The 72,089-nt window shown below is 37.8% G+C and overlaps 4 protein-coding genes across 5 annotated transcripts in view; 1 reads left to right on the top strand and 3 right to left on the bottom strand.

The window, feature by feature from the left end:
• The window catches only part of LOC139141981 (protein MMS22-like), a 51,431-nt gene extending 41,637 nt beyond the window's left edge, over window positions 1-9,794 (top strand). For both annotated transcript variants that reach the window (XM_070711765.1, XM_070711764.1), the window contains exons 32-36: window positions 327-367; window positions 1,288-1,428; window positions 3,144-3,287; window positions 7,360-7,551; window positions 9,397-9,794. The gene's annotated coding sequence lies outside the window, so the exon portion shown is untranslated. The remainder of the gene's footprint in view (window positions 1-326; window positions 368-1,287; window positions 1,429-3,143; window positions 3,288-7,359; window positions 7,552-9,396) is intronic.
• Window positions 9,795-23,731: 13,937 nt separating this feature from the next.
• Window positions 23,732-28,043, bottom strand: LOC139141980 (cytochrome P450 2U1-like). The gene is made up of 3 exons (XM_070711763.1): window positions 27,671-28,043; window positions 25,008-25,946; window positions 23,732-24,264 (listed from the first exon to the last, which is right to left on the bottom strand). Exons 2-3 carry the CDS (start codon window positions 25,870-25,872, stop codon window positions 24,071-24,073), a joined length of 1,059 nt encoding a protein of 352 aa, XP_070567864.1. The 5' UTR covers window positions 25,873-25,946; window positions 27,671-28,043; the 3' UTR covers window positions 23,732-24,070.
• A 12,971-nt stretch (window positions 28,044-41,014) lies between these two features.
• Window positions 41,015-41,593, bottom strand: LOC139143000 (cytochrome P450 2U1-like). The gene has a single exon (XM_070713192.1). It carries the CDS (start codon window positions 41,591-41,593, stop codon window positions 41,015-41,017), a length of 579 nt encoding a protein of 192 aa, XP_070569293.1.
• Window positions 41,594-66,633: 25,040 nt separating this feature from the next.
• Window positions 66,634-69,887, bottom strand: LOC139142999 (cytochrome P450 2U1-like). The gene is made up of 3 exons (XM_070713191.1): window positions 69,502-69,887; window positions 67,260-68,240; window positions 66,634-66,812 (listed from the first exon to the last, which is right to left on the bottom strand). The coding sequence occupies exons 1-3, from the start codon at window positions 69,839-69,841 to the stop codon at window positions 66,634-66,636; spliced, it is 1,500 nt and encodes a 499-aa protein (XP_070569292.1). The 5' UTR covers window positions 69,842-69,887.
• Between the last annotated feature and the right edge of the window lie 2,202 nt (window positions 69,888-72,089).

Below are 72,089 nucleotides of genomic sequence, written 5' to 3'. Positions count from 1 at the left end.
TCTTTATTGACGACAAGCTTGGCCGAAGAGCATTGGCAAACCTTCACCCAAGCTAAGAGTACCGCCAAGCTTAGACTAAGGTACTGCACAATCGTGTGTGTACCAGGTACCAATCACTCCTGGGTGGGGAGAAGCAATGAGGAATAAAGTGCCTTGCTCAAGGACACAACACCATAGCCATGCCGGGGCTCGAACTCGCCATCCCGAGATCGTGCGTCCACTGCTCTAGCCACTGGCCCATGTTGCCTCCTTAGATCCATCACATAGAATGAGTGTATTTCAGTGTTGTCAGAGAATGACCTTATTTAATCATCGTCTTATTTCAGACAACTCTCCAGAGTTCAGATGAAGCCAGTGAACAAATGAGGTGAGAATGAAATACCTAGATTAAACTCTATCCTGACAAGTTCATGTGCCACCATCAGGTCAAGGTGGTTAGAAGCACTGAGGCACAACAGGTCCCATACGTTGTGTCTTACCAAAGACTTGAATATTTGAAGGCCACTGAAAAACAGACACTGCAAATATCATTTTTACTCACTAAACCTGCTTTAATATACCATGCAAAGTAGGTGAAAACACTTATATGCTAAAAGTGGCCCCTTTTGACACCATTGGCATCAATTTACAAGTCTACCTGTGTTGTAACAGTGTGGTAGAGTGTGCCTGAGGGACAGATATTCAGACTTTTCCGATACTTTTCTGATCTACCACTTGTAGGGGCTCAATTTAAAGCTCTTGGTGTAAGAAGTCTAGTCAAATTTTCTCAAATTTTGCCAAAATTTTGAGAAAAAAACTGTAGCAAAGGAAAAGTGATGTCCATTAGGTCAGAAAGTATCAAAAATTACAGAAAAATTCATAAAAATTGGTAAAATTGGGCACTAAAATTTTTGCGGGAGAAAATTACAGCGCTCAAAGGGTTAATTTTTTTGGAAATCTAATTTTACTTTTCCCAACAGTGTTAACAAAGGGGTGACAGCCATTTTAGAATTTCAGATATCAGTAGATGTTATGTTGTTCGTTTCTCCAGTACCAAACCTTGAACAGTGACTCTACATTTTTATTCTTGATTGAGAGAATAGTAGAAAGTTTCATTGAGGAAAGTTTGAGCAAATGTTTAAATCTTTCACTTTTGAGGCACATACTACCTAAAAAAAAAAAAGATAGAGTATATTTTTGAATTTGGTCATTTATTCAGTTAAGTTTAAAACACTCCAATATGGCCCAGCCATACCCCAATAGAATAATCCGTCACTGAATGATTGCTTTTGTAATCTTCCCCATCAGGAACTTTCAGGTCTTTCTCTTGGAGCAAATTTGTTCCATACACCTCATTCCCAGAAAAAATAAGCTGACTCCAGTCATCACCAACAGTCTCGTTTTTCTCAAGGAATTCTACCGAAGAGCGTCTGTACAAGACTCAGCCAGGTTTGTGCTGCTTTCCATTCTCTTGTAGGAAGACAAAGTAATCCTTTTGTTATCCTCTGCTGCCAACCAACAGCAGTAATTGTTGATGCACTGGCCGTCAAAACCTATTTGCCATCAACAAACCAATGTCTTGAGACCGTCACCACAGAACTTTGGTTCTACCTCATTGTATTTCAGTGCAATTTAACCTTTTGAGTGCCACAGTCAATTTTTATCGCCTTTATGAAATGTACTCCAGTCAATTTTTTTCAGATTTTTGCAAAAATTTAGTTGAAAACTTTAATCAATGAAATGTGATGTCCGTTTGGTCCAAAATTATCAGAAAAATTACAGAAAAATTCACAAAAATTGGTAAAATGTTCCTCGAAAATTTTGGCGGGAAAAATTACAGCACTCAAAGGGTTAAATACTTATGTTATTGATTCCCTCCTCAAAAAAGTTTGCCTCCAGGCTTGCATACACAAAACTATCACAATGATGAGAACGTTAGAATAAGTGAAAAGTTCAAAGAGAGTTTAAAACCCCACTAGCTGTCTTATTTTTGTGATTTTACTTCCACACTAAAACAAGTTCGTGGGAATGTACTCATTGAGGGGCCTGTATACAAGTATTAATAACTGCTCATGTAGACTGCATAGTGCAATTTTGAACAAGATAAATGATAAACGTGTGCCCACACATGAAATGGCGCCCCCATGCAAATATGGCAAAAATGGTGTACAAGGTGCATACATGTATATGCATTGGAATCTCCACACAAACAACAGAGTAGTCCAATGTAATGCATAGTGCTAAATATTTTCTACTGGGACATATGCTTTGTTTCATTTTAATATATTACCAGTTTTTAAAAATGACAAAAATCAAAATAGTGGTTAAAATTTAAATTTACTTGTCCAATTTTTCACTAAAGAATGGTTTTGTAAAGTAGTAGAAGACTTCATCCTTTAAATGGTTGGGATTTAAAGAAAACCAGAGAAAATAGAAAGCCTTTTTAGGTCAACAAATTTCAAGAGTTGCAGCTTGTAGGGCTTTAAGATAGACACAGTTGTCTGAAGGAAAAACTTCCCACGATGACCTTTCTGGCCACCAGCACCTTAAAGGTATACAGTCACCTGTAATCGAAATATGTCCATATATGGTCAAAGGGGCGTTCCTTGGTATTTAAAATGTCCATGAAGGCGTTGTTTTTAAAAAGCTGAAAATCTGTGATTGGTTAGATTTTTTCTTTCCATGGTAACTGTGGCAAAATTGGAACAGGTGACAAGTATACCTTTAACAACCAAAGAATCTGAAATTGACTGTGAAGAGGTTGGCTACATCTTTGAAGTTTTGCTTATTGTAGTACATCAAACGTACAGTTGCTGTACAAGTACATGTACATCCTTCAGGCAGTACAGACATCAGATGAAGCAACTTGTTTCTCCAGTTTGACGCATCTAAATAACACTTCACCCAATCTTCATTATGAAAATAATAGGGGTTTCTTGGGAGGCTTGAAGTCCGTGAGGGTAGCCTTGACCTGTCCAATGTACAACCGTGAATCCAACTACAGTAGTACAGTAGTGTATAAAACAAGTAGTAAACCTCACAAAAACACCCTCCCCATCCCTCCACACACCCCATGCTTTTGATTCATTCTTAAAATTTGTTCAACATTGGCCAAGTGTTGTTCAGTCATGCCACCAAAAGGTCTTTGGTAATTTTTTCGCCAGATCTGTGTCACTGGTATTTGGTTCCCTCTTGGACATTCTACTGATCGCCGAGTCATCATCTGTGAGCAACGTGAAGAAGCCGGCCATTGTTGTTCTACAAGCAGCCCTAGATGCCTACCAGCAAGTACCCCATCTTGTACCCAGGTGAAAAAAACCACTTCTTTGTACTCTTTAGGACGCAATAAGTGGCTGACTGCAGAGGTCTGAAACGAGCAAAATTCCTATTTTCGAGTGTTTTGCTCCACTGTTTCAGAAACGATGAAATACCCCCTATTCCCTGTCAACGGGTACACAATCACCATTGATAACAATGTGTTTGGGCTAAACCATGGCGGTGAAAGGGTATAAGTGATATTGCCTTTTCGTTACATCTTAATCAGTATCTGTGGTAGCTCATTTTAAGAACACAAAGCCCAATTTTCCCTTGGAAGAAGCAAGATATTTGTAGGGCTCCTCCACCCCGCATGGTTTCGTGAAACAACTTAGGGTTATATTGATTTGTGAAATTTATCAGTTTCAGCCCCTTGTTCCGCAGTCTTGTCAAAGTGGTAAGTTATCACATTTTGGCAAGTTGTAGCAATTGTAATTGTGTAGGCCTTCTCAGAGTGTAACCTCTGCTAAATGTTTGATCCATGGCTGACTATTGTATATAATATCCATGGCTTAGAGTATTGTATATCATATCATATCCATGGCTTACAATATTGTATATCATTTCATTATTATTACTAGTGGTAGTTGTATCTATCATTTAAACTCAATAAACTGTTTAGCCAATAGCTGTTCTAACACATTTCAGGCAGTGCAAAACATTTACACTATCTACATTAAAAAGTACAAAACACAATCAGAACTTATTTCGGAGAATGGGATCTTTTAATTGTTCAAATTTATCAAAAGTGTTAGGTGCCTTTTTGCTGGAAGTTGCAATATTACAAATCATGCATAAAAATAGCCCAAAGAGGGGGTAGGAAGTGCTTAATTCTGAAACAGTTTACATGCATTATCTGTATGGCTTTCTTGTCTAAGGCTTTTCTCCAGGCCTCAATGGTAGTTAAAACTCAGAGTAAACAAAGTTTCTAGATAATAATAATAATACCGTAATAATAATAATAATAATGGGTTCTTATATAGTGCACATATCCACAAGCACATGTGCTCAAGGCGCTTTACAATTATTATTACCCCTGGTCACTGGACCTAATATGATACCACTCAACTCCCTGGGAGCAAACAGCAGCTCACATGTGCAGCCAATAAGCGCAGCAGAGCTAAACGCACACATTACAACCTCTGTCCTACCAGGTACTCATCACTCTTGGGTAGGGAGAAGCAATAAGGAATAATGTGCCTTGCTCAAGGAAACAGCACCATGGCCATGCCGGGGCTCGAACTCACCATCCTGTGATCGCGCGTCCACTGCCTCTAGCCATTTGGCCATGATGCCTTCTATATTGCTTGGCGGATCACAGTAGGATGTCTTCATGAAAAAACAATTTTGTAATTTAGCTGGTGACACTAATTTTTCCCTGTGGACACGACTGGAACTAATTTGAGAGAATAGGATATACTAGTAATCTTAGTTTCATTAGCAAATTTAAGCTCAACTTCTTTTCTTGTTTGCAGTTCACTTTTTTTTATGGCTAATTTGTAATATTACAAACTTCCAGCGATAGACCTTTTCCCGGATATCCCAAAATGCATTGCAGTGGCTATATCAAACACAGTATATACACTCAAAACAACGAAAACATACTGATTTGTATTGTACAATGGATTGTTAAAAGAAGAATGATGCAAATTTGCAGTGCCAATTAATGCCCCATGTATATTCTAACCATCAATGATGAAAAGAGTTCTGTGAGTAACATACATGTACCCTGCATGTACCATGTGTACCCTACGGCTAAAAAGTTCTATTTGTAACATATGCTTTGTATACCCTGGCATGCATTGCATCATGGAACCGGTAGAAGAACCATAGGGTACCTAACACTTGATAAATTTGAAGAATTACGGAATAATTTTCTCAGAGGAGACAAGGTTCTTTCAGGAAATGCAACAAGATCGTCCTTGGGCATACTTTCATTCTACAGAGAATCCATGATTTGCAACTTATTCACCAGATGAATACTCAAGCTGTGATCTTTCAAAATTGAAATTGAATGGTGTTTTATCATGCTGAACCCAACTGTCAAGCTTTATTAAATGGGAACTTTCCCTGTAAAAACTGGATTATCGTAAATCTATGCAAATGTTAAAAAGCCATGCTACTGATCGACATGCCGTGTTTGGTCCCAGAATCTCATAATTTTGCCGTGCTTCACACGTTCATTGCCATTAAATCTTGCATATGATGTTTGTGAAGATATAAAAACTAAACTTGAGTTGAAAAAAACTGAAAAAAAGTTCCGTCTATTGTCAGAGAACGCATACGTTTCAAAATGTGTTCCCTGTACAACCATTTGACCCCTCTTTGCATATGTCATGAAGTGCCCATCAGGATTATTCAAAATATACTGTCAAAGGGATGCTACGAGAATTCAAAAGCTCTGGCCCAGTGTATGCAAATGACTGCGCTATCAGTAATCGCCCTATTGGGCATCCATGGTTCCGTACTTTCCTGTTTAAGTTCAGAAGAAGATGCATCATGGATGAAATGTCACAGTTTTACCCTTTTTAGACTATAGTAGGTCTAATTTGTCAAAATGATACTTACACCGGCTTACTGAACATGTTGACAGTGCAAACACATTGCCTTGCTCTGATGTAAGGTAGGTACATGTACTCTCCTCGAAAATGGAAAATTTGCTCAAACTTTTCTCAAAGAAACTTTCAACCTTTCTCTTATCAAACAAGAAAAAAATTAGGGGTCATTGCACAAAATTTGGAACCAAAAAAACAAGTTAACTACATGTAACAGTAACCGATATTTGAAATTCAACCTGGCCGCTATCCACATCTATATTAACTCTGTGGAGAAAGATTAAATCTGCAATTTTCAAAATCTTTCTTATTCCAAGAGCTTTATAATGAGCCCCTACAAGTTGTAGATCAGAAAAGAATCGTAAAAATATTTAGAATGTAAATATCTGTCCTCGAGGCGCTTTCTATCTTAAAGTGTATTCAAAGAAGAAGAGAGAATTCAGCCAGACTGTTTGTGCATAACAGTATTCTGTAAGGTATACTTTTTTCAAAGTCAAGTCTTCAGCAAGTGAGTCCCTCTGCATGTTATCTGCTGTCATTTTCATTAAAAAAAATCAATATCTTTGTGTTTGGAATGTAGTTCCACCAAGATTCCCTATTTTATTGCAAAGTACTTCAGATGACTTGCAAAGACGATTGTTCAAAACGTGCAAAGTTGCAAAAAGAAAATATAATTTTCAAGACATTAGAATGTGATATTCAGAAAGGTATGGACAGGCAACAAAAACGTGCCAGTCAGATAACAAAGCACAGTGCCACTACCTCAGTATTCTGTGTACTCAGGAAACTAGCTGACACTTCAAGGCAATGCATCTGGGTGTGCAATTCATACTCAAACAATGGATGTTTCCGTTCTTTGCTATAGGCAGATCCTGTAACAAGTGATTATGTAATGAGGTTATTTGTTGACGGATGTAAAACCTTTTTTGGATAAATTTGATTATTTGGCAGTAAACAGTTTGCCTTTTAGGGAAAAATAAATTTCTAGAAATCCATGGAAAGGATGAGATTGTTAGCCTTACAAAATCTAGATACATCATGTCAACACAGCTGCATTACATGTATTTAATGTGTACAATGTACATGTACATTAGGACAAATATATCTTAACTTTCATCAATCGCCAACATACCTTGGATACATATGACCTATGAGTGCAGTTCCGACAAACCCTTCCCTTATACATCAGATATATTCGTTATAATGCAATTTTAAAACAGATCAGCTGTACATGTCTTGTAGCTGAATCCATGAAACTACAGATGGTGGAGTGAGACCTCTGTGCACAGAGTTAAGTACGAAGAACATGACAGCACTTGCTGTAGAAACTTCCTATCCTATTTGAATACATGTACCTATCAGCATATCTATCTGTCTATCCACCCTTCTGTCTGTCTGTCTGCCGTCCTATCATTCTACAGACTCATCAAAACCACTGTCCAACAATCCATCCATCTGTATCCATTTTTAAAGTACATAATATTTCTAAACTTTTGTTTGATTTCTGTAGGGAGAAACTGGACATGTCTTTGCGAGTGTTCATAATAAAGCACTTCAGGACTGCTCATGTATACGTGCTCCGTGTGCTGGAAGCTGTGTCAGTCATGTGCAAAGATGTCGTAGTGAATGTGCTACCAAAGCTTCTTGATGAAGTCTATCAAATGGAAATGAAGAGAGGTGTTGGCAGAGACAGTAACCTTCGGTCTGTACAATTCAATGGCTTCTTGTTGTAGCATGTATGTGTTGTGTTTTGGGAGAACAAGATCAAAAGCTTGTTGTCATAATGATGTTTGACTGAATAGTGTAGTGTTCTATATGTACTCTTGTGATCAGATATGTTTGTCACTATTAACCCCCTAAGCTTTTTATTTTTCGCACCAAAATTGTAGTGCAATATTGTACCTATTTTTAGCACCTCTTGTTGTTGTCATCGTCATCCGTCCGTCTGTTGTCAGTCAACAATTGCCTTCTCCTGTGAAACTGCAAGTACGATTGCTTTGAAATTTGATAAACAGTTCACGTGTGGTGATCATACTTTAGTTTATTCAAATCATGGTGAAATTTGCATATCTGTATTTTTGGGGCCTATTTTGCTGTTTTTGGTAGAAAAATCTTATCTGAAACCGCATGTCCAATTGCTTTGAAATTTGAAATGCTGTTTACTTAGGGTAACTTCAGTTAAATTTGTTCAAATAAGGGTGAAATTTGCATCTTCAAAATTTTTGATCAAAAATCTGTAAAAATCTTCAAAACTACAGGTCAGATAGCTTTGATATTTGGTACACAGGTCGCTAGGGATACTCTATTTCAGATTTGTTCAAATTGTGCAGAAATGTGCAAATTTGTATTTTTAGGCAAATTTTGCCATTTTTGGTCAAAAAATTTGTTTCACCAAAGCTAGCTTGTCTGACAGCTTTGATATTTGGTATACAGGTTTGTAGGGATGAGCAAAATATGATATGTTCAAATTATGATGAAATGTACAATTTTGTGTTTTGGGGCAATTTTTGCCATTTTTGGTCAAAAATGTGTTTCTCAAAAGGTACTTGTCTGATAGCTTTGAAATTTGGTATACAGGTTCCTACAGATAAACTAAATGTGATTTGTTGAAATTATGATGAAATCTGCAATTTTGTATTGTAAAGGCAATTTTTGCCAGTTTTGGTCAAAAAATGTGTTTCTCAAAAGTACTTGTCTGATAGCTTTGAAATTTGGTATACAGGTTCCTACAGATAAACTAAATGTGATTTATTAAAATTATGATGAAATCTGCCATTTTGTATTTTGGGGCAATTTTTGCCAGTTTTGGTCAAAAAATGTATTTCTCAAAAACTACTTCTCTGACAGCTTTGATATTTGGTGTGCTGGTTCCAAGGATTTATTTTCATATGATATATTGAAATTATGATGAAATCTGCAATTTTGTTTTTTGGTGCAATTTTTGCCATTTTGGTCAAAAAATTTGATTCTCAAATAAACTACTTGTTTGATAGCTGTCGTTGACATGTCCTTAGGAGTGATCTTAATGTGATATGTTCAAATAATGATGAAATCTTCAATTGTGTATTTTTGCAGCTATTTATGCCATATTTTGTCTGACCACTGAATGAGCTATCAAAGATTTCCACCTTCTTCATCAACACATGTGTCAAAAATAGTTATTCTCTACATAAACACAGCAGAGCTATATCGGCCACTAGTTGCTTATTATGAATTTTTGGCTCCAATGTAAGCGACACAGAGCCTGTCTAACATGTTGGTGTGTTGTGTCTTCCGGCATCCATCAACATTTTACATTCCAAGCTGCTTCTTCAACACAGCTGGTCCAATTCCTGTAATATGATCTTTGGAGTACAGGTCCCCAGGGATGACCTTAATCGGATTTGTTCAAATTGCGATGAAATATGCAAACATATGTTTTTGAAAAAATTCAATAAACAGCATAGCAGTGATTTAAATATATCAATGTGCCATTCAATGATGAAAATCATTCTATTTTTTGAATAGATTTTTATTAATCAGGGTAATTTTCATTTTTCATTCACAGCCGTGCTGTTCGTAAATTGTTGGAAACATTTGGAGAGGCTGGAGAAAATTTCATATCACATCTTGAAGAACCAAACCCAAACTTCTGCATTTCTTCAGTCGAAGATATGCTGTAAATTTTGTCTTTTGCACTGAGATTTAACATAATATTATATGAATTTGCACGCCCTGATTTTACACAGGCAAAGTCCGGCTTTTTATAATGTTTTTATCCATGCCGCAATAGGACAAATTGTAAGTTTGTAGCCGTAGCAGGCAAGGCCTTGCTAGTTTGAGCAAGCAGGAAAGCCTGGCTACAAAGTACATCCTTTTTTGTATCAAAATTAATCCTGATATGTAGGATCATAGCCTACATTCAGCTCTGTAGATTGAACATTAAGCTATTTGTATATAACCTTCCACATGCAGTCTTGTGTACATATATTGTCAGCTGAATAAAATTCACACCAACCATAACAGAACATTTCCAGGCTAATTATTTCTGTTTAAAGAAAGCACACAATTGAGTTCAACTGCAGTCAATTTGCGTCCTGAGCGCCCTGCCAGTAAATAGTTTATTTATTTATTTATTTATTTAATTCACATTAAAGGATTTCCCAAGGGCAAAGACGCCTATAAGGTTGTAATCTACCATGGGGTCCTACATAAAATGAAAAATATTAAAGTTTAAAACATGAAAATTAGTAAAAAAGTAAAATCAGTACAGGTAAACTATTAGAACCGTGACTACAGATAGAAAAATATAAAGAACACTGCTGAAATGTGAAGGAGACTATCTGTTTACATTATCTTTGATGTAAAAGTTCAACTGGGATTTGAAATTATTCAAGTTTGTACAGCACCTAATCATGTCAGGCAGAGAGTTCCAACTCGAATTGCACGCATGGAAAAAGCCCTTTGCCCTGTTTCAGTACAAAGTCGAGGCAGTAATAATTTGCAAGTTAAGGCTCCTCGTGTCCCATAAGTTTGGACGTCATTCAGCGTAATAATTTTATCAATAAGACAACTTGGAGCAGTATTATTGAAACATTTGTAAACCATAATACAAATAAAGTAAAAAATACGTTGTCTAATAGAAAAGTGAACCTTTCAAAAAGTATATCAGTTTGGGTATCAAAATCAGCATTAATCTGTATTTTATAAACCCTGTCTATATTTTTAGAGGTTGTATTTCCCCACACAATACAGCAGTAATCAATGGCAGATTGAATCAAACCATAATGTAAAACTTTTCTAAGGTGCAAAGGAATGAAATTACACAGGCGCCTAAGTAGTCCAACTCTCCGGCTCAAAGTAAGACACAAATTATCAATATGTTTATCCCATGAAATAAGATTGTCTAATGTTAGTCTCAAACTCTTTTCAGAGGCGACACATGAAATTTGTTTGTTATTAATGGAGATGTCCAATTGTTCACAAGAAATTAACGTCATTTATTTTTTAACGAGATCCGACTAACACAGCTTTCGTTTTGTCTTCATTTATCATCATTCCATTACTGTGAATCCAGTTATTTGACAACATTACATCATTTTGAAGGGATTCATTAACATGCGGAACAGAAATTCCTGAGGTAAGAAGGGTCTGGTCATCAGCGTACATATCAAGTTGAGAGTTGTGCAAAGTAAATGGTAAATCATTGATAAAAGTAGTAAAGAGTAGTGATCCCAGTAATGATCCCTGAGACACACCTACGGTCACCTATTATAGAAATAACGGACAACGCGCTGACGATGAACGTTCATTTATGGGCAAGGGCGAGAGGAATGCCAAAAAATAACAGCCTCGCCAGTTAATTTTGGCTTTCCTCTCACCCGCGCCCATAAATAAATGCTAATGGTCAGCGCGGAGTCTGTTATTTCCATTATATTATAAACGAACCCCAAAACCGTCAAAATTTACGAAAATCTCCCATGCAAACGAGAATTTGTCAGTGAGTAGTGCGCGCTGTAAAAATTGTGCAAATCCGGATATTTTATCAAAACAGGTGTCTAAACTTGACCCACAAGTGTTCCATTTTATTTTGTGATTGATTATGATCTTTGTAGAAATTACAATTTACGTTTTATTCATATTCACGGGCACATAAACAAACCATTATTGCGTATTTGTGGTCGGTCACATGGTTCAGCTCGACCAATTAAAATGCGACGGACATGGCATGGTAATATAATGAACATTCGAAATTTTACCCATATAAGTAACAACTTGTGAACAATTTGAGAAAAACGATTTAACCAGTTTAACCCATTAATTTCTAGTCCATATAAAGACAACTTTTTAAGAAGGGTTCGATGATCAACTAGATCAAATGCTTTTGACAAATCCAAAAATAGAATACCAGAAAGTCGACCATGGTCAGTATTTTCTAATAATTCATCACACATCCGTAATAACGCTGTTTGACAGGAATGGTGTCTTCTAAATCCAGATTGTGTCTTATGAAGCAAACCCTTATAGACAAAAACTCATAAGGCGAGGAAAAAAAATTATCTGTTCAACGGGCCCGACCGACCCATATTTGGACCACTCCACATTTTTCTTTTTTTTTCCAAAATCTTTACGAATCTGAAGAAACACGGAGATGTTATTCAGTGAACATCTGTCTGTAAGATGAATGACCTTCACATTTTCGATGACATTGACTTGAGTGAGATTGATACAGGCTATGATTTGAAGAGTAAAGGTGGAAGCGCATCACACACATTTGGTCAAGGTGAAGGGCAGGGTTAATACGCCGTGGAAAATAAACTATTACGCCACGTGTTCCGTATAGCTTAGACACTCTGTACTGTATTGTTTCACCGGCGTTTATTTCACGTCCGAGTGGTTGTACAGTCTATATTTTCTAGTGTTCCTATTTTCAGCGTTCCTTGAAAATTCTTTATTGTTCTTTGAGTCATCACACCGTTCAGATTTTCGTCATGGCTTTCTCCTATCGAATGTGTGATTGTAAGCAGCAGTTCTCACTGCAGGATGGACATGATTTGTGTTTCCGTTGTCGAGAATGCACAAGGAGTCAACCTTGTGACATTTGTTTGACTTGGACACAGGACGAATGGTCTAATTTCGCTCCCTCGCTCGACGACGTCACCCCGGACATCCCCGGGGCTGACCCGTCAGTTTCTGAGTCGTGAGTTTTGGTTGGAATGCACCGTGCTCATATGGCTGGTGACACCAACACAGAAATTAGCTCCGTTAGATTCAGGTGCCGCCAATGAAGCAAAAAGGTGTTCGTGCTAAGTTTTTCAGCGGGCAGGCAGATTTCAAAACTAATCAGCGGGCGGGGAGAAAATATCGATATTTACTGTGGGCGGGGAAGAAATTTCATTACTTTCAGCGGGCGGGGAGAAAATTTTTGACAGTGGGCACCGGAAAATACGTAGAGGGAGGGGAAAGTGGCGTGCTTAATAGAACCTAACTTAGAGGGGAGCAATGTTCCAAGGTATACTGCTAACTGCTTGCATGGTTTTGTGTTGATCTGGGTTGCATAGTGGGCATCTAGTTGGCAATGGGGAATTTCAGTAGTAGGGAGAGGGCAGCGGGGAGCTTGAATTGTTGTGGGGAGTGGGGAGCGGACAGACTGTAGATACCGGAGGGCAGTGGGCATCAAAATTCAGTGGGAAGGCACATTTTCACTGTATACCAGTGGGAGGGCAGTTACGAACAGCTCTCACTTTCCCCTCCAAGTTTTAGGTCAGGGTCAAAAATAAGAAAAATCGGTATATCAGCCTTAAAAACAGGTTTTGTGATGATTTTTAGAAATTCATGAAATTTACCAGTTGGCGGCACCTGTAGATTGACCTGTAGAAGTGAAGGCAAAGAAGCTGTTCTGAGACAACCAACCCATGTCAACAAAAAATTGAAAAAATCATGAACGTACTAAACAACATATCCAGTATATGTTATGTGACTAAGAAAAAGCATGAAACACACAAAAAGTGTTTATATTATATGTTCTGTTTAAGAAAAACCAAAAAAAAAAATCAAAAAAAAAAAAAAAATCCGACCTACCTACCCAACTTTGAAGTCATCCCGCCCGTTGAACAGCTTTTTTTTTGGCCTAAACACTAAATGTATATGGCTTTCACTAACTTTGGAAATAGCAGGTAACATTAAAATGGGTCCACAATTGGGCATTTCAGTAACACAGCCAGAGCCTTTGTAAATTGGGGACAACTCGTGCTCATTTTAAAATATCAGGGACGACTGCATTGTCAATACTTAAATTTAACACCTTTGTCAATGAATCTGGAATTACCGAAGCACCTATGGGCAGTAGTTTTGCGCTTAAATTATCGGCGCCCGTAGATTTACAATCTGATTAAGCTTTCTTTACAAAGTCAACAGAAAGAGAGGGAATTGCAAATGAAGATCCGTCAAGTTTCAGTTGAGGTACTCTGAGGAAGAACAATCGGGATTGTCATCGACAGAAACGTTGAGTTTTTTAGGAAGCTAGAGAAATAATTGTTGAAAGCATTAGCAAGCTCGGTTGAATCAGTGACAAGAGTACCGTTAACCTCCATCGGAGTATGTTTTTGTTCCTGGGTTTCGTGATATTATTATAAATATTCCACACTGCCGTACAATTTGAACCATTATCATTAAGCTCTTTGATAAAGCAGTCTTTCTTAGCTTTGTCGATCAAACGAACTACTGCTATTTCTTGTAAGTTTAGAAAGAGCAAGTTTAGCAATTTGAATTTCCCGTTAGCTTGATTTAACAGAGAATCCCTCTCATGCATGCCGGCTGTTTTCTATGTTTCACACGCTTGATCATGTGTATCACAAATCTTATTGAAGATAGTAACCCAAGGTCTTTTAGCAATATATACATTACTTGTGAGATTACTAAAAACCATGGCGCATGTGATAAGTCATAAAGAAAGGAGTCCTGTTTAAAATGAGTCCATGAGCGAAATTTAATCGACAAATGAGAGGAAACACGCTCCTTTTGCGGACACAAATAATAGGGAGTGGTCAGACAGACCCCAAGGAATTTTAACGCTACCGAGATTTTCACTGTTAGAAACGAAGCTTCGGACGTTATCAATGAAAGTTTTCGAAATAGGCCTTCTTGGCTGGGAGATTATTTGATCTAAGTTCATATTAGGCTACGTGAAGACTAATAAACATAATGATTTTGACCATCAGGAGCGAACAGGTCAATATTGAAATCATCTAAGATAATAAGCTCTTTGCCCGTGTAGAAACCTCGTTCAAATTACATTCAATCTGTACATCAATATCACGAGAAGTGTTTGGAGGTACATGTGTACACGAGCAATTAAAAAAGAGCTACAGTTTAGGGGTTTTATTTCCAACCACATTATCTCTAAAATGTCAGATTCTAAATCATATCTTCTCGTGTCGAAAATACGCCAATAAACCGCCCCCTCTTTTTCCTACTCGATCTTTCCTTTCAAATACACGAATAATGACAGTCCTCCAAGCTTAGTGGTTATAAACAAAACCGCAGTCCATCCTGGACCGAGGGACTATGACGCATAATGATATACAAACAAATACTTCAGTACACAAATATTGCGTGTTTGGCCAGACAAAATCTACTTGCAGATGAGAAAGTCGGGCTGAGCTTAAGGTAGAATAGCCTACACCTCTTGGACAGCTCTCCGGACTCCTAAACTTTTACAATTCTCTTCTGATCTGTCACTTGTTGGGACTTATTTTAAAGCTATTGGTGCGATAAAAATTTTACCGTCTTAGTTTTTTTCGAAATCGGAATATTTATTTTTTTCCATAAGTTAACACAGGGCTGGCGGCCATTTTAAATTTCAGATATCGATAAATATTTTTTCATTGTACCAAAATTTGCACAGTGACCCCTGGGTTTTATTCTTGATTCGGTGAGAGAAAGGCTGAAAATTTAATTAAGGAAACTTTGAGCAAAAGTTTAAGTCTCACTTTCGAGGTGCATACTACCTTAAACACAATATTGAAATACATCACACATGGTAAAGGGTCACATGTCATGCACTTTGTATTACTATGGAGGTAGGAACAGAGATCCGAAATTCTTTTAGATTTTTTGAATATGATGACTTGAGTATGACTTCTTACTTTTAGTCAATTAGTTGGATGCAACCATGGGATTTTTGAATGGCCGTCCCCAGGGATGAGGTATCTCGATCTAAGCACAGTTTTCTTCTTGCTATTGTTTATTTTATTTTAATAGTTTGATATGTATTGCCAATGAAAATTTATACTACCAACCTTTGTTGTTTTGGTATCACTTAGTACTGGATTTGATAAGATTTCGTTTTTTCCTTCACTGTTTCATGTATTTGTCCTTTGACAGAGAGAGAGAGAGAGAGAGAGAGAGAGAGAGAGAGAGAGAGAGAGAGAGAGAGAGAGAGAGAGGTTTAAGGTCTACCCATCATACATATCGCTACTTTCTCACAAAAGGTTATTTCAAACATACGTGACCCCTGGAAGAATATAATGGTATGGTGACACGTGCTGACTATTTGATGACGTATCGGTCATTTAATGTACCCACTTGACTCGTACAAGATCATTTCAAGAACCGAAAGCATAAAGAACTTGATCGCGAATCACGTCAACGTAGATTAATATTTTCAACGATATTCTTATAATTCCACGCCCGCTCGTCTTTCAGTTCGCAAAAATAATGGAATTTCTCAAGACGTCTTGGAACACGACATTGCAGTTTAATGATGCAGCGGTCAACTCGACACTATCACATTATCCTCCGTTCAGTCTTCCAGAGGAAATTTGTCTGGTTGTAGCTGCTGTGCTCGTGGCCCTAGTAACCGTGATAGGTACGTGCGGCAACGTGGCCGTGTGCCTGATCATCGGCACGGTCAGGAAACTTCGGACGCCGGGCAACCTGCAGTTGCTGTCCATCGCCGTCGTAGACTTGTTGATCTGTGCCGTTGTCTCGCCCCTGTTCTTCTACAATCAGGTTGCTCACAAGTTCCACAGAGCAAATATATTCTCCAATATTCCGGTTTGCAAATTGTACACTTCTTTCACTGGGCTCGCAGCTCTGTTGTCAGGAACGAGTCTTGCCGGACTGAGTCTGACGAGAGCGATGGCTGTAAGTGGAAAATTCCAAAGTCACATCATAAAGAGAACCATAAAGATATCCATCGCTATCAGCTGCGTAGTAAGTCTTACTCTCACTTCATTCCTCGTTTTACAGATACCTTGGCAGTTTTGTTTGATAGATGTTCCAGTACAAAATAGCTCATTTGTCAAGAAACTGTTTAGTCGGAGTTTAATTGTGGTCAGTTTTATCTCCGCGTTCATAACTTTTACTTCTTATATGTACATTTTAATTAAATGCTGTACCAGAAGGACAGACATTATAGCCCCGGCCCAACGAGTCACAAGCGACTTGGCGACAATTCGAATTTGCTCTGTTTTAATAGGAGTGTATGTAACCACGTCTTTACCAGTAACAACGTTGATGTGCCTGAAAGTCTTCAAACTAATGCAAGTGAACGTATATTATTGGCGACCAGCATTTGCAACCTTCTACACCAGCAGCATGTTGAACCCCTTAATATACTGTCTGTGGTCCAGTAACTTTCGAAAACATATCATCTGTTGGTCATCTAGCTCCGGACTCGGAAAAGACCGGGACGGGGTTATCAAAGGTACGGAAACAAAAATAAAGGAAAGGCCGCGGCAGCAGATACGGACGAAGGCCTGTAGGACTAACTCCAGGACTGTCACACATCAACTGAACGTGAATACGTGCTGGACTCTCTACCGTTACATATGGACGACGAGCTTGAAAGTCACGGATATCACAGCTCTTACTACAGAACTCCCAAAGTACAGAACTGGCTTGAGAATTGTTCAAACGAGGTCGAAACACTTTCCGTTGTGAGGAAAACCATGTGTAACGTGCAAACTACAATCTGTTATGATTGAAACCACTCATCGAGCAGGATATATGATCACTCGTTCCGAAATAATTGAAATCACTTTATGATTTAGAAAGTGAACCAGTGTATTCTTCATTCATAGATTTGACCGTGTCTTTTGTGTTTGCTATGTTTGTTCTAACTGTTAATTGTCTGTTATGACTGTTACTTGACTCTGTAAACTTTCTCGGACATTACGATGAACTATTATCTACTTGATGGGTATGATTTCGTAGCTCATTTTGTTTATGTCCCACACTACCATATGTTATTTCTGCCAACCCCTCTGATACGCCTCTGATACGCTTCTGTTGCCAAACGGTTCCATAGTACATTCAGACATCAAAGGTGTTGCTTCAGCGACCTACCTCTTAGACAACTTTAATTTTCACCGATGAGACTGTGCTTCGAAGATAACTCGTCCCACCCGGATTTTCCCGATATTTTACACAGAAAGTAGGTTCACACACACCATTACCAAAGACACGAAGACAGCTGAATGTATATGTTTGATCCACTTTTGAGAGTGCGCGAAGTAAATGCCCGGGATCAAAAATCATCCTTTTAACGAAATCGCCTCCAAATACTGTCAGCCATCTCCATCAGACGACACGAAAAGCTACGGTGAGAAACTCTCTCCCCCACTTCTCACATCAAAGAGTTTGTGCTATATTATTTCAGACCAATTGATTTGTCTTTGTAACACGCCGCAGAGTTAAGAAATCACAGTCAAAAAAGGGAAGGTCTAGGGAACAGATTTTTTACAACACTTTTGTGGTCTATAGTTTGGAGGCTCATTCTAAAACGCTTAGCGTAAGAAAAAAAATCTTCATCCCAAGTTTTTTGAAAATAGAAAATTTCATTTTACCCTATAGTATAGGGTTAACACAGGGATGGCGGTCATTTTGAATTTCAAACATCGGTAAATGTTAGGTAATTCTTTCTCTAGTACCAAACTTTGCACCCCTGATTTCTATTCCTTATTCTGGTAAGAAATTGGTCGAAAGTTACACCCAGGAAAGTTTGAGCTAAATTTTGTCTCATTTTCGATGCGCATATTATCTTAAACGTACAACCCTACATTTTGTTGTCGTAGACGTGCCTGAAGAAGCTAATACTGCCAATGGCGTCATTTTCAGTTTAGTTTCACATCACCAGGCCACAAAGCTTGAATCCTTTCAACAGCGTTTAAGTTGCCTCAGCTACTTTCATGTTGACCAGGTTTGGTGCATGATACAACTGTATGTAACTCTCTCTCTGTGTTTTATGCCTGCAGTACATCTGCGAAGGGATGTTTTCGGTAATGTATCTTTGCAAACAATAAACTGTTTCATCAATGTTTAGCTGCATTTAGCTGGCTGTCTCTTTCTTTATAAGGGTCAACATGCCTTTTTTTAAGCTGAGAGAAGGAACACGACTGAATCTGCGTCCAAACAACCATTTTGAAATTACAAAGCTCAAGTGGCAAAGTCCCAAGTTCAATGTCAGAAAATGACTTGTTTCCTTTGGCAGAGGAAGAGGCGGGTTCACCCCAATCAGTTTTCCTCCAGAAAATCGATTTGAGGTGGAGTTGCACTTAACCGACAAAGAATATTTTCAAAGCAATATTTCCTAGCAAAGATGACATGGAAACCCCCTCATACTATAATTATATTAGTTTCAAAAAGCTAAAAGTCTCAAGTTGTATAGTGGCAATAGTTTACTCGAAGGATAAAGGGATACATTGGGTGGAATTATAGTTGGGTAGAAAACCTCAATTTTGGTGTGAATGATACAAGTCAACGTAAGTCAAAGACTTAATACTGTTTTATGAAATTTAATATCTCATTTGAAAGTAGAGTATATTAACCCACAATTTTGTTTTGCATTATTCAGCATTCTTAAATGGCAGGGTTAAAAGACTGACATTCAAAAAATGACTCAAATCATAATAAGTAAAATTGAAATAACTCTTATTCAACATGTAAGAATTTTTTGGAAAAAATTGTCATTGTGTTGTCTAATATTTAAAGAAGATTATGTGAAAATTTCATAAAATTTGACCCAGCCAGAGTAGAGTGTAAACTATTTGAAATGTTGAAAACGGGAGAAAAAAGCCAGGAAATCGGGTGATTTTCAGAAATTTACATAAATTTATACTTCTTCCTCACCAAACTTAGAACTGCTTGTCATGCTTAAAAAAATACGAAGATCCAATTATCCCAAATTAGTCCCAATCGCGTTATAGGCGCTGTTTGGCACATAGATATATCATCCGTAAAGTATTAAGGTAAATTTGAAATTTGGACGTGAAACTGAAAGCGTTTTGCAACTGACTTTCCTCATATCATTTCTTTGTAAATATTCAGCACCAACCAGAAGCTCGAACTAACCTTTACTCACCGAGGAAATTTCACCGCTGGCCCTCTCCCACACTACTAAATGTCTGCATTGCCATCTTTCACCCATCCTACCATCCCCGCCTATCTAATTCAGAGCTCTTTTCGGAGATAGCGTTGCCGAGCAAAAGAATGAAAATGTCCGCTCTCGTGGATTCAAAAAAATTACCCGCCTGCCAAGAAATTATTTAACATATACGGATAATCTGTTTTGGCGAACAGCTTCCCTCCCCCTGCCCTTGCTTAAACCCACAAAAGTTTCAAAACTGGTTCTAGCTGATTAGTTTTTTCATCCAAATTAGGCGAATTTTCGAGTACAATCGAACAATTTCCGTTAACTTGAAAGTTTTCAGCAAGCCATAGGATGTTAATCTTACATAAGCACGATTGGAACTAATTTGGGATTATTTAATAGTGAAGTAATGCCGAATCTACTAATATAATCTCATCTGGTTTTCTTTTTACATTACACACTTGCTTTTATGAGTAATTTGCAATATTGAAACATTCAGCTATACGGCATCTAAACTTTTGAGAATTTGAAAAATATGAAAATTCAATTATCCCAAATTAGTTCCAATCGTGTTTATACCCTTGGAGGAGAAACGATAAGTTTGTTGTTGTTGGCCTTGTTTATTCATTGATTCAACACAGATGAAAATAAGTTTTTGTATTCATTTCAACCCCGGAATTGACAGACCTTTACTGACTTTTAGTAAATGCGGATTTTCATTATGACTTTTTTTGAAAGACACTGTCTTTAAGTTGCTGTCTTTACGTGATTATGGCAAGGGTGAAATGAAACACATTAAGATACAAAGAGCGAAACTATGCACAGAAAAAAAACACGTTCAGGTGGTGTATTTTCTCAATCGATTTAAAACTGTTAGAAATCCCCTCCTTCAACACGTTCATCTCCAAGCTCCAGTCGAGTCAAGTTACATGTCATGTCTGGTAAGTAACATTGTATGAGATATATTAGTCAATTTGCACGTGCTCCTTCCAGATGGTTTAATTTCGAATTATCAGTTACAAGATAAAAATGAAGACATCAAACATACACAGTCGACCTATAAGCTTAAGTACGACAGGACAAATTATTATAGTAACAGACCAGAAATAGAAAAAAAACCCACTAAAATGAAAATTGCATTCACTAAATTTCAAACACCAAACGTAAGTTAATGGCCAATTTTACACGAAAATAACCATAGAAAGGACTTCCGAATCACCAAGAAAAGCTTTTTTTCATGCCACGAAATGAACCTAATTTACTAATGGATGCATCTAGATAATTACTTAGATAATTGTTATTGTCTACATCGAGGCTAACACAACCTTGGCCGATGTCCTATTTGGGGCATAGTTAATTAATCTTCTGGGGATTCAAACTTAATACATTTTGCTTAGTTTCCTTTTTACTTCCTCCGTGCATCATTAAATAGCAACATTTCCTTTCCGAGAAAAGCTCTTAGTTATTTTTTGTCAAAACGTGTACTTCGACAGGATAAACAAAACCGGAAGATCCACTACTAAAAATATCAAAAGGAAGCTTTATGTCCGTGAGGACACATTTGCCCGCTATTCTTACAAGTGTTCATTAAATAGAAAACTGCACGCTCACACCAACGAATTTTACAAATATTGAAATGTTTCTCACTTTCTTATGTTTTACCCAAAAGCAAAATCATTCGAGAATAACATTGTAACCTAAATTTCCCTCTAAACAGGAAACAAACTAGCGTCGCAATGCCTCTACTACATTCAGCCTTTTCACCAACACAGCGTGTGGAAGAAACAAGCTCTGAACATAGTCTTGATGAGGCTACCAATTATCAGCGAAATCGATAAACAAATCGAAAAGGCAAAATCAAATGGAAGTGTGGGATCGAAAACGTTAGACAGCATTCTACAATATATGTAACAACGATCAAATTTGATCAAAGGACATCACCGTGGCCTTGCGCCCTTTGCGAGTTCACTATACGAAGATGGATTTTGTATTTCAAGGACGGGGCAGCGTCTGCTCCTGTTTCGGATTTATATTTACTTTCGAATTTGTGGATTCCAAATATTAACTTTGTGTACATATTGTTGCTATGATTGGCTTGTTAGGCCTAAAATACGGGTGAGAATGTGATCAGACAGAAGATTTAGGAATATGCAGGTTTACAAATTTGCCACCATAAAGAAGTCGTTTTTTGTCAGAGAAAAACGCAAAATTCTAGTATCTTTTTAATATGTGTGATGTTTCCGATACAGTTACATATTTTCTAACAACGTTCTCATCCTCCTTTAATTGCAACCCCTGATCAATTGACCACATACTGCTGTTGTCAACATTGCCTATACATATAGCTGCCTGTTTGACCTTTAAATCAGTCAGTCAACATTTCGCGATACAAATGACGTAAATTACACCATGATGGTGCGCTTCAAAAATCAGAGAGTGTTAGGCACACATAGATCATTCCGTAAAGAAGTTTTCAGAATAGAAAATTGTACAGTCGCAGACAATACAGCACCTGAAAACAGCACAACCACGTCACGGTTTCTATGCATTTCCGGCCGGATTTGTAGAAATTTTGAAATCAACATCAAGGAATTGTTTTAACTAAAATACGTAAATAACATATTTTCTGCAAACATTCGTCATCTGCTCAATATCACTTGAGTATGATTCTAAAATTTTACACAAATGTGTTTTCGAAAAGAAATTCTGTTAATATGACACAGTACCAGGAGAGGGCGCACTTTTATCCCACAGCATTTATATGGCAAACATCCACATGTACTGAGTCAGTGTACAAATAATATAATGACATTAAATTAATGAAGAAGGGATTCTTACCTGTGAAGTTTCAGTTTATTTACCACAACAATTTTCTACATTTCAGAAATTAAATACAATGTAGCCATGGTAATATCCAGAATACAGAGGGCGAACATTTGCTATGAAGCCGTACAAAGATGGAGAGATAGGCCCAAGAAAGTTTTTATGAGGTTTTTACCGACGTGACCTTTCATGAAAATATTTAAGTTCTGCTCGAGATGTTACTTCTTTGTCAACTTGGATTATGATATATAGCCTATAGAGATGTTAGGAGTGCAAGAGAGACGGGCATATGTGAACGTTCTTTATGAATTGTCTACGTAATATGTTTTCGTTTCAGCTTTTGCACACGAACGACAGCGACTCGTCTTTCTTGCCCTTACGAGTCTTACTGTCAAGGACATAAATGCATCTCTTCAGTCGCAATTTTATCATCGTTCTATCTTTTCCACCCTCACCGAGTCACGCAATTTCGACTTGATCCGAAGAACACATTCATTTTATCGCTTTCGTGTGTACACGTAGGTAACACACAGCATCATGGTCCATCGCTATGTTGTCTTTTGATAAAGTGATAAACATGGATTTGGCCGGCCTCATGAAATATTATGAAAATAAAATAATGACGAAATGAATTTCAATTCGTCTAACTCTTGGCCATGGGCTGGTCTTATCGCTTCAACATTTCTATACCCTTACTCTAAACCAACAAATATTTGTCAAATACACACTCTAACCACAGCCTATCATACAAAGTAGACCTCCGTTTTCCCCCCTTTTCCCTTTCAAAAGTAAAGTATTTTAAAACTTTCTGCTTTGTGTACATTATTTATAATGTTAAAGTCATCTCCTTGCCAGTAATAAATCGCTAATGCCTTATAAAGGCTATCGAATCGCTCATCAGCGCCAGCAAGGTCGCTGAACGGAGTACACCATCAGTTGATTAAGTCGGTAAAGTCACTACTGGGAATACAGTATGTGAGTAAAAAAAATGTCACATTCCAGAATGCTTGGTATTAAAGGTATACTGTCACCTGTTCCAATTTTGCCACAGTTACCATGGAAAGAGAAAATCTAACCAATCACTGATTTCAAGCGGGTGGCCGCTTTTTAAAAACTGCGCCGTCACATGGGCATTTTGAACACCAAGGAAGGCCCCTTTGACCATACATGAGCATATTTAGATTAAAGGTGACTGTATATCTCATGAACTACACCAGCCAATGGTGTCAAGAGATTGGCCAACTAACTGGTACTTTCGAAAGCATGAGGCTAGCTAGGAAAATATAATTTCAAACTAGTCTTTCTTTGGATGAAATGGTAAAATGTGCTCAAACGGAGGTCTGCTGTGTTATAATAGCGTTCCACTATACTCTAACCCTCTCCTTCCAGGTCGTGCAATCATGACAAGGGAGAGTGCGGGGGGGGGGGGGAGGGAATACAGCACTGGCCAAGTATAAGGATGATATTAGTCTTTGAATGACAGCTCTGCTGGTTGTGAGTGGAACTATTGATCCCTTTCCCGTAAAGTTTTCATGAACAATTTTCTTCAAAAATCGTCTGAAAAGCGCGACGCGCAGATGATTTTGAAATTATCGGGTGCATTTATCAAACCGGGATTACCGTCAGCGGATGGAACAAGGTCGTCATCAGGTAACTTGAACTTGAACACTTGAACAAGTCTGGAGAGCATTAGGAAGAATTCCATCTCAGCAAATTGAGAAGCAATACAATCCCTTGGACCTGTAAAGATAAAAACATAGGTAACTATTCGTACTTGAATTTTGAGGAAAAAAGTCTTCATTTGACACCCGGATGGCAAAACTGGAATGAATGAATAAATGAATGAATGATTGGGTCAGTGGAACAAACAAACAAACAAACAAACAAACAAACAAACAATCAAACAAACAAACAAATAAATAAATAAATAAATAAATAAATAAATAAATAAATAAGTTGGAAATCAGCATTTCGGTTAAAGTGTGAGTGGGTGGGTAAGATTTTTCCAATTTTTCTCCTTCGTTCAATATAAATCGTGATATCGGGAAAAGCCTCGGAGCTCTGATGACTGCTTTTAAATAAATTGAAAGCACTTTCGAATGCATCTTCAAGAGTACACCTGCGTTGTCTTTAGAACATTCTTACTCAAATGGCGACAAAAAATTCGATTGCTTGACGTCAGTAAAATCACGTGATAAGTTTAACTTTGTCTTTTCTTTGTTCTCACGCGCTTTATCAAGTTTATTTTATGTTTTGTTATCAACGATGCATACATTCTCCATGGTCTCGTTATTTTTTATCCGATAATGCATATGCAATCTCGCCATTCTTATTTATTCAGAACCGTAGGCCCTACATTGTGCCTGACGTAGTCGAGTGATATTACTTCTGAGTAGTCTTTAACAAAGAAATAAAAACGGGGGGAAATTTGGTCTGTTTACCGACAGAAAAAGGCATTATCCGCTGGCTGTTTACAATTTCACCATTATCGTCCAGAAATCGAGATGGGTCAAACTTCTCAGGTCGTTCCCAGTTTTTCTCGTCCATGTGTACAGCCCAGAGATTAGACATAACCATGGTTCCCTTAGGTATAGTATATCCGTAGACTTCGACATCGTCAGAAACAGCGTGCGGTAGTCCTAAGGGCATCAGGCTTGCTCTGCGGTGAACTTCCATGGTCACAGCCTCGATGTACGGCAGCCGACGCATGTCATGATATGCAGGTGCGACTTCCAATCCGATGTTGTCCTTGATTTCGTTGAAACACCTTTCTTGCACGTCTTGGTTTTGACATAGAAACAGTAGTGTCCATACAATGCTGGTCGCTGTGATTGTTGTACCGGTCGTGAAGAGGTTGAGAACGGTCACGGAAAGATGTTCTGGCTCGCCAAGGAAACGTTTAGAATTTTCGACGCCCTCACACTTGGTATTTTCATGATCTCTTTCCCATTCTAGATACGCATCCACAAACGAGGTAGGCAGAAATTCATCACTCTCTGCCAGACGACACTCCTCAACCACCCTCTTCGTGTAGTCTATGACCTTCTGGTAATGGTGACGCAATTCGTTCTTGAAGGGCATCGGCGAATACCATAGGATGGGTATATAAGTCAGCATCGCAGAACTTTGAAGGCCGGTCATCATCCTGTGGCACGACTGAAGTAAATTTCTGAAATTCTTATCCTCGTAATCATACCGTTTACCGAACAGCATGTGACAGGTAACATTAGAAACAGCGTTCATAATAAGTTGGCTTACATCCGTCGGTCCACCATTCAAAGCGCGCAGGTTTTTCACCAAATGCACGACTTCTTCTCGGATTCTTTGCTCTGCAGGGTTTCCTGCCATGCCGAGTTCTTGGAGGATTTTGCAGGAAAAACTTCTAACGCTCCTCCAATCAGGCCAAGGAGCATCCACAAGACCTGATTAACATAAAGAGAAGACCTTTTCATTCATCGATTAGACCGTGAGCTATTTTAGCCACATGATTTTCCCTTTCGATTAACAAATCGAATGTACCTACTACGCAGCCTCCTGGGCGATAGTCATCAATATGAAGATTACATATCTTTCATTTTGCTTCTCTGTCAGAGGAAACAAGATAATGAGAAGTTAGCGAAAAGCCGACAACCTAAAAAATAATTTTATTGAGGTCTGATTGTCGCATTTACTGCTTACAGTCACCGATACCGCTTGCAACTTTTTGGGTGATTGCGAGATCCTTCGGTCTTGTAACCCGAATAAAGGAATAACGTTAAAAGATAATACATTTTCTTACTAAGCGGATAACATTGAAATAAAGTGAAAACGCACCTCTTTTCAGTTTTAGGCTTTCTTATATTTATCCTTTCCCCCTTCATCATGGTATTGTGCACCTTTGGTAGTTTTTTGTATTTGTCGTCAAAACATTCGTATTATCCGGGCTACTTTTCTACCTTTAAATATTTGCCTAAAGTAGAACGCGCCTCGGGGACAGATATTCGGACTCTCAAACTTTTACAATTGTTTTTTGATCTACCACTTGTTGGGGTTCATTTTAAAGCTCTAGGTGTAAGAAAACTTTTCACCGTCTTAGATGTTTTTTCAAAAAAAGAAAATTTTATTTTTCTCCAAAGAGTTAATACAGGGAGGCGGCCATTTTGAATTTTAAATATCGGTAAACCTTATGTTATTTGTTTCTCTGACCCCTGATTTTTATTTTTATTTTATTTTATTAATGAATATCAAAAATCCATGACGTGTCAGGATATTGCGACGAACACGACATTGTGTTCGAACGAACGTTCTAGACATTATAAAAGTTTGAAAATCAAATTCATTCGATGATATCAATCACAAATGAAAAGAATAAAGTGAAAAAGAGAAAGTAGGGAAAATGGAATAAAACGAGAATGTTGAGGTGTTGACAGAAACGATCTACAATATTAAGTGAAAGACGCCATCATTCGGCTCATATGTTTCATGATACAATATCATCGACAACAAGCAGAAAACAGAGAAATGTCAATTTTCTATTTATAAATTACCGAGAAATCGAAACAGAAATTCCTGAAAGGCTACCTTTCAGTCTTGAGTCCAATTTACAGTTAAATATGCGAGAAATCGCAAGCAAAGGAAAACTGGAATTCTATAGGTGGCTAGAAAGTGTGTGAAAATGTGATCAGGACTGGACATGGGAGGATGTATGGCGGGCATTTGGGCGCGGCGCCAAAGGCTTTGTAAAATTTGTAGTGGTCACCCTTTACCTCCGCCATACGTGAACTATAAATGTCGCGCACCGTAGAATATACTGATGTTTGTTTTATATTTTCCTGATTAATCTTGTTTAATCACATGCTCCATTAATGTAATGGGTATAGTAAAGAGTAATGGACACGAACCTTTGGATACGAACTAAAAATGCGTTTCTCTAGCTAGCTGTGTACTCTGACCCTAGGGGTCCTCTACATTCTGACCCTAAAACCGACTCATTTGGAGAATAGTAAATATTACACAAAATGCTTTATTTGTAAGGTTTTCTACACTCTTGCCTTGTATGCACCATCATAAAGTTTGCGTTATAAATTGTACAGAGAAGGCTATAAAATTGTTTTCAACATTTTAATGGATAAAATTGTTCACTGCGCTGCGGGATCACTATAATTACCTTTCTTGAGGCTTAGTCGGGCATGAACTGAGTTCGAGGGTCTTGAAGAAAATTTAGAGGAACATCTGACAAAGGCGTCTTTGATAGCTTCTTGGCTGTTGAGTATCACCACCAGTTCCGACCCCAGCCGTACGCTGAATAAATCGCCATAAATTTTTGCCCAGTCGTTGAAGGTCTTTTCAGGTCTCTTGCCGAGATGACATAAACACCCAATAAAAGGCAGGCCCCATGGTCCTGGGGTAGATTGCGACGGCGTAGCCACCAGAACACGACAGCAGCAGTCGTACCAAGGAGAAGGAGGGTGCTGATATTCACAGACGAGTCTGTAGACTCCATGTTATAACACAATACTGTAAGCTGATTTTTGGGAAAAGAGACTTCCCCAGTGTTAAATGCAGGAAAATTATACTTATTTCTTTTAATAGATGCATTGGTGTGCCATAACAGTGATCGGGTTACATCGAGGTCAAACGTTCTGGCTCGATCAACGACCCATTAAGTGATGGACCGTTATATTTAAATGACGGAGGGGAGCAGGTCGTTCATTTTGTTCAGCCCAACACTTTCGCAAAAATGTCCACATGACTTCAAACTGAAAATAGTTATGGAGGAAAATTATAATAGTTGTGCTGAAGCTGTATGGACTAATACTAAATATATGTCAAATATTGGACCGTGATAAGATCATGATGTCGTCATTATTTGAAAGCCCTCTGCACATCTAATGGTGCATTGCCATAGAAAAAAAACCAGGGAGGGCGGGGTCATTGTACGAAGGGAAACCAGGCAGCATACACATTATCTCAATTGAAACGATCGGTTAAATATTCCACTGCCGAAAGTATCGTATTAATTCCAAGCAGGATGGACAAGGTATCGTTTTACTTTGCAATACTATGTGCTCTCTCTTCAATTGCGATGTTATGCGAAAGATTTCAGAAAAAACGCTATGCACTAAATGTGTGGTCTTCGTTAACGAGGCTAAAGCTGAAACTTTTCATGATATTTTGCTATTTTTGTTTCAGAAGACAAGTAAAGTTTCTTATCGCTCTTCTCATAGCATGTGATACGACACATTTGCCTTTCTAACAGTGTACATAGGATGCAATGTTATTGTTAAGATACATGATTTCTGGTCCCTAGATTCCCTTGCCAAACATAACGCCGAACGTTGCATATGTATATAGGCTGTTTAAACGTTGAGAAATTTTACTTTGCCAAAAATTATTGGAAAATATGCGGTGGAGTGGATGGATGGCTTGCACATTGTTGGTAAGATGCCTTGCAGAATGGAATGTGCAGTTGTGTAAGATATACTCCTATGTATACGTTATGACGCCAAAGGTCATCAACTTGTTGAATATATCTACATGTAGTAGGTCAAAGTTTATAACATTGCAGTTATACGCCTATTCCCTTGCTCCTATTTATATGCTTGTCTACGATGTTTCCTCCGTTGGAAAATCCTACTTTTCGTTATAGGTTTCTTCAAGCGTCACTATGCGAGACTTCAACTGTCGTCGCATATTAAAGTTAAGCAAGCGGTATTGTTCTGAATATAGCTATTAAAATCACCGAGTATCGCTGCAATCCACAAGTGTAAATTACTGAGGTCACAAAGAGTAAACTAGAAGACTGGAGTGTGTCCAGATGGTCTGCCTAAGATGTTTACACTGCTGCTCAAAGTTTCCAACTTGTGGTAGACCAAACAGCTAATGTAAAAATTTGAGTCCTGATATTTGTCCCCGTGGCGCATCCTACCTTAATAACAGTAAGTTAAGTAACTGTCCAGACGTATGATTCGGTGTTTATGCCTTATTTATTTACTACATGACATGAAGTGAAATTTTTGGTGCAATTTGCATGCTAAGGACGCAAATCCTTTCAATTCTCAGCAAGCAGAAAGATCAGGCTTATGCAAGCAACCGACGAGTTCTATACGTCAATGCCGGGTTCGGCTTTTGGCTACGCCACTCTCTCTAATAGACAGTATGGAGGCGGTGTAGCTAAAAGCCAGATAGTGTCTAGGCTGTACTATGTGACATCAAAGACTCTGATGGAGCCATAAATTAGTAAACATTATGGAATCCTTACTGTAATTGCCAGGAATTTATATCAAATTCTCAAAGAGTATAACCTTTAAAAAGACTCTCATTCATGAGGATTGACACTAACAAAAGATTACATCGAAGTTGTACTTTCCCGACAACTGGGATGGGATGGCGATGCAGTATCTACGACATTTCGATTTCGTTCACCACACGCAAGATTCATTTGAAGGCAATGTAGAAATATATATCAATGCGTACATAATGTGTGATAGTAAGCAAGAGCATTATACCTGTTAACAAACTGTAGTAAAGGAATAATTTGTACAATATTTACTTGATATATGCAAACTCTCGTTACTGCCATGGATAGTAATACAGCTTCTAGTTTGTTGCCAACACCGTCATTGGTGTGCCCTCAACGTTTTGCCTAGACTATTGAGGGACTGTTATGAAAGGGAAACTAGGCCTCGTTGGCTGCGCCTGCTCTGAAAATCAGAACAGGAGAGGGTCACACTGATTAGCCAATGAGGAGCTCATACATAATAACTTGCTTCAATCACCAGAAAATTGAAAATCGAATTAAATACAAATTATAGTCAACCATTGGAGCTAAACGTGGTGGAGATTAACCCTACACCTCTTTTGCTAGCGCTCACTCAAGGTATTATGTGTCTAAAACTTTTGCCCAAACCTTCATCGATGAAACTATCAACTATTGACCCAATAAATCAAGAGTAAAAATCAAGGGTCACCAAACAAAGTTTGGAACTAGTGAAAGAAATACCCAACATTTAACGATATTTGAAATCCATAATGACCGCCATCCCTGTGTTAACACTATGAAAATAGAAACCTTTCAATCTAAAAAAACTAAGACCGGAATTCTTTCTGATTCCAAGAGTTTTTAAACTGAATCCACTCAAGTGGTAGATCAGAAAAGAATTCAAAAAATTTGAGAGTTCAAATATCTGCCCTCGAGGCGCATTCTACCTTAAATGAAAGATAATTAAAACTTTTATGCATGACTTGTATACAATGTCGAAGTGAGCCATGATGAATGATACAGTGTTCTTGACACTGAGCTTTGCCATGGTAGAGTTGGGCTGTCTTCATCTTTATCTTTCTCACCAAAGGTTTCTTACACGCGTATCGTTGCAATGACTTTGAAATTATCTGGTGACTTTACCACGCCAGGATTACCCTCCAACGCTGGAACAGATTCATTGTCCGGCAATTTGAACTTGAAAACTTGAATAAGCCGAGTAAGAAGGAGGAAGAACTCTACGTTTGCCAACTGTGAACCAACACAATCCCTTGGACCTGAAAGAGTGTCAAAACGATTCTTACACAGTTATTATCCACAAAATAAGGAAGGCAATGGATAAGGATCTTTATACACTGAATCATATTTAAATACACTGGATCTTATTTAAATACATTTATAACTTCACTCATAAAACAGACATTTTACGTTATACCTGCTTACTTATCGGTGCAAAGTACATAATTTTGGCAACGCAATGCATCGTACTTTACGAAGAAAAGTGCTGAAAGATTCTTTATTTCATTGCACAAACCAATGGTTATTTTATCAACAGTTACTGACATTGTCGTTTAATGCTGCACTAGCCTAGCAGGAATAGCATTCTTTAAGTACTAACGGACTAGATTGGCATGGGAATTTGCAGGTTTATTTTCAACGTAGTAGCAATGCAACTTGTTAGTTACCTGTTGAAAAGGGTATTATACGTTCGATGTTCCTAAAATTTCCAGAATCGTCCAGAAATCGACAGGGATCGAACTTCTCAGGCTGGTTCCAATTATTCCCACCCATCGTCACAGCCGAAAAATTGGCTATTACCATGGTTCCCTTAGGAATGCTGTATCCGTAAATTTCAACATCATCTGAAACAGTGTGGGGTAATCCTAAGGGACCGATGCATGCTCTGCGGTAAACTTCCATGATCATGGCCTCGATGTAAGGCAATTTCTTCCTATCACTATACGATGGTGCATCGTCTAATCCGATGTTATCTTTGATTTCGTTGAAACATCTCTCCTGAACATCTTGGTTTCGACACAAGAAAAGTAAGGCCCACAATAGACTTATTGCTGTGGTATGAGTGCCAGCATTGAAGAGGTTGAAAACAGTCCATGGGAGATGTTCTGGATCCCCCAGGAAATGTTGATGGCTGTGTCCACCCTCAGACTTACTCTCTCGATATTCTTTCTCTCGTCTTACATATGCGCAGATGAACGATTCGGGTAATGGTTCGTTTTCCCTTGCTTGACGAACCTTCCTGACTTATCTTTTTACGTAGTCTAAGATCTTGTCTATATGATGACGCATTTCCTTTCTGAACGGCATTGGTGCATACCATAATATGGGGCTAAACGTTAGAAGTGCAGAGCTTTTTAGGTTAGTCATTATTTTATGGTTTGACAGAAGCAAATCTTTGAAATCTTGGTCTTCGTAATCGAAACGTCTACCAAATAGCATACTGCACATTATATTGGATACAGCATTCGTAAGAACATGACTCACGTCAGTGGGTACACCGTTCAGCTGTCGCAGGGCATTGATGAGATATTCACTTTCCTCGTAGATTCGTTGCTCTATGGAGTTTCTTGCCATTCCAAGATCTTGGAGGATTTTGATTGACAAATTACGGATATTTTTCCAGTCAGGCCACGGAGAGTTGAGAAGACCTTTAAATGATAGGAAACAAAAGAAAAGGTTATTCTTAGAATTGCAAAATTTGAGACACAATTAAAGCCGTTTTGCCCCGAATATACAGTGTCCAGTTTGAAAACAAAGTGACTTGAACTAATAAGTAACTGTTAGGCTGCTATCATTGCATTCGAAACGTTGCCTAGTACATGCTACACTGTCTAAACTGAAATTTGGTTGACAATTCTTTAGCTTGGCCCCATGACAGTACTTTGATGTAAGAAAGATTTCCATTCGGTCGCTTATGAATCCGATTATCCTATTTGGAAACGTACTTATAGAAGCTTTACATCTAATCAAACTGCCACAGCCATAAGAATTCGCGTCAGGATTGTTGTAAGGTTAGGGTTCATCATAATTTGTTTTAAAAAAGGATGGAAGGCTTGGGTGCGTATTTCTTCTTAGCATATGGACGAATACAATGTACCTTTCCTGTTGCTGAGCCGGGCGTTAACGCTGTAATAGGGCCTTGCAGAAAATATAGAGGCATGCTTGACATAGGCGTCCTTGATAACCTTTTGGCTGTGCAGTACCACCACCAGTTCAGTTCCAAGCCTTACGCTGAATAGGTCGCCGTAAACTTTGGCCCAGTCGTTGAAGGTCTTTTCAGGTGTCTTGCCGAGATGAAATAAACACCCAACAAAAGGCAGGCCCCATGGTCCTGGGGGAAGTCGATTGTGTTGACATAGAAATCTGACAGTGAACGCAACAGTCAAACTGAAGACAAAAAAGGTGATTATATTGACAAATGTGTCAGAGGTGTCCATTATTAAATTTCGAATGACAACATGGACTGTGCAAAAGTCAAACAGGTTGCGTTGCTCAAGAATGATTATTCTAGGCGCCTAGGGCTCCAGATATGTGAAGTTAATGATACGTGTAACTTTTGACCTAAAACTGGGACGCCCGGTTCAGCAAATATGCAATCTGGCAGCAGTCCCAGATCGTTTTTTATTTTGTCATCCAGACTAGTCGCCAATTGCGTCATTTTGCAATGTGAACTGCTCCGAAATCACATACTTTTGCAGTCTTGTACTAGTCCAGGATTGATGTTCAAGATCGAATGTTTTCTTGCCATCTTTAAGGAGTCAAATCAACAGTTTTTAGTCCCCACGGACACCGTCGCGGGGAACTTATAGGTTTGGTCATGTCCTTTAGTCCGTCCGTGCATCCGTGCGTCCTTTCAGGCAGATATCTCAGAGATGCCTGGAGTGATTTCATTCAAACTTGGTACAATGATTACTTCATATGTAATATATATGCACGTCGATTTGTTTTGTGATATGAGCCAATATGGTCACCCTTTGGCCATTTTGTTACGATTTTTTCATGTATGGAGCCATAACTCAGGCACATCTCAACTGATTTTATTCACAGTTGGTACAAGGACATTGACCTATGTCATGCATATGCACATTGATTTGTTTTGTGACACGATCCAGTATGGCCGCCATTCAGCCATTTTGCTATGAGTTTTCATGTACGGAGCCATAACTCAGGCACATCTGAACCGATTGTATTCAAAGTTGGTACAAGGACATTGACCTATGTCATGCATATGCACATTGATTTGTTTTGTGATACGATCCAATATGGCTGCGTGGCAGCCATTTTGTTATGATTTTTAATGTACTGAGCCATAACTCAGACACATCTGAACAGATTTTATTCAAAGTTGGTACAAGGACATTGACCTATGTCATGCATATGCACATATGCACATTTTGTGATGAGTTTTTATGTCCGGAGCCATAACTTGGATATGTATCAAATGATTTTTTTCAAAGTTGTACAAGAACATCGACCTATGTCATAAATATGCATGTCTATTTGTTTCACAGTCAATACAGTATGGCTGCCTCCTGGCCATCTTGTTCCGATTTTTCCATGTACAGAGCCATAACTCAGACATAGTTCTGTTGTCGGCTGTTGTAACGGTTGATAACTTCAGCTAGGGAATTAGCTCGGTGAGAGGTAACACAGGATGCTACTAGGCAGACACGTCGTAAGTTGAAGCGGATGGTGTTTATTGCAAACGCTGTCCGACCAAAAAAGCTTGACCGACCAGAAAGTCATCATGCATTTACATCTCAAAACCTCTCATTAAATAGACAATTTTTAGGGCGTAACATGAACATGTAAAATACATTACAGGAAGTAACTCTACATTGGCTAAAAAGTATCAAAGGTACTTGATTGGATAAAAGATGAAAATCCAAATACTTGATTGGAAGGAAGTTTCTAAGATATTCAGAATTATTCTGCTGAGTTGGCATCCCAACCAACGCTTTTTAATATTTATAATGTTCTTTTGACAAATGCCGACTTCTAAAAATAATAGTTACTACCGTTGCATGGTCAAGATTTGTGGAGCCAGAATTTGATTATGTATGTATGAGCCATTGTTTCATGCCAAAGTCAATTAAATGATGACCACTGTGATGTAACCATATCGGTGTCACACTTCATTGTTTTAGCTTAATTGTCCATTCGAGTACCAGTATCAATGTCAATGTCAGTAAACATCTTTTGTTCGTATTTATATGACCGGTAGTGGCATTGTATATTAAAGGTCTGGTGAAATGCCCATGTTGCAAAATCACAAAAATACAGTTGATGGTCTAAAAACAGTTGCATTCATTTCTTTTTTCGTTTAGCGCGCGTGATTATGAAATATGGCAAAAGAAAAATGCAATGTGGGCGTGTCCCCCGAGCCTCTCCAGTCGACTTTTGTCGACTTTTTTCGGCTTTCCGAAGTTTGCCCGACGTCGTATCTCATAACGGGAAGTGAAGTATTTCACACCTCCATAAGCTCCCCACGGGGGGTAACTTCTAGGGTTTCCGCTTACATGATCAGGACAGTGTCCTCCTTCACTTTGGGAAGACGTTCTTTTGGTGGCTGTGACAGCGGCAAGAACATGAACGGCTCAACTGTAAACTTTTTCAAGTTCCAGTCAAGTGTGGAGTGTTTGAACCATAATGTGCTTGTCTTGGCTGGTTCGTACGATCGGCCACGGTCCCTCGGCTGAGCCTGCCTCGCTACTTGCTACACAGAAGGTTGGGATCGCAATGCAAGTCAACTGCATGAACACCAACACTGAACGTTGTGACTGCCATTAAAATGCACTAGTCTACAACACGGAACGTCGTGACAGCAATGCAAATCGACAGTAAAAAACGTAAATGGGACCGTGACCGCAATGCAAATCGACAGTAAAAACGTAAATGGGACCGTGATTAAAAATGCACTACAACTACGACACGGAAGGTTGGAACCACGATGCAAATCAGCTGCATGAACAGCAAACACTGAACGTTGAGACTAGCATTAAAAACGAACAACAACACGGAACGTAGAGATCATGATACAAATCATGGAGGTAGAGTCCTCCATGATACAAATCGACAGCAACACGGAACGCGTCGTTGGGACGGCAATTACTGAGGCTAAATTGAAGAACAACGGGGAATACCGGACCACGAGGAACGCGATGCAACTCGACCACAACATGGAATGTTTAAGACCGTGATTAAAATGCACAACACAGAACATCTAGACCGCAATCAGTGTAAATCAACTATAACACCGAACCTTGTTGCCTCGATTAAAATGCGTATGTCTGCTATGTACAGCAAAAGTTTCAATTCTCGCGAGCGAGCGTTCCTATGCCCGCTGTACACTGGACAAAATGACGTCAAATTTATCACAAGGGCTCGATTGCGTGTGTGTAAGTTTCAATTCTCGCGAGAGCCATTTATGCATGCTGTACACTAGACTAGATGACGTCAAATCTCTCGCGAGACTTGGCTCGATTGCAAATACGTACGACGCGACGGAAAGAACGCAATAATACGGAAGTAGACACAGTTTTTGCGAATCGCCGAGAGAGAGCGCAGATTATACAAAAGACTAAAAACCCACGTTTTTTCTTTATTTACCATATTTTTTAACAAAAATCAGTTTCGCCACTGTGGCGAATTAGGATCGATTTTTTTTCGCCACTTCGGATTTCGATTCGCATCGGCGAACGTGGCGAATGGGCAGCGCGAAGCCTGTTTTCTTAGCGGATACCGGGCAGAGATAAGGCGGCGTTGGACCGCTATTCGATGTAAATGAACACACTGTGACGTCACAGACGGCCGACCTTGACTCCCGCTGAGGGCGTGACCTGAGTGTCGCAAAATGACCCCATGAAAGCCGCGCATAGAAATATCAAAAAAATTAACACTTGCGCGTACTTTCAGGTTGCAATTTTGTTGCGAGTGTAATAGTATTGACCTCCTGGAAGATATTCTGTCACACGACCGGGACCATTTCACCAGACCTTTAATTAACACATTGGCAACGATACTTGAGTTAATAAAAGAACTACCGGTAATAATACTTCAGTAATACTTTTACTTTAAAAATTACAATCGTAACAGTTCCACCAGTATCATTCAAAGTTGGTACAAGGACATTGACCTATGTCATACATATGTACATCAGTTTGTTTCTCGGCATGTAGCAATATCATGTCAATTATTGAATTTTCGTAATTAGGCTGATATGTCGAGAAATACTGCATCAAAATTCATGAAACCTGGTACAGATGTTAAGCTCACATTGCTTTAACAGTGCAAAAGACATTTATCAGTGTCATTTAATTAATTTGAAATCGCATATGTGATGAACTTTCCTAATTAGAGGGATATATCCACAAATACTGCGTTAAATTTGATGAAACTTTGTACAGATTTGGCTTTCCTCTCGCCCGCGCCCATAAATAAACGTTAATGGTCAGCGCGGAGTCTGTTATTTCCATTATATTATCAACGAACCCCGAAAAACTGTCAAAATTTACAAATATTTCCCGTGCGAACGACAACGGGGCCCCAGAACCTGTCAGTGAGTAGTGCGCGCGCTGCAAAAAATTTGCAAATCCGGAGATTTTTTGAAAAAAAAGCGTCTAACCTTGGCCCACAAATGCTCCATTTTATTTTGTGGTTGATTATGATCTTTGTACAAATCACAATTTTCGTTTTAGCCGTAAAGTTACTATGTTTACGATATTATTCATATTCACGGGCATGAAAACAAACCATTACTGTGTATTTGTGGGCAGTCACGTGGTTCAGCTCGACCAATTAAAACGCGATGGACAGGGCATGGTAATATAATGGCCTTTATTGTATTCCCTTGTGGCCCAATCCTGTCAAGATTTTTGAACCTACTGTAATCTGCCTCAGCGAGCAGGATTATACACACACATACACGGACAAAACTATTGAGATTACATAAGTCATTTGAAACCACAGGACGACCTAGACTCTCTCACAGCTCTTCGTTCGCCACGCAGGTCTATCTTCAATCATATGGTGATGTGCCCTCAACGGTCTTTTTAGCCAGATCATCATTCAATAGTTCCGAATACCTGACGAAGACGCCATTCAATCTCTTTAGGGATATTCAGGTTTGAAAAATTCAACAGATGAACCTTGTATCACCTGACTGATAAACTTATAAGAAGTCTGACTGCAAGTTACTGAAACCTGGAGTCAAAAATACGAACCATATAATTAACACGGTTCCCTGTCTCCCTTCTGGGAATAGTCAGCAGGAGGACTTCGGGATGCAGAAACAGAGGCTCAAAATATTCAAAGATAACACCGTTTATTTCTCATGTTCGCAAAGACACCTATATACTATCAGCACAATGGTTATATACATAAAATTACCATCTCATCATTAGTGTCGATCCACAGTAATGACGTATATCTCGGCAAGCTTCATATCAAAGTCAAACGCCATATTGTTGACACATGAATCCTCGTACTGTGTTTTATTCCCTTGCCAAAAATAACATATGTATTCATATGTATACAGGCTGTTTTAAAGGTTGAAAAAACTTCATTCTGCCAAAAATATTAAAGACTTGAGACTGCGCCTGCCTAAGCTGTTCATGGAGTACGCGTCTCGACTATGAACGATTTACTCAAACTTTCTAACAAGGGGTAGACCAAACAGCTAATGTAAAAATTTGAGAGTCCAGATATTTGTCCCCGAGACGCATTCTACCTTGATAACAGTCAGTTAAGTAAATATCCAGACCTATAATTCTGTCTCTATACCTTAATTATTTGCTATATAAAGTGAAGTGAAATTTGTGGTGTAATTTTATGCTCAGAATACAAAATCCGATCAATTTTCAACTGTTTTAAAAGAACAGTAAGATCAGGCTTATGCAAGCGACCGATTAGCTCTATACGTCGATGTCGGGTTCGGCTTTTGGCTACGCCGCTCTCTCTAAACGACCGTATAGGTTCTAGGCATTACAAAGTGACATTAACGCCTCTGATGGCGCCACAAGTACAAATAAGTAAACACTACGAATTCCTCACTGTAATTACCGGAATTTATATCAAATTCTCAAAGCATACAACCTTTTCAGAAAAAATGCTGTTATTCATAAGGAGTGACTCTAACAAAAGATATTATTTCGTTCATCATCTGCCTGATTGGTTTAAAAGCAATGTAAAACTATCCACCTATACATAATATGTAATAGTAAAGAAGACAATTATACCTGTGAACAAACTAGTTAAGGAATACATATACAATAGTTATTACATGCCAACTCTCTTTACAGCCCATGGATACTAATACAGCTTCCAGTCTGTTGCCCTCAACGTCATTATTGTGCACTCAACGGTTTGCCTGGAGTCTGGATGGACTGTGTTGCAATGAAAGTAAGCCTCTTTGTCTACGCCTGCTCTGAAAGTCAGGACAAGAGAGGGTTACACTGATTGTCAAATAATGGGCTCACGAATAATAGCTTGTTTCAATAACACCAAACTTGAATAAAATACAAATTGTAGTCACCTATGAGAGCTAAACTTGGTGGATATTAACCCTACACCTATTTTTCCAGCGCGTACTTCAGATATTATGTGTTTCTGAAGTGACCGACTTAAACCTTTTCGTAAATCTTCCTTGTTGAAACCATCAACCATGGTCTCACCAAATCAAGATAAAAATCAAGGGTCATCAAGCAAAGTTTAGGAGTAGCAAAACAAATTACTTAACATTTACACCACGACTTTTAAAATGAATCCACACAAGTGATAGATCAGAAAAGAATTCAAAAAAATTGAGAGTTCGGATATCTACCCTCGAGGCGCATTCTACCCTTTATGAAAGATAATTAAAACAATTTTGCATGACTTGTGTATATTGTAGAGGTCAGCTGGGATGATAATACTGTGTTGTCGACACTGGACTTTGCCATGGTATAGTTGACTGTCTTCATCTGCCTCTCCAAAGGTTTCCTATACGCGTATCGCGGCAATGACTTTGAAATCATCTGGTGACTTTATCAAGCCAGGATTACCCTCTAAAGATGGAACGACTTCATTGTCCGGTAATTGGAACTTGAAAACTTGAATAAGGCGAGTTAGAAAGAGGAAGAACTCTACGTTTGCCAACTGTGAACCAACACAATCCCTTGGACCTGAAAGAGTGTCATACACGATTCTGACATTTCTTTTTATCGACAAAGTAAGAAAGGGCATAGATGAGGCTCTTTGTAGACTGAATCATATATAAATGCATTTGTATCTTCACCTATTAAAAGACTTAGGCTTTTCACGATATACCTCTTTATTTATCGGCATCTCAAGTGTTCAGTTGGGATATAGCAACTCTTTTATTTACTCTTGTCTCAGCCGAGATATACATACCATCGCTTTCCTGCCATCTACATCTAATCCAATGACAAACAGTTAACAAAAGACGAGAAAACTAAAATGAAGCCAATTTCTTATAGTCTGTTAGAACTTAATCAGCTGTAACTTTATGAAGCGCTTATCTTTAGAATACAATTCTGTCCGATCCGCAAATCATGCAGATATGCCTGGTAAAAAACTAGCCAAAACTGTATGAGTGTAATATGTATTGTTAGCGTTGGCAACTAAATTCTGCTGTATTCTATTTGTTGTTTCAAAATACATACTTTTGGCAAGTTAATGCATTGCACTTTACGAGAACGAATGCAAAGAGATTTTTTATTTCATTGAACAAAATAGTGGCATTGCTATCAACATTTTAATGTCATTGTCGTTTAATGGTGCACTTTCCAAGTAGGAAATACACTCTGTAAGTATAAAATGACTATATAGGCATGAAATATTTGCAGGTTGATTCAAAATAGTAGCTACATTTGATCATGACGATAGCAATTCAACTAGTTAGTTACCTGTTGAAAAAGGTATTATTCGCTCGATGTTCCTATACTTCCCAGCATCGTCCAGGAATCGACACGGATCGAACTTCTCAGGTTGGTGCCAATTATTCTGATCCATTGTTACAGCCCCAATATTAGTTATTACCATGGTTCCTTTAGGAATGGTGTACCCGTAAATTTCAACATCATCTCAAACAGCGTGGAGCAATCCTAAGGGACCGATACATGCTCTGCCATGAACTTCCATGACCGTGGCCTCGATGTACGGCAGCTTCTTTCTGTCACTATACTATGGTACATTGTCTAATCCGATGTTATCTTTGATTTCATTGAAACATCTTTACTGAACATCTTGGTTGAGACACAGGAAAAGTAATACCCATGATAGGCTGATTGCTGTGGTATGAGTGCCAGCAGTGAAGAGGTTAACGACAGTCCACTGGAGATGTTCTGGATCCTCTAGGAAATGTTGGACACTTTCCTTACCCTCGGACTTACTTTTTCGGTATTCGTCCTCTCGTCTTATGTATGCACTGATAAACGATTCAGGTAAAGGTTCGTTTTTCGTTGAGTGACGAAACTTGCTGATTTCCCTCTTTGCGTAGTCTATAATCTTCTCAAAATGGTGACGTAATTCCCTTTTGAACGGCATTGGTGCATACCATAATATGGGAATAAATGTCAGAAGTGCAGAAGCTTGAAGTTTGGTCATTACCATGTGGTTTGACAGAAGCAAATCTTTGAAATCTTTGTCATCGTAATCAAACCGTCGACCAAATACCATACTGCACATTATATTGGATACAGCATTCATAAGAACATGACTCACGTCAGTTGGTACACCGTTCAGCTGTCGTAGGGCATTGAGGAGATATTCACTTTCCTCGTAGATTCGTTGCTCTGTGGAGTGTCTTGCCATTCCAAGATCTTGGAGGATTTTGATTGACAAAGAACGGATATATTTTTGCAGTTAGGCCAGGGGGTATCGATAAGGCCTGTGAATTATCAGAACCATATATAAAGGCAATATTGAAAATGCTATGCTGTATACATTGTCCAGCCTAGAAACAAGTTTGCTCGAATTAAAAACGAAAACAGTTTTACATTATATACTATCATGACCTTAGAGTATATAGCCATTTGAAGTACAGCTGCAGCACCATATTGATTATTCAGTTTGGCTTGTCTTAGAAGTTCGTTCAGTTTTGTTTATTTCACTGACTTAATGTAATTATCCATTCAATATGTAAGGTTGCCGTCTTCTAATGTGTCGATCTTTATGAAACACTCGAGAAACAATTCTTACTACAAAAGAGGCCAAATAGTGGAGGAAGCTTGAATGTTATGTTTGTCTTCTAATAAAATGCAAATCGACAGGCTGTTTGATCAAATATTTAACACAGATCACACAGGGTGTTCAATGCTAATTTCTTTGGAGACAATGACAAAAATGGCTGCTTCATAACATAAAGGTTATATATACGCTGTTATTTACTGATAAGAGTACTAAATGTGTTCAATAATTGCTATTTACCTTTCATGTGGCTGAGTCGGGCGGTGACAGTGTTTGAGGGTCTGGCAGAAAATTTGGAGGAATGCTTGACATAGGCATCCTTGATAGCCTTTTGGCTGTTCAATATCACCACCAGTTCCGTTCCCAACCGTACGCTGAATAGGTCACCGTAAACTTTGGCCCAGTTGTTGTTATGTAGGTCATTTACCCCACACTCATCATGACCTGAGTTCAATTAGTCTAGAACATTCTCAAGGTCACTGCCCTTGATGACCTAACAACCTTGAATTCAATTAGTCATGTTTGGAATGTTCTGGAAAGTTGATTAGTTGTGTAAGGGAGATAATTTTAGAACAGTAATTAGCATGTCAATAAAAGTTCTAGATTGTTCTTATATGCCTTTATAAAAGGGACGTGCTCAGCTTCCAGTCAGACTTTTGGGATCGTGTCTCTTGTGTGTTACTAAACTCCAGCAGTAGTCATTCTCAAGACCTTTCAAGACCTTCACTGCCAACGCTGGATTATACTGTGGACTTTGTGCAGTTTCAAGCCTGCAAGCCAAAGGACTGTTCATTCATCCGACTGACTGTTACAACTCTGAGACTGGAGCTTTGCCGTCCCAGCTGAGATAAGTAGTCTGTACACTTTTAAAGCTTGTACTCTGTCCCTAACTTAGCAATTAGTTTTGTTTTCGTAATAAATTTTGTTTAAACGGAAACTGCTGAGTTCACCCTTTTGTTCGTTTTCTCTGCACGTAACAAATTGGGGGCTTGTCCGGGATACGAATATTTTGAGCCGTTTGAGACAACATTTTGACAGCCTTTTCAAAACTACTGTATACTGTGAACTCAGCGAAATTCAATCATGGCGGAATTCAAGCCAGACGAATTTATGGATGACCTTGATCAGGACACATTTAATTCCCTCAGAAAAGACAACCTCATAGCACTGGCAAATTTCCTTAAAGTAGACGTCAAAAGATCTATGCGCAAGCGAGAAATACAGTTCAAGATTGCAAAACATTTAGTTAATTCTGGCCATTTTGAGGAGTCTGCCTAAAAGATTATGAGCCTGAGTCTTCCTCTGAACTCAGAAAATTAGAATTAGAATTGCGGACAAATTTGGAGATTAAGAAACTAGAATTACAAATGGAAGAAAGACAGAAAGAAAAAGAATTACAAATGGAAAAAGAGAGACAGGCATTAGAAAAAGAAAAAATACGAATGCAGTTAGAAATGGAAGAAAGACAGAAAGAAAAAGAAAGGCAGGAAAGATTAGAAATGGAAGAAAGACAGAGAGAAAAAGAATTGCGATTAGAAGAACAGCGATTACAGGTAGAAATAAAACGTTTAGAGCTTGGACAGTCAGGAAAATTCTTCCCTTCAGACAAGTTTGACATCACTAAGCATTTCAGGTTAGTTCCCCCTTTCCAAGAAAAGGATGTTGATAAATATTTCCTTCATTTTGAGAAAATTGCTCAGAGTCTGAACTGGCCTAAGGAGTCCTGGTCTATGCTTTTGCAGAGTGCTTTGGTGGGTAAAGCCAGAGAAATTTACATTCAGTTGTCAGTAGAGCAGGCTTCAGATTATGATTCTGTGAAGGAATTAATTCTCAAGGGCTATGAGTTGGTGCCTGAAGCTTACCGTCAGAAATTTAGGGATTGTGAGAAGGTGAAGGATCAAACTTATGTTGAATTTGCTCGAACAAAAGAACAACTGTTTGATCGTTGGTGCTCTTCTGAAAAGGTCAGTCAGAATTATGACAAATTACGACAGCTTGTTTGATTGAAGAATTTAAGAGGTGCATTCGGAGTGACATCAAGACGTTTATCAATGAACAAAGGCAGATACATTAGAGGTTGCTGCACGTTTGGCCGATGATTATTCATTGACCCACAAATCTTCATTTCTCAGCAAACCATCCCAGTCCTTTTCATACAGAACAATGCAGGTAAATTTAACTCCTCCTTTTCATCCAAGAATTTTTCAAAGGAGAGTAGGAAATCAAATGACAACAGTTCACAAAATTCAAGTAACACTCCCACATCATCAGATCCCAAGTCTCAATCTCCTTCTGACAGACAGTTCGGTACACTTTCTTGTAATTATTGTAAGAAAGACGGCCATTTAATGTCAGATTGTTTCAATTGAAAAGAAAACGTGAAGGTCAAAGTAGTCAAAGTGGATCTAAGCCCACCGGCTTATTTTCTTCATCAACTCGATTAGAGTCTAATAATGTGTGCAACACATTTTCTGAGGTTAAACCCCTCTTATCCCCAATTAATGAGGTCAAGGTCAATTCTTCTCAAGATAGCATTATGGGTATTTTCGAACCATTTATTCATGATGGTTTTATATCACTTTCTAGTGATTTCTCTTTCGCTACCCCTGTCAAAATTTTAAGAGATACCGGGCTTCCCAGTCTCTTTTGTTGGCAGATACCCTGCCGTTTTCTGAAAAGTCATTTTCAGGTTCTAAAGTTCTTATTAAGGGGGTAGATTGCAATGACTTTATTCCTGTTCCTCTCCATAATGTCTATTTGTCTTCGGACTTTGTTTCTGGACCTGTGACTTTAGGTATTAGGCCTTTTTTGCCTTTCGAAGGGATTCACCTTCTTCTTGGAAACGACCTTGCTGGGGACAAGGTCATCACTAATCCACTTGTGACTGATAATCCTTGTTTAGATCAGGATCCAGAGCCAATTGAACAAGAGATACCCGATTTATTTCCTTCATGTGCTATTACTCGAGCCATGTCAAGAAAACTTCCGAGAATCAAAATACTCTCAAAAATAATGTCACAGATGTTGACTTAAATGACACCTTTCTCAGTCAGGTGTTTGACACGGCTCATTCCGTTATCCCTCGTGGATTTGAAACTTCCAGTAAAACTGCTGACCAAAGTCAGACATTTTCTAGATCAAATCTCATTGCAGAACAACACAAAGACCCAGATATTTTGTCTTTGTTTGACAGGGTAGATGATGAAGGTAAAACTTCAGATAGCTCTGTTTCCTATTATACAAAATCTGGTATTCTCATGCGTAAATGGAGACCTCCAGATGTTTTGGTTGATGACGATTGGGCTATAAAACATCAAATTGTGGTTCCAAAGCCCTACCGTGCTGAAATATTGCGCCTGGCCCATGAAACGCCCTGGGCTGGTCACTTAGGAGTCAGGAAAACTTATCATAAAATTCTCAGTCACTTTTATTGGCCTAATCTCAGGCAGGATGTAGCACATTTCTGTAAAACTTGTCACACATGTCAAATGGTAGGAAAGCCAAATCAGACCATTCCAAAGGCCCCTTTACAGCCAATTCCTGCATTTCAAGAACCATTTAGTAGGATACTAATAGACTGTGTTGGGCCCCTACCAAAAACAAGATCAGGAAATGAGTACATGTTGACAATAATGTGTACATCAACTCGGTTCCCCGAAGCCATACCACTGAGAAATATAAAGACAAAGACTATAGTGAAAGCTTTAGTCAAATTTTTCACTTTATTTGGCCTCCCTAAATGTGTCCAGTCCGATCAAGGCTCCAACTTTATGTCTGGTATTTTTCAACAAGTAATGGATCAGCTAGGCATTAAACAGTATAGGTCATCCGCCTATCATCCAGAAAGTCAGGGTGCCCTTGAGCGATTTCATCAAACTTTGAAAAACATGATTAGGACCTACTGTTTTGACACAGAGAAGCAGTGGGATGAAGGAATTCATTTTCTGCTCTTTGCTGTTAGAGAGTCAATTCAAGAGTCTCTTGGTTTTAGCCCATTTGAGCTTGTATTTGGACACGCAGTCCGTGGCCCACTTAAGCTCGTCAAAGAGAAATTCCTATCAGACGATGATGATTGTCTGAATATTTTGCAATATGTGTCAGATTTCGTACAAAACTCTCTAAAGCATGTGAATTAGCCAGAGAAAATCTTGAGTCATCTCAGCAGTCAATGAAAACCAAATATGATAAAAACACTCAAAACGGAAGTTTGAACCAGGTCAAAAAGTTCTTGTTCTACTTCCGGTTCCTGGCAAACCACTCCATGCTCGTTACTTTGGGCCATACCTAATTGATAAGAAATTGAGTGATTTAAATTACATCATAATAACACCTGACAGGCGAAAACAAAAACAGCTATGTCACATAAATATGCTTAAGCCATATTTGGATAGGGATAATCCTACTATAACTCAGCCTGTCAGTACCGTCAGTTCTGGCCATTATGAAGATAGTGATACTGAAACTGACTTGAGTGAAAATACTCTAAACTCAAAGCTGGGCTCGGTCAAGCTTCAGAACTCAGAAATCCTGGAGAAGCTGGAGTCTACAAAGTTGGCACACCTCCAGCCAGAACAACAACAACAGGTGAAAGAACTGCTCCACGAATATAAACACCTGTTTCAAGATGTTCCAACGAGGACAAACGTCATCTATCACGACGTTGATGTTGGGGACAGTAAGCCTGTAAAACAACACCCATACAGACTGAATCCAACAAAAGCGAAATATCTCCAGGAAGAGTCAAATACCTGCTGGACAATGACTTTATGAACCCAGTAAAAGTAACTGGAGTTCGCCGTGCATACTTGTTCCCAAATCAGACCACAGTTATCGTATGTGCACGGACTTTAGGAAGGTCAACACTTTAACAAAGACAGACACTTTCCCAATTCCGAGGATTGATGATTGCATCGACCGAGTGGGAAAAGCCAAGTATGTGACGAAATTTGACCTACTGAAGGGATTTTGGCAAGTCCCTCTGACGGATCGTGCTCGTGAAATATCCGCCTTTGTTACACCAGACGGATTGTTCCAGTACAAGGTGATGCCATTCGGAATGAAGAACTCTCCGGCAACGTTCCAACGGATGATCAACAATGTCATATCCGGGCTAGACGGATGTGCAGCTTACGTTGACGACGTCGTCCTGTATAGTGACACCTGGGAGGAACACATCAAGCTCATGCAGAAGTTCTTTGAGAGACTGAGTAAAGCAATGTTGACTGTCAACCTTGCCAAATCTGAGTTTGGTTGGGCGAGGGTAACTTACCTCGGACATACTGTAGGACAGGGTGAGGTAAAACCTGTTGATGCCAAAATCAGTGCCATTTCAAGTTTTCCCATACCAAACTGCAAACGACAACTGATGCGCTTTCTTGGTATGGCTGGTTACTACAGAAAATTCTGTCCAAATTTCTCCACAATTACTGAGCCTTTGACTAACTTACTTAAAAAGAAAGTAAAGTTTGTTTGGTCAGAGCAATGCCAACAGGCATTTGACACACTTAAAGCCATACTGCAAAGTGCCCCAGTGTTGTCTGCACCAGATTTCACTTTGCCATTCAAATTAGCTGTGGATGCTAGTGATACGGCTGCTGGTGCTGTTTTATTGCAAGAGGATAGTCATGGTGTAGATCATCCTGTTTGCTATTTTTCACGCAAATTTAACAAATCCCAGAGAAACTACTCTACAATTGAAAAAGAGTGTTTATCTTTGATATTAGCTTTACAGCATTTTGAAGTTTATGTTACTTCTTCAAATCAGCCAATAGTGGTTTATATTGATCACAACCCTTTTTTTTTTTTGATCACAACCCTCTTGTTTTTCTGCAGAAATTTAAAGGCAAAAATCAGAGATTGCTAAGATGGAGTTTAATGTTACAGGAGTTTAATCTTGATATTAGACATATCAAAGGCAGAGACAATTTAATTGCAGACTGTCTCTCTCGTATTTAGAGTTTATTGTTGTTCACTTTCAAGAAATTTTACTTTAGAGTAAAAAATTTTGAGTACTTAAATCTTTTTCAAGATTACATTTGTAAAGAAAGATTTTTCTTTGAAAAATTTTCTTTTTTTGAAGAGGGGGTGTGTTATGTAGGTCATTTACCCCACACTCATCATGACCTGAGTTCAATTAGTCTAGAACATTCTCAAGGTCACTGCCCTTGATGACCTAACAACCTTGAATTCAATTAGTCATGTTTGGAATGTTCTGGAAAGTTGATTAGTTGTGTAAGGGAGATAATTTTAGAACAGTAATTAGCATGTCAATAAAAGTTCTAGATTGTTCTTATATGCCTTTATAAAAGGGACGTGCTCAGCTTCCAGTCAGACTTTTGGGATCGTGTCTCTTGTGTGTTACTAAACTCCAGCAGTAGTCATTCTCAAGACCTTTCAAGACCTTCACTGCCAACGCTGGATTTATACTGTGGACTTTGTGCAGTTTCAAGCCTGCAAGCCAAAGGACTGTTCATTCATCCGACTGACTGTTACAACTCTGAGACTGGAGCTTTGCCGTCCCAGCTGAGATAAGTAGTCTGTACACTTTTAAAGCTTGTACTCTGTCCCTAACTTAGCAATTAGTTTTGTTTTCGTAATAAATTTTGTTTTAAACGGAAACTGCTGAGTTCACCCTTTTGTTCGTTTTCTCTGCACGTAACATTGTTGAAAGTCTTTTCAGGTCTCTTGCCAAGATGAAATAAACACCCAACAAAAGGCAGGCCCCACGGTCCTGGGGGTAGTCGATATTGTCGGTGTAGAAATTTTACAGCAAACGCAACAGTCGCGCAGAAGACAAGAAAGGTGATTATATGGGTAAAAGCGTCAGACATGCCAAGAGCGTCCATGATTACTTTTCAAATAACACCGTGTACTGTCCTACAAGAGTAACTCATTAAGGTACGTGAGAGGTCAGAAAGTTAGCGCTTTCCATTGATCACCCCTGTCAGTCGCATTGTTCACAGTGCATTCATGCGTAGGTCTGCAAAGAAATAAAAAAATGCGCGTTAGGTCATAAAGCTATTGAATACAAGAAGAAACAAACCGAATAACCTCAGTATGACTTGTAGACTGCGTCTGCAAATCAAGAGAAAGAGATATCTGGTCTTTGAGGTTCATCAACAGATGCATGTGACATTTAAGCCTTACGATGTCACTTCGAAGTTGCATGCGCTTTGGACCAGTGGATTCTGTGGATTCGAACTCGCCCCGAGTCTGCTGTGGCTATTCGTATACAGACAAAAAGGGAAAAACCGTACCTATGCTACGACACTTGCCCATCTACGTACATGTGAGGTTTAGGCGGATAAGGGAGCGTTCAGTTATTACGACCGGAGGTGGGCCGGCAAAATCCAGGGGGAAGGGGTGTCACCTTAAATTTGAAAACTGCAAGGGGCTGGATTCATGTACTTTTTTCAAACAGCACAGGGGCCACTTGATTTTCATAAGTATCCATCCCGTCAAAAGGCATTTACAGTTTTCAAAAATACTAGGAAATAAAAATGATTCACTGGCTGATTTCGTTCTCTGAAGTCGTTTGACTGTAAACCTTAATAAAAGTATATTATCTGTCGCATGAACAGCTTGCCTTGGCAACTCTTGTCATTTAAGCTAGATGAGGGCAATGAACAATTCCTATCACTTACTTATTAGAGATATTGCAAGGTTTGTCAGGAAAAATATTTCATAGTCTACCTGTAGACTAGCATGACAAGTGCAATTCTACTTTTAGGTGAAATTGCAATATCATGATTGTTGTTCACATATAAACTTTCAAAGACCCTATTTGAATCAAGTAAATTTGTATCAATTGTCAGACACTTATAAAAGCACATATTTAGTTAGTTTAGTATTGTAAAAAATATTCATAGTTTACTCATAGACTTCAATTTACAGTGAATCAACATTTTTGGCGAACATAAAAAAAAAAACCCATTTCTTGAACACATGTGCACTTGTAATACCCTATTTTAATTAAGTACGGTAATGCCAATAATCAAACGTCTATAAATACACAGCTAATGCTAGATTTATATCGGAAAAATTATCCATAGTTTTTTCATAGAATACAATGCATTGTGGATCCACATTTTCAGTGCCATTCCAAAATCAAATTTCTTTGACACATATGCGCTTGTAACAATCCTATTCTAATAAAGTCCAATTATGTCAATTATTCAACATCTATGTCTGCACAAGTATAGCAAGTTTTATATTCGAGTTTTGTCATTGTGTCTCATGGATATTATATAAACATGTTCGGTTTAATTCAAAATACAATTTTTGTATTCATACTAGATGTAATCACCCTATTCCAACCGAGTACATTTATCATGCATAGATATTGATAATTTTATATTGAAATAGTATTATTCACATTTTTCTTATAGACTTCCATGTAAAGTAAATGAACATTCCAAATATCAAAGTTTTCGTATACACACATGCACGTTTTACCTGGCACTTCAAGGAAAGTACATTTACATGAATTAACCAACACGTTTAAATGTACGGCTTGTTTTTGCATAGGAAAATATTAACAGTTTGCCTAATAGACTCCCATGTATTATGATTTTTTATTTCAGGACCAAAGAACTATATCAACCAGATTTTGAGTTCTGATAGTTGCGCAAAAAATGGCGACCCATCCAAAAAGGCTTGCACGGAATTTAACAACCGTTCAAAAATATTTGGGGCAAGAAATTGCACCCTGCCTAAAATTTCTGTCCAATCCCTTTGAGAGGGGATTTCAAATTTATAGAAAGTCAGAAGGTAGATTTGAACGCATTGTGAGTTTGTTAGTGGGGATCATATGGAAATCCTTTTTGAAATCTATCGCCCCCACCTCCAAGTGTGTTTGTGAATGTAGCTTTACTCAAGCAATAAGGGGGGGGGGGGGTCATGAAATTTTGTCATCTCAAAATGGGGTTATCAAATTTTTATGGGAATAGAGGAGGGGTGGGGTTTAACTTATTTTGACTGATGCACAGGAAGAATTTACCGGGCCCGGTCATAATGACTGAACTGACGGCCTTATTCGGTAAAAGGAAAGCGTTAATGCTCTTTTTTCTTGTCTTTGTTTTTCTGACCACCTCGGGACTATATTTCTACAACCGTTATTGTCTTATCACCGACAACGATGTGATTGCTCTGCGTCTTAGCATTTTTGTGTTATGTTCACAAACACCACTGAATAGGACGTGAAAAAAATGAGTATTCATTACTGGTGACTTGACAATACAGTGGGACTGAAAAGGGAAAATTGGACAAAATGGTATGACAGCCAATTCAAAGTTTCATGATACATCTACCTTGAACCAAACATAATAAAAAAATAACTTTTAACAAACACATTAGCAGTTCTGTACTCATTGTACACAAATATTTAGAACAGTCACTCTTTCAGACCCCGAATGTCAACCAGAAATATTACGAAACTGCTCCATCCAATATGCTGTGTCAAAATAACATTACTTGTTTAAGACTTATACAAATAGACTCATCGATATCACAGTAACGCTCTGATCTTATGCAGAATGTTTGTGGATTTTATGTTTGCAGTCAATACAGTCAGAGAATAATCTATGCTAATTTACACCCGCGTCTGTAACCTATGGAGTTTCATCGGACAGGAAGTTTCGGTATAGAGGACGTGAAGTCAATAATTTTGATTGGGATTACATTAACTTAGCACAATATTGGCCGCTATTTGACTTTAGACCTTATTTGAGTTTTGTTGAATTGCAGGTAAAGAATGGCAGTATTCCACTATATTTTTTCAATGAATTGACATCAAATGATCACTAATTCATAAAGTGAATAATGTTTAGCCCAGAAGTCCAGAATTCTAAGTTTAAGCTCTGTTACTGCAAATAGCTAGACGAAGTTTGTACACTTCACTGACAAACTTCCTAAAAACAGATGAAAGAAGGTTACTATACGCATTTATTGAGTCGAAAATTGTAAATTGTGTTGTAATATCAAGGCTGATCGTTCGTTTCGTAGCACAAAGTTCATAATATTTTATTTTACAGAAAGTGTGTTTGTGTCAAACAGTTGTCTCACTCACTGGAAATAATGTTCTTGTGTCAAGTTTACTTGTCACATGGTCAAGTATAATAATGTTCATCAACTGTGGTGTAGTTTTATATGTAAAGTAACGAGGTGATCATTGTACACTAAAAGTTAATATTAGTAGAAAAACCCGTTAAAGTTGCGGATGTTATGGAAACGAGACGGGGGGCCCAGATACGATTGAAGACTTATTTGGTGCGCCACTGGTTCTTATCTGTTGAAACAATGTCTTTATTGACTGCACGCATCTCAATTAAGGGTACATACCGAGTAAAATAAGCTTATCTGACAATGAATAACCTAAAAGTGATGACATTCCCTTTAATAATATAGTATGTATAATGAATTCAGTGAATCGGTTGAGTTGACACAGTATGTCAGGTTCTCAATATCCTCAGGGGCTCATAAAGAACTGACAATACAAAGCTAGATCACTATGTCTTTGAGTTTAAGCTACAAACAGTTGACAATTTGAACGTTCAGAAAAGACGTATACATGAAAAAGTAAGAAGTTAGGAGAAAAAATCTGATCGCCATGGTGATGTGAATTCTTATCATACGAAAACAGGGGTTCATTCATTATGGTAAAGAACTAAGTCTGCCCAAAGAACTGAAACTTATCTTGTAAGAATAATTTGCAACAGATAACAGAGATAATTCTCAATAAGCTCAAGCTTAATCTTCTATGTACTGATATTGAAATGGTTAACAGATAGCATCTCCGTCAAAAGTCAGTGATATATGTAACAAATCGTACAAAACGTTTAAGTAAAACGGGTCCAGTAGGAGAAAAATTGCAATACCCACAAAAGACGAAGTCTATTTGGAAGTGCAAATGATTCAAGGAACTTTTAAATATTTCCAATAATGTTCACTGTCACTTGTTTTAATTACAAATATATTAATATAATGGTAATAGTAATTGATTATGAGTGATTAATAAGGTGGATAAATAAGCGTATAGCTATTTGCTAACGGCTCGATGACATCAAATAAACAAAAAATATTCTCATTTCCCACAAGGGGCTATCACAATGTCTAATCATGTGCAAGATACCTTGTTTAAAACAAACAAAACTCGGATATAAAGATAAATAGCGCTTAACATCGTTGATATACAATCAGTGCTTCAGTGCTCAGTACTTCTCGCGACAATTAGATATTTATCAGATCAATATCTGTACCAGTTTTCACCAAATTCGGTGCCATAATTTCGGAGTTATGTCACTAATTGCAAAGTTCATGAATTATGCAAATATACTCTCAATTAACTTCACTCTAGCTACTTAATGCTTCTCAACATGGTGAGATATCTGTCGGATCAGTACATCCAGCAGACTTCATCAAATTTGGTGCTGTTTATTCGGAATTGTATGATTAATTACAAAACTTAAAAAATATGCAAATGAGCAATTTATTAACTCGACACCGCTCACTGCTCCTCAGTACAACTAGATATCAATAATCGTGGAGGGTGTCATCAAATTTAGTGAAGGAATTTCAGAGTTATATCACTAATAACAAAAGTTTATTAAATATGCAAATGAGCAGAACATTGACATGACAATCACAGTATCATCATAAATTCCGAGATTGTCATCTGTCAAAAGTTTCATGAAATTTTGTACATTATTTCTTGATATCCAATTACCCCCAATAGTTCCAGTCGTGTAATGGGTAACCCCTTATTCATTGATCTCATTAGCATTTTAATCTACGAGAATATGGGCCCCTATTATTTTAATTTTGTCATATTATATTAATTTTTTATCGGTAGTTTTCATACTTTTGAGAGGTGCGGTTTTGCCTGGGTATTTCGGTCGGACGGTCTGGTGTTGCCGTTGGGTGAGGGGAGAATTTTCTTTTCTCACGGTTCAGTACACAGAAAGGGTACAGCAATTCTGTTTCAAAAAATATTGATATCCGTGTAAGAAACATCATCTGTGACGATGATGGTCGTTATATTATTCTAGATGTAATATTGAAATTGATACTTTCCTGTTATATAATCTTTATGCACCCGCTACAAATATTCACTGTCAGGTCGAATTCTTCCAGCGTATTCTTAATTTGCTAACCAATTGTAATCCTCAACAGATGTCAAATCTTGTGATTGGTGGAGATTTCAATTCTAGCTTGTCAGCTGTTGATCGATGTAGTTGTAGAAGATGGGCTCAGTATGTCATTGAGAAACATTTTGTAATTTCACAAATTGAGCAGCTCATCTTTGATTTTGACCTTCAAGAGATTTTTCGCGCCAAACATAATGATGAAACCAGTTGTGTTATGAATAATGGTTTCACTTCAGGATGCTTTGACTTAAAAAGGGAAGAGGTGACCCTCTTTCACCTTATCTCTTATTTTTTTTTTTTAATTTTTTTTTCTTTATTTAACAGTTATTGAAGTAGGTATCAATACAACATGTAAAAGGTCTTAAGTATGAAAAGTCAACTATTGACGAAAAACACATTTCAGCAGAGATACCAAAAGTTATAAGTAAATAAATCATTTTCTTGCTTTTTAGCATTTTTTGTAACCATATACAGTTTTTTCCACTTTTCTTTAGCTTTAGTCTCATTTATATAGCTTTCACACAGAATACAAAACTTGAGGTCTGTTTGAAATAAATTGTGTACATTTAACTTATTTAGACACCATGCTTTAAAGACTGCATACATGGCAATTGATAAAATATGATTGACAGCTGCATTATCGGATGCTACTATTACTGATACCATGTTAAGAATTGGATCTATACCAAAGTATTTTCTAATCATGGATCTTATTTTGTCCCAAAAATGTTGTATCTTAATACAATGAAAAAATATATGCTGTTGATCTTCCACAACGTTACACTTGTCACATAGAGGAGATGCTCTTAATTTCCATTTGAATAATTTGTACCCATTTGGTAAGATACAATGAATAAACTTAAAAATAAAATTACAAAGCTTTTATCCATGGCACATTTCGTACATCTATTATCCCAGATAAAATCCCAGTTCAATTGTTGTAAACCATATTTCCTACTCCACATAGCTTCTACATAAGATCTCTTCCCTTTCTTTTCAATTAAGTTCAAATACAATTGTTTAACCTTAATATTAACATCAGTTGTGGTCACATCCATTGCAGTGCTCGATTCAGATAAAAGGCTTAGCCAAGGTTTTAAAGCGTTTGATAACATAAAAAATTCACTAACATAATTACTCTTATTAACAAGTAGATTTGTTATCTTATCAAAATCTATTTTATCCCTGTGACTATGTCCTTCACGAAAATATATACCTGATTTGATCCATTCAGGGAAAAACAAAGTTTTATTTTTAAACGAATGAATTGATTAGACCATAGCACTTCCATAAGTAAGGACTCTGCCGTACTTGGTGCTTTCACCTGTCTTTCAAGGCACTCGTGCATAAATAAAATCATTTCCTGTAAAAAGAAGGAAGAGCAGTGGTTTCAGGACAATATTGAGGTTTTGTAAAATTGCTGTAAAAACAAATGTAGTCAATATAGTTGACTAAATAAAATTTGGAATAAGCGTCCAACTGGGATTTTCTCCTCCATCTGTATGTATGTACTTACACAAGCGCATTGATCATGACGCTTTAAGTGCCTTATTTTGCTCTAAAATATCAACCATTCTGATTCCACCTTTCTTATAATCTCCAATAATTGTATTTCATGCAATTGCATGCGTTTTAGAGTCCCATAAAAGATTAAAAAACAACGCATCTATTAGCCTCAGTTGATAGGGTGCAAAATCTACCATAGAAAGTGGATAAATACATTTCGACACTGCAAAAGTTTTAAGATTGCGACTTTCCCATACAATGTAAGATTTCGATTACTTCATACTTTTAGAGTGTTAGAAACTTTTTGGAGTGTCTCCTGCCAAACCAACTCTTTACAAAGTTGGATACTGGTGTGGAAATACATTCCTAAAGACTTGATGGGTTTATCAGACCAGCTTATTCCAGCAATAATATCACTTCTGGTCTTCCATTTACCTATCCATATACCATCTGTCTATGTGTATTCAATTGTGTACCGGCGACTTCGCCAAAGCTCTTCACTGTACGAAGTGCTTCATGGACACTATTTTCATTTGCTAAGAATAGGGTTGTGTCATCAGCTACTTGGAAATTTTAATCTGTGTTGATCTATTAATTGATTTATTTTTGATAGTAATACCATTGATATTATCGTTACTACGGATTGCAGTTGCAAGAATCTCGACTACCAGTAGGAATAATAACGCTGACAAAGGACAGCCTTGTCTAATTCCTCTGGAAGGCTGAAAAGGTTTTGAAACATACCCATTGTTAATCACTGCAGATCGATTACCACTATAAATCGTCTTAACATGACTGATAAAGTTATTAGAAAAATTAAATTTCTCAAGTGCTTTAAACAAAAAGGCATGTTCTACTGTATCAAAGGCTTTTCTAAAGTCGAGAAATAAAATGGCACCAGGTAAATCCTCGATATCAGTATAATGAATGATGTCATACACCAAGCGTATATTTTGTCCGATGTACCTTCCAGGAATATACGCAGTTTGATCAGAATGAATGATTTTATGAAGTACTCTCTTCATTCTGTTAGCAAGTGTAAAAGCAAGAATTTTATAATCTGTATTTAACAGGCTGATTGGACGCCAGTTATCGAGATTTGTTCTTTCATTTTTTTTGTACAAGAGTCTAAGAGCAGCAATGCGTTGACTATGACTAAGCATTCCTTTCTCAAGACACTCACTGATTGACTGGTAGACGATATCCCCAATAGACTCCCACAACGTTTGGTAAAATTCAGTCGGTAGACCATCTAACCCAGGCGCTTTTTCTTTTTTCATTTTGAAGACTGCGGTTTTGCACTCGTTTATCGAGATTGGGCTATCCAAGAATTGTTTATCCTCATCTGATAACACATTGTCAACCTTAATTTGCTCAAGATACTGTATAATGTTATCAGTAAGTGGCTTACGAGAGGCGAACAAATCTCGATAATAATCAACAATAGTTTCTAGAATCTCACTATTACCAGAAATTTCGATCATCGTCATCATCGAACATTACCCAAGGGTGTCACTTCATTGCCACACACTTTTTTTGATCGCCAAAAATGCACCTAGCATGCATCGAAATCGGTAAAATTCGACGTAGGGTCAAAGCACATTAGTCCTTCTCAATAATACTCCAACATTTTTACCTCTTATCGATGAAAAGTCGAGAAATCAGCAAGTTTTTCAGCGTATCTGGACGTCTCTTACATTTCAGATTAAAAAGGCGCGGCTGTGTATTGAGTCACGTGGGCGCTTTTCAAATCGAACCAATAGTAGAGCTCGCCAAAATGCACCCAGCAAGCATCGAGAGCGGTAAAATTCGATGTAGGGTCAGAGCCCGTATTGAATTTGCAACGCACATGTATTGTTAGGCAGCAACGCACATGTATAGTAAGGCTGTACTGAATTTGCAACGCACATGTATAGTTAGGCTGTATTGAATTTGCGACGCACATGTATAGTTAGGCTGTGTTGAAATTTGCAGCGCATACTTTGTTCTTTTCTGCAAATAGTATCAACAACGACAACAACAATAACAACAACAATAACAACAAATTTACTGAGTCCAAATATATGTTTATTTATCTTCATTTTTAAATATTAATCATCATCATCGTCATCATCGGAGATTGAATCCCCTATGGTTTACCCTTGACCCGTAGCCTTTCGTGTTCTATTTTTATAACTTCACAACCGTATTGTTGGAGAGCACCATGAATCATAGAGTTGGCAGCCGAGAAAGGAAGGCCCTTCACCATGATTCTCACACCTTCTGCTTGTCGGATGAAAGGGTTTCTTTCTCTTAGTTGTACCAAAATACCCCGAAGAACAATTCCATTTGCCATCATATTAATTCTATTTTCTTTACCGTTTACATATATACGACAGAGTCCACACAGCAAACTGAATACAAATCAGAGACTCAGGCTGGACAGATTCACAGGAAGCTATGTACACCTCCTCTATGGTCACATAGTCCTGCCGCCGAAGTCGGTCTGCCACCGGTTACGTCATTTAACAATAGAAATATCGGTTTAACGTCATCGTTAGCATGCGTTTGGTCTGCCATTTTGACTTCGTTGATGAACAAGAAAATGTTCTTGATAATACTCACTAAATGCTCGAGCTAAATACTTTTAGCGAAAGCAATACTTATCTGCTTACGTTTATGATGTCCTTGGTGAAGAAAAACTTCAGCATACGCTAACGTATTCAGAAGTTTCGATGCAGAAAAGCGCAGCCAGAACTTTGGATAAGCACCGTAGTGTAGCCTCGTTTTGGCCTCTACCTTATCTCTTTATTACATGTATAACATGGAACTACTGAGTTTAATGGTTAAAACGAGTTAAAACATACGATGTTTTAATATTTTAACGGACGAAATTAAGATTGTACAATTTGCAGATGATACAACAGCTATTTGACAAATGGACATTCTGTTGCCACTTTTATGGCTGTCATGGATAAATCTGCACAATGTTCCGCGCTCTGTGTGAACAGAGACAAGACATCGGTATTCTGGTTGGGCAGTGATAGGCATAGAACAGATAGTCCAAAGCACTTTATGTATAATTTTCCTACAATATTTCTGAAGCAAATGAGATAAATTTACGACAAATTCAGAAATGTCAAACAGATACTTACCATGTGGAGAAGTAGAAACCTTACTCTTCTTGGAAAATTACAAGTTTCAATACTCTTATCATTCCCAAGTTTCTGTATCAAGTTTCCCTTCTGCATCTTCCGAAGTATTTTCTCTCAAAACTTCACAGCATTTTAAATGAGTTTCTCTGAAATGGCAAGAAGCCTAAGCGGAATGACAATTCGATGTGTTCCTTGTGGAAAGGGTTTTTTTGTCTCACTCACCTGCTGTCCTAGTCTCAGGCCGACAAACTAACTTGGATCAAACGGTTTTATCTTTCAAAGAGACAGTGAACACTGACACCATTATATTATCTTCGGAAGAGAGGAGAGAAACTTTTTTTTGTTGTAATTATGATATATATCATATTCCATCAAATTTGCCAATATTTTTGCATAGATATTTTTCGAATGTGGGCTGATGTGACAAAGTGGGAACATCAGAATGTGATTGAGAGTATAAGTAAAATAATTTGGAATAATAAGAATATACGTATTGAGGAGATTCAGTGTATTTAGACTTGTTCACAAATGGTTTCATGTACTATACATTCACGATATTTCTACTGAGGATAACTTGCCCATTATACAAGAAAATGTAAACATTTTACGTCATGCAAATTTTACAGAAAATATGATTTTTAAGCTTTGGTGTTTAGCGAAGGCTACCCCCATTGAGCTCAGAGTGACATCTTCGGAAAATAGATCCTTAAATGTACCTTAAAAATACTTTTATCATAGGGATATATGTTATATCTCTTCAAAAATCACTACTAAATAGTATTATGAGATAATATTACTAAAACACCTTAAGAAAATGGAAGCAAAAATTATATTTGCGACATTTTTACTCTGAGCAATGATGATTGGGTCAAATATTGTCGTATCACAAAATACATGATAACTGATTCGTCAGTGAGGTGTTTTCAACAAAAGTGGCTGAATAATTTGATTTTTACAAATGATAGTCTGTTTAGAATGAATGTTGTAGAAAGTAATCTGTGTTATTTTTGCAAGTAATCTGTGTTATTTTTGCCATGTATCAATTCAAACAAAAGACCATCCCTTTATTGATTGTAGATGTTCAAAAGATTTCTGGGTGCATGTAAAAAGTTATTTTTTCAGAAATGTAAATATCAATTTAAGTAGAACTGTAATTTATCTGGGTATCCTCAACCACGACAAATTTGTTATGGTAAACTACAGTTTTTTGCAAGCTAAGTTCTTTTTGTATACATGTAAACAGAATAATAAAATACCAATTTTTGAGGCGTTTCTATCCATTTTGAAACACAAGTAACTGAGAGTAAAGCAGTCGATGGTGTAAGTAAACACAGTAAATAAGTTAAGTGGAGTGAAATAGAAAATCTTGTCAAGCCTAATAAGGCTGCATTTTTCTGTGTTGTTTTTGTTTTGTTTTATTTTTGTTTTTGTTTTGTTGTTTTTGTGAGTAAAAATAAAATCTTGTTAAAAAAACAAAAACAAAAAAACTTCTAAAACACTTAGCTTCCAATAGTAGTGTTAATTTTGTTTCGCTACACTTCGCAACATTTGTTCTCATTTGCATACAACTTTGCACCTCGTATCTTGAATTAGATAGATTATATTTCAAATAACAACTTTTATTGTTCTTCAAAAGCCATTAGTAATGTACGTGAGAGGTAAGAAAGTTAGAACTGTTCATTAATCACCACTGTGTCGCATTGTTCACAGTGCATTCATGCGCAGGCCTGGTAAAGAAATAGAATTGCGAGTTAGTCATAAAGCAATCCAATACAATAAGAAAAAACCCGAGTAACCAAACTTTGCTCTGTCAACTGCGTCTTCAGTTCAAGGAAAAAGAGATATCTAGTCTTTGGAATCAGCAGCAGATGCTTGTGCCCTTTTTAGCCTTACGATATCGCTTTGACGCAGCGCTTTAGGCGAGTGGATTCAGGCACTCGCCCTCGAGTCTGCTGTGGCCATGAACGTTGAATTCGTAGAGAAAAAAAGAAACATTCGTACCTATGCTGTAGCACTTTGCCATCTTCGTACATTTGTAGTTTTGGCGGGGTTGGTTAGCAAAATCTGGGTGGGATGGTCACCTTAAATTTGAAAACTGTAAAGTGGGTTTATGTATTTTTCAAACAGCACAGAGGGTGGGGGTCGCTCGGTTTTCATATTTGTATCCACCTCGCCAAAAGGCATTTTCAGTGTTCAAAAATATTCCGGGAAATAAAAATTATTCGCTTGGTGATTTCATTGCTTCAGCCGTTTAACTGTAAATTTGAATAAAAGTACATTGTTTTGTCATATGAACATCTTGCCTTGGTAACTCTGAGGCTAGTCTTCTGGTAAATCGAGCGATGAACAATTACTATCACTTACATATCAGAGATATTACAAGTTTTTCTGGGAAAATATTTAATGGTTTACCGGTAGACTACTATGACAAGTGCAATACTACTTTTAGGTGAAATTGCAATATCATAATTGTTGTTCACATCTAAACTTTCAAAGACCATATTTGACATTTGTATCAATTGTCGAACACTTATAAAAGCACATATTTAGTTAGTTTAGTATTGTAAAAATATTCATAATTGACTGACAATCTCCGATGAATTATGAATCAACATTTTCGTTGAAAATCAAATTTCTTTAACACATATGCATTTTTAACCATCCTATTCTGATCAAGTACAATGTCAATTATTCAACGTCTATATATGCACAAGTAAAGCAAGTTTTACATTGGGAAAAAGTTATTCACAGTTTGGTCATAGACTGTCATGTAGAGGGTGTGTGAACATTTTCGGTGAAATTCCAAAATCAAATTTCTTTATCACATATGCATGTAACCATCCAATTCTAATCAAGTACATTTATTTCAATCGTCAAACGACTATAAATGCATAGATATTTCTAGGTTTATATTGGAAAAGGATTATTCGTAGTTTTCTCATTGACTACCATGTTTAGTGAATCAACATTATCAATAAAATTCAACTACCAAATTTTTGTATACGCACACGCACTTTTCATCTACCACTTCAAGCAAAGTACATTTACCTGAAATATCAAACATATTGTAATGTACAAATGTAGCTTTCATTTTATGGGAAAATGTTAACAGTTTGCCCGTGTTTATGATTAGATATTTTAGGACTAAATCAAGCATTTTTTGCCTATGATAGTTGCACAAAAATGGTGATCGTCCCAAAAAAGTTTGCGTGAAATTTCCTTACTATTCACAAAAGCTTGCGCAAAAAATTGCTACTCTACAGAAATTTCTGTCCGATGCCTTTGAGGGGGTTTCAAAATTATAGCAAGTCAGAAGGAGAGATCTGAACGCATTGTGAATTTGTTAGAATTAGGGGGATCGTTTGAAAAAATGTGAGAACATCTTTTGATTCTATCGCCCTCTCCAAAGGTGTTTGTGAATGCAGCTTTACTCAAGCAATTTGGGGGGGGGGGGATCATGAAATTTGCGTCATCCGAATAAGGGGAGGGTAATCAAATTTTTTATGGAATGGGTAGGGGGTTCACTTATTTTGACCGATGCACAGGAAGAATTTGCCTGCCATAATAACTGAACGCTCCTTACGTTATGTTTTACTGGCGACGGTCTTTATCCCGCATAAGGAAAGTTGTAATGCTATTTTTTCTTTTATTTGTTTTTTGACCACCTTAGGATGAGATTACTACAACAGTACTGTCTTTTCACCGACAACAAAGTGAATGTCATGCCGTTTAGCATTTTTTGTTTTGTTCTCAAGCACCACTGAATAGGATATGAAAAAATTCAGTAAGCATCATGGGGGACTTTAAAATACAGTTGGACAGAAGGAAATCAAATAATATATATCCATGGCTAATTCAAAGTTTCATGATGCATCTGCCTGGAACCAAACATTACCAAAAATAACCTTTACAAAAACATTTGCAGTTTTGTGATCATTGTACACAAATATTAAAGAGGCACTCCCACTTGGTAACATTTTTAAAACACATTTTTTTAATGCCAACGGTCGATATTTGACGTGGCGACTGCGCGCAGATCGCGAGATATTGATAAAAACATGTCATTTCCCGAGCGTATTTTTCACATCCCGAAGTTTTACGATCGTTCTGATTTTGACCCGAAATCCCCCGAAGGTTTGTTGTTGTGCTGATTGACGATATTCTAGGGAGTCTACAATAAGTTCGAACGACGCAATTAATTTACTTCCCACTGCAAAGACTTTATATACAGTATTATGCCTTTACCTCAGGTAAGTTTTTTGAAACTTCTCCTTAGTTTTTGTCGTTTTCATTATTCTAAATCAGTTGTATTATATTTTTAACCAATACCACATAAACATCAGTTTTTATGTGTCAAATATTAGCCGCCTCCGATGACTACATTTTGTCGTCTGCCACACAGTACGCCGCGCTCGTGGTATGCGCGCGTGGCATTCGTCTATGCATACCACGCGGCGGCCGTTATGTATGAACCGCACATAACTGTGCTAGTCACCTATGCGAATTCTGGTGGAATCAGCCAAAAAATTGTTTCGTTTATACGCCAAATCAGTAAGACTCAGCTTTCTCCCACGGGCCATGACCGGCCGACGCCAGTGGTACTGTGGCGTACAGCAGCGTCAGTGTAGACTCGTACTCCATAGCTTCGTTGACAATGGTCCCAGTGCCGAACGTTCGATGTTCGGAAGCTGAATTTAGGTGGGCCACCGGAATTCAAACTTTTACTTTTTTGAAGACATGTTTTTATCGATATCTCGCGATCCGCGCGCAGTCGCCACGTCAAATATCGACCGTTGGCATTAAAAAAATGTGCTTTAAAAATGTTATCAAGTGGGAGTGCCACTTTAAGAACAGTCACTGTACAAGATCCCGAATGTTTACCAGAAATATCACGAAACTGTTTCATCAAATTGCTGTGTCAGGATACTTGTTTAAGACTTGTACAAATAGACTCATCGAGATCACAGTGACGCTCTGGTCTTATGCAGACTGTTTTTTTGATTTTATGTTTGCAGTCTATACAGTCACAGAATAATCTATGTTATTGTACACCTACGTCTATAAAGTATGGGGTTTCATCGTACAGTAAGTTTCGGTATAGAGGACGTGGAGTCCAATAATGTTGATGGGGATTAAATTAACTTTGCGTAATATTTAGGGGTCGTTACACGAAGTTTGGTCGATACCGCGCCGTATTCGATTGATGTGTCCGTATTGTGACGAGTTGTGCAGCAATGAGTCAAAATGAGGACACATCACCAGAATACGACGTGATATCGACCAAACTGCGTGTAATAATCCCCTTTATCATACATGCATGCCTTGGTTAGGACTTTTCTCCAATGGACGTTCCTAAATTAACGACGAAATCAACTGAAATCAACCTGACGTACTCCTCGTTGGTTGCTAAGGAGTGCTGGTAACCGTATCACTTATTGATATAATTCCGCTGATTGGCCATTCCACTTGAAGGGAGGGTTTATGGTACACTTTCAAAGCAAATAGTCAAAATATTAAAATGTTAGGACAGGTTTTTACAATTTGAAGAACGTTTATTTTAATATAAAACATAGGCTGGAGTGTGTAAAATAAGTGTGCTTTCGTGTTTGGAACATACCTCATCCCTTCGCAAAAGTGATAAGGCTCACCTAAAATCGGGTCAAAAAAAGTAAGCAAACCACAACCACAAAAACTACTCAGTTTTTGCCATTTGCAAATTGTATCAATGAACCAAATTTGATTCTCATGTGACGAGCCGTTTTTGAGATATCGGCCGCACAGACAGACCGACAGAAGGATAGATAGACAGACAGACAGACAAGCAGACATCACTACGATATTAGCTCAAGTGTGTAAACACATGAGCTAAAAAGTGAATAATGGTCAGTCCAGAATTCTTAGTCTTAAGCTTTTGTCACTGGAACTAGCTAGACGAAGTTTGTACACTTTACTGACAAGCTTCCTTACTTAACAGATGAAAGGTTACTTTACTTATTTATTGAGTCGGAAAATTGTGTAGCACAAATTTTGTAATCTTTGATCATACAGCGCACGTGTTTGTGTCTCGAAGTGAGTTGTTTCACTTGCTGGAAATAGGTCATTTTTGTATCAAGTTTACTGGTCACGCATAGTCAAATGTAATGTTCATCAATTGTAGGCGAAGTTTTATATTTAATAAAAGAGGTGACCACTGTACGTCAACTGTTGATTTTAGTTAAAAACTCTGAGAGTTAAGGATTTTATGCAAAAAACTGAGACGGAGGGGCCCTGAGAACATTGAAAACTTATTCCATGCACTATTGTTTCAACTCTGTTGAGACAATGTCTTTATTGACTCAAAACATTTCTAATTAAGTGTACATATTGCGTAATATAAGCTTAACTGACAATGAAAACCGTCAAAATATTGACACTCCGATCCCTTTAACGATATAATACGTATTATGAACTGGTCGAGTCAATACAGTGTGTGAGGTTCTCAATATCCTACAGGACTCATGAAGAATCGACAACACAAAATAAGATAACTATCGCTTCAAGCTACAAGCAAATGTCGTATTAAACGTTCGGAAAAGACTTATAAGTGAAAAAGTAAGAGGTTTAGAGAACCATTCTGATCTCCATGGTGATGTGAATTTTAAATATACGAAAATAGGGATATATACATTATGTTAGAGCCCACTCCGGATTTTGTAACCTCATGGCTAAAGCTGACCAAACAATTTCTCCTTCCCCACGTGGGAGCCATTAAAACGTGTAATGATATCTTGTTTCTATACAACAAAATAAACTCGAATATAAGGGTAAGTAATGCTTAACATAGTGGATATTGTTATGTAGGTCATTTCCCCACACCCATGACATAAGTTTAATTATTTCAGAACACTCTTAAAGTCAATCTCCCTATGACCTTGAATTCAATTTGTCATATATATGTTTATAACAAGTTAAGATAGTTTTAGAACAGTAATTAGGATATAAATGGATTTTCTAGATTGCTGTTATATCCTCTAGATAGAATCGTTGAGTATAAATAGATGCGGCACAGTTTTTCACTCCGTCTTTGTGATAGCTCCAGCAGTGTTAATTCAAGACATTTGGATTAGTCTTCAGTATTGTTAATTTCAGGGCTTTTAAGGCCTTCACACTCAGCCCAAAAGCATGCAAGCCAAAGGCTTTCTCATTCATCAGTCTGTCTGACTCAGTTCAGGAGCTTTTTGAAGCCCCCTTGAGATTAAAAGCCTGTTAACTTTTACAGTTTGTACAGTAGTTAGTGATTTGTTTTATATTTTTTGATAATTTTTTTTTTAAGAAAATCGCTGGCTTCAACTTTCTTTTCTAACATAACAATATTCAATCATACAACTAATTTACAAGTGATCACATAAAATAAGTGATGATAAAAATAATTTCTCGAGACTTCTGTATCAGCGGTAAGGCTTCCCCACAAACTTAGGTGTAACGTAGAGGTGAGCTAGGTTGACAAGGCTGTTTGGCCCCCACCTTAGTAGGAATGATGTTTTGAATATATATATATATATATATATATATATATATATATATATATATATATATATATATATATATATATATATATATATATATATATATATATATATATATACTGAGAATCTAGGAACTTGTAGAAACAGCCTGTATAGTGACAACTACAAGTTCCTAGATTCTCAGTATTACCGCCCTGCAGAAATGCATTGAGCATATATATATATATATATATATATATATATATATATATATATATATATATATATATATATATATATATATATATATATATATATATATATATATATATATGTCAGTGTCACTTTTATTTGTTTTTCTTCTGAATCAAATGCTTCAGTAACCGCCACCAGACTTCTTATTGGCGTAAGGAGGCAATGATTTTAAAGTCATCTGGTGCATTTACCAGGCCTGGATTTCCCTCCAACGATGGATGGACATCATCTGGTAATTGGAACTTGAAAACTTGAAGAAGCCTAGTGAGGAAGATAAAGAACTCTACCTTTGCCAACTGTGAACCAACACAATCCCTTGGTCCTGAAAGAATACAAAACACACTATTCAGAGTTATACCTTTCTACAACTCCGGATAACACGAAAATGCAAAGAAAAGCCATAAATTTGGTCTCATTCTATTATGAGTCATTTGTCCATCACCGCTGTCTCCAAATATGAAATGCATTATTTTGTTCTTCATTTTACGCCATTTTACGCCGAACTGATTCATTCCGTATTAAAGAAACAATCTGCTTCGATAAAAGAGTGTACAGAAAATACTTTGTGGTAGCCATTGGAGCAATAAATTTTTGTTGAGTTCATGTATTCTCCAGTAGTTTTTTGTTTTGTTTTTAAGTATGGTGTAATCCAAAAAGATAAGCAGGCGTGAAATCTAAACAGGATACAGGTACAGTGTTTAAATTTTGGTAGTTACCTCTATGTCATTTACAAGAATAGAAACTAACCGTAGAAGTAATGCCTACTTGCCTATTGAAAAGGGCAGTATCCGTTCGCTGTTCACAATTTCACCATTATCGTCCAGAAATCGAGATGGGTCAAACTCTTCAGGTCGTTCCCAGTTCTTCTCATTCATATGTACAGCCCAGAGATTAGCCATAACCATGGTTCCCTTAGGTATAGTGTATCCGTAGACTTGTACATCATCAGAAACAGCGTGAAGTAGACCTAGGGGAACGATGCTTGCTCTACGGTGAACTTCCATGATCACAGCCTCGATGTAAGGCAGCTTCTGTTTGTCACTATACGATGGTGCATTTTCCAATCCAATGTTGTCTTTGATTTCGTTAAAACATCTTTCTTGAATATCTTGGTTTAGGCATAGAAACAGTATGGTCCACAAAAGGCCGATTGCTGTTGTATGTGTGCCAGCAGCGAATAGGTTGAGAACGATCATCGGGAGATGTTCTGGATCCCCTAGGAAATGTTGTAGGAAGTGTTTACTCCCAGGCTTACTGTTTCGATATTCTTCCTCTCGTGACATGTACGCACTGACAAATGATTCAGGTAAAGGGTTGCTTTTCCTTGCAAAACGAAACTTTTTGATTATCGTCTTCACATAGTCTTTACGCTTCTTATAATGATGATGTAATTCCTTTTTGAACGGCATTGGTATGTACCATAGGATGGGGATAAATGTCAGTGGTGCTGAACCTTGAAGTTTGGTCATTACTATATGGTTTGACAGAAGTAAATCTTTAAAATCTTGATCATCGTAATCAAACCGTCTACCAAAAACCATACTGCACATGATATTTGAAACAGCGTTCATAAGAATATGACTCACGTCAGTTGGTACACCGTTCAGCTGTCGTAGGGCATTCAGGAGATATTCACTTTCCTCGTAAATTCGTTGCTCCGTGGAGTTTCTTGCCATTCCAAGATCTTGGAGGATTTTGATTGACAAACTACGGATGTTTTTCCAGTCAGGCCAGGGTGCATCGGCCAGACCTGTAGATGGAAAGAAAAGAAGATTACTTAGTCAGAGAATTGATCAATAAGGAGAATGTGAAATTGTTAATGCATTGCCAGGTCTTATAAACGTATTGGTTGGAACTAAGACTAAAAAAACGGCTTTACTGTTACTATCTTAGTCTACGTTGCCAGAAGGAGAATATGCTCAACAATCTGCAGTAGAAATTTAACAGTAAAAAGACATATTATGAAAATTATTTTGCTTTTTTATTTCATTGTCTTCATGGTAAGTATTGATCCAAATATGAAAAGCTGCCCTCTCCATCTATGTCGGTCTGATGCAATTACACTTCAGTGATGATGTAATTTGTGGTGTCATAGAATTTCGTTAATGTCAGAAAAACTTTCATTTGAGCTCTCACGAAAACAATATTCAAATTGAATTTAGGAATAGCAAAGGTACAGGATTCACGTCAAATCCTAGCAGCAGCATTGGTTTTAAGGTAAGCGTGAATTATTGGCGGGCTGCTTGATCAAAACGTGATAAATACCAATCATAACAAGTCAATGAAGTAAGACGCCGAGATAGTTGAAATAGTTGCCCCATAAAAAGTGGGTATAAATCTCAAAAGTCATTATGGAATTGAAAATTATTCTGTCTTGTCTCATATTGTTGTCTCATATGATTTTGGGATAACAGATGGACTAAAATGGCAAAATAAGGCAAAATAGTTCTTTCATGCAGTATATTCATGATGTTGATGAAAACGTTAAGTTCGTGTATTTTGATTTGTCTCTGCTTCGTAATTTCAAATAGCCAGATAAGCGTCATAATGTCAGACGTACTATTCTTGGTCAAATCAAGAAAGGCAAAAACAGCTTATGTATCGTTTGTAAAAATGACGGGATAGGCATTTCTATCAGAGAAGCTGAAGATCCTAACCTTATCTTGCACTCCAAAGTAATCTATAGGTCAAGGGACGCTTGTACTTTACAGTGAAGGCAACAGTTGGAAGGCTGGTGGTTTGATTTTTCTTTTCGCCCAGACAGATTTCTATTTTAGTTGTTGAGATAGAAGAGGTATCACCAATTGTGAAGGAGTTTGCACGCTGTATATTGTCCTGTATGATCAGCTTTCTCCCTTAATATTCAGCACATGGAGTAGAAAGGCCAAAACAACAAAACGATGACATAAACAAATGGCTGCTCCTTGAATGAAGTTGCATATTCTAAACACACGTTAATCTTTTTATTTATTATTGAGAGCATTCAGTGAGTATAAGGACTGATTATTTACCTTTCCTGTTGCTAAGTCGGGCGGTGACTGTGTTTGAGGGCCTAGCAGAAAAGTTGGAGGCGTTTTTAACATAGGCGTCCTTGATAGCCTGTTGGCTGTTCAATATCACAACCAGTTCCGTTCCCAGCCGTACGCTGAATAGGTCGCCGTAAACTTTGGCCCAGTCGTTAAAGGTCTTTTCAGGTCTTTTGTCGAGATGAAATATACACCCAACAAAAGGCAGGCCCCATGGTCCTGGGGGAAGTCGATCGTGTTGACGTAGAAATCTGACAGACAACGCAACAGTCAAACAGAAGACAAAAAAGGTGATTATATGGACAAATGTGTCAGAGGTGTCCATTGTTAAATTTCGAATGACAACATGCACTGTGCAAAAGTCAAACAGGTTGCGTTGCTCAAGAATGATTATTCTAGGCGCCTAGGGCGCCTGCTATATGAAGTTAGAGATAAGGGTAACCTTGAACCTAAAACTGGGACGCCACTTCAGCAAAAATGCAATCTGGCAGCAGTCCAAGGTCTTAATTTTTGTCATCTCAGACTAGTACCCAACTACATCTCATCGTTTTGCAATGTGGAACTGGTCCGAAATCACATATTTTTGCAGCCTTGTACTCATCCAACGTTGATGTCAAAGATCGAATGTTTTCTTGCCATCTTTGAGCAGTCACAATCCACAATTTTGTGCAACCTGGGACTGACTTTGTTGCATTGTGAGACCAGTTTCAATTGCAGGTTTTTTTAAACTAGAATTATAGCCACATGTAAGTTTAACTCAGAGAATAATCACAGTTTTCTGACATTTCAAATCAACGGCTTTTCACTTTTGCTATTATAATTATGATGTTCTTTTTCGTTTTCTAATTGTTGCATGTTGGTTATGCATGACATTTTGCTTAAATTTGAATAAACCGCTATCATATTAGCTATTTGGCTAATAATCCTTCAGTTGATCGTTCATAATAATTATTATTTATTTTTTTCTCTTTTGATGTGGTTGAAACATTCAGCATGCACATGATTGGCCTTTATTGCATTCCCGTGTTGGCTATTCGGCATGGTCCCATCCTGTCAAGATTTTAGAACCTACTGTAATCTGCCTCAGCGAGCAGGATTAGCCACACACACACACATACACACACACACAAACAAACACACACACAGACAAAACCACTGAGATTTCATCTGTAATTAGAAACTACAGGACGACCTAGATTCTCCGACAGGGTAGTCGATAGGTTGGTGGTTTGATTTTTCTTTTCGCCCAGACAGATTCTATTGTAGTTGTCGAGATAGAAGGGGTATCACCAATTGTGAAGGAGTTTGCAAGCTGTATATTGTCCTGTGTGATCAACTTTCCCCCTTAATATTCAGCACATGGAGTAGAAAGGCCAATACAACAAAACGATGACATATACAAATGGCTGCTCCTTGAATGAAGTTGCACATTCTAAACACACGTTAATCTTTTTATTTATTGATGAGAGCATTCAGTGACTATAACGACTGATAATACACCTTTCCTGTTGCTTAGTCGGGCAGTGACTGTGTTTGAGGGTCTGGCAGAAAATCTTGAGGCGCTTTTGACATAGGCGTCCTTGATAGCCTGTTGGCTGTTCAATATCACAACCAGTTTCGTTCCCAGCCGTACGCTGAATAGGTCGCCGTGAACTTTGGCCCAGTCGTTTAAGGTCTTTAAGGTCTTTTGCCGAGATAAAATGAACACCAAACAAAAGACAGGCCGAAGGTCCTGGGGAAGTCGATCGTGTTGACGTAGAAATCTGACAGTCAACGCAACAGTCAAACTCAAGACAAAACAGGTGATTATATTGACAAATGTGTCAGAGGTGTCCATTGTTAAATTTCGAATGACAACATGCACTGTGCAAAAGTCAAACAGGTTGCGTTGCTCAAGAATGAATATTCTAGGCGCCTAGGGTGCTTGGTATATGAATTTAGCGATAAGGGTAACCTTGTCTCTAAAACTCGGACGCCCAGTGCAGCTAAAATGCAATCTGGCAGCAGTCAAAGGTCGTATTTTTTCACCTCAGACTAGTACCCAACTACGTCATTTAGCAATGTGGAACTGGTCTAAAATCATATATTTTTGCAGTCTTATACTCATCCAGAATTGATGTTCTAGATCGAATGTTTTCTTGCCATCTTTGAGCAGTCACAATCAACAGTTTTTTGCAACCTGGGACTGACTTTTTTTGCATTGTGAGACAAGTTTCAATCGCAGTTTTTTAAAACTAGAATCATAGCCACTTGAAATTTTAACTCAGAGAATTATCACCGTTCTTTGACATTTAATAAAACAAAGAGACATCAACGGCTTTTCACCTTTGCTATTATAATTATGATGTTCTTTTTCGTTTTCTAATTGTTGCATATTGCTTATGCATGACATTTTGCTTAAATTTGAACAAACCGCTATCATATTAGCTATATGGTTATTTATCCTTCAGTTGATCGTTCATAATAATTATTATTTATTTTTTTCTCTCTTGATGTGGTTGAAACATTCAGCATGCACATGATTGCCTTTATTGCATTCCCCTGTTGGCTATTCGGCATGGTCCCATCCTGGG

The sequence above is a fragment of the Ptychodera flava genome, chromosome 10 (genome assembly GCF_041260155.1).
Source record: "Ptychodera flava strain L36383 chromosome 10, AS_Pfla_20210202, whole genome shotgun sequence".
Lineage (NCBI taxonomy): Eukaryota > Metazoa > Hemichordata > Enteropneusta > Ptychoderidae > Ptychodera > Ptychodera flava.
This window is presented reverse-complemented; position numbering and strand designations above follow the sequence as displayed.

Excerpts from the sequence above, each read along its gene's own strand:
- LOC139141980 (XM_070711763.1), bottom strand. The coding sequence starts at position 25,872 with ATGGCAGGAAACCCTGCAGAGCAAAGAATCCGAGAAGAAGTCGTGCAT. Across the intron at positions 24,265-25,007 it reads TCGATTTCTGGACGATAATG|GTCCAAGGGATTGTATTGCT; the intron begins GTGAAATTGTAA and ends TTATCTTTACAG.
- LOC139143000 (XM_070713192.1), bottom strand. The coding sequence starts at position 41,593 with ATGGCAAGACACTCCACAGAGCAACGAATCTACGAGGAAAGTGAATAT.
- LOC139142999 (XM_070713191.1), bottom strand. The coding sequence starts at position 69,841 with ATGGACACCTCTGACACATTTGTCCATATAATCACCTTTTTTGTCTTC. Across the intron at positions 68,241-69,501 it reads CCGACTTAGCAACAGGAAAG|GTCTGGCCGATGCACCCTGG; the intron begins GTAAATAATCAG and ends TTCCATCTACAG. Across the intron at positions 66,813-67,259 it reads GATACTGCCCTTTTCAATAG|GACCAAGGGATTGTGTTGGT; the intron begins GCAAGTAGGCAT and ends GTATTCTTTCAG.